The sequence below is a fragment of the Sceloporus occidentalis genome, unplaced genomic scaffold (genome assembly GCF_023333645.1).
Source record: "Sceloporus occidentalis isolate IW3139 unplaced genomic scaffold, rSceOcc1.0.p SCAF_24, whole genome shotgun sequence".
In the NCBI taxonomy this organism is placed as follows: Eukaryota; Metazoa; Chordata; class Lepidosauria; order Squamata; family Phrynosomatidae; genus Sceloporus; species Sceloporus occidentalis.
This window is the reverse complement of record NW_028317004.1, coordinates 9,376,050-9,448,138: the sequence shown is the minus strand read 5'-3', so window position 1 is coordinate 9,448,138 and position 72,089 is coordinate 9,376,050. Positions and strand designations below refer to the sequence as shown.

The window sequence follows — 72,089 nt, the reverse complement described above, 5'->3', positions numbered from 1 at the left end:
CTGTCAGAGAGGTTTGTTCTGATCTCTTCCTCTCATCTTCTATCTGGTCTCATCACCCTGGTAGCTGGTTCTTCATAGAGACAAAGTCCCTGCCTGGGCAGAGACACAGTTTCCAGGCTGCAGACAGAAGGTAGTTACATTCCAAACATGTATTGCAGCTAAGGTTAGTTAATACTGCAGCTCCCATGATTCTCAGTCAGCCTGGTATGTTATATAGCGCCAGCAATGAAATAAAAAGTCAGTAAAATATTTTAGAATTACACACCATAACATAAAGGTAGCAAAGGAGAAGAGGGCCCTGCTCTTGCGAGTTTACAATCTGGACTAGGGTACCTGTGGGAAACCTTTACCACACCAGCTAAACTTCTCATGACTGTGCAGGTTCATGATGTGCAGGTCTGTAGCTACTACTACCACAGTCATATCATTTTTCCTATTAATGAGTAATTAACACTTTGCCTTCCACAAGGAAACCGCTCTCCTGAGTCAACAAAGGTAGACAATGGGGATGAGCTATGGAGGTATTGGGGTGGGAGGGGGCTAAGGTGGAGAAGATATTTTGCCCCTCCCCCCCAAAAAAAATCCTGACAATGCCCATGCCTACCATCTGTGCATCAATTCTCCCTCCTGGATTCTTATAGCAAAATTGTTGCCATAAAGTTATAAAAAAGACACATTGCGTGACTTTTGCAGAGAAGCATCTTAATTGTGCCATTTGTCCCAAATTTTATAGCACTCTAGCTATATACAGAGCCGCAGTTAGGTGGATATTTATTATTAGTTTTTTTTATCATCAACTAGACTGTTGAATTGAAGTGAGATGACACATTTTTTAAACTATGAAGGGACGAATTTATGAAGTTTCTCCTCCGCCATGAGCTAAGCCAGTCATACTGTATATAATATATATTGTTAAATTGGTGAGGCATTCTCACAGATTCAAGTAAGTTTTATGAAGGGTAAACGTGGCTGTTGTAGGCATAGTTTTGCGGCTGAGGGTTCGTTATTTTGATGCTACTGTTCATTTTAATACTCATAATAACGATGTCGGACTGAAAAGGCAGTAGGGAGATGGGGCCGACCTACACAAGGATCATTTGAAAATATGTAGTTTATAAAGCACTGGACTGGACGTGTATTTTGTAAAGGTCATAATCTATTCAAGAATCATGGGTATTGTAGTTCAATAACAAACAGAGGGGTTAAAAATGCTTTCCCTTCATAATAAGTGCTTAATTTTCCTAGGTGTCATTGCTTATTACATATTCTCTTCATTTATAGCCATTGGTTGTAAAAAACAATGTATCAAGTTGCATTTTCAAACACAAACACAAAAATATATCTATGGTTACCACTAAAATGTTTTTTTTTTTAATTTTAAAAAGTCTTTGTAAAATAACCAGCAAACTATTTTTTTAAGATTTATTCACAGTCTTTCTAAATCAAAATGTTAGCCATGGGAAATGTACATCGTATTGATCTTGTTTTTCAATTTTTTTTTTAACCTGAATTGCTAAACTGTCAATTTTCTCTCCATGATCATTTTACATATTCTTTTAAGAAAAATATAGATGATTACCATTCAAAGGAGGAGAATATCACAGCAACAAAGAGACAAGATTTTGTACATGTACTTTTATTTGTTTTTATTTTTAACTGTTCAATCCACTTTACTGGTGATAAGAGTAATTCCAGTTTTACCCTATAAAAGGTCTTAAGTCTCAATGCTTTATTCATGTACAATAACAGAAAAGACACTCTCTCCATTACTAAAGAAGGTAGCTAAGGATTCATCCATAGAATGGACCATGTCCATCTACCATCTCTGTTACTCCCACAATATGGCGCTTGATACACCTGCTTCATGGTTTTTTATGGCACAAGAATTTAAGAGTTTGAAATTGTATAAATTATAAGAAGGACACACTACAGAAGCCTAAAATGCATTATTAGCCCTTTTCAATTCTGAAAAAGCTAAGGAACGATTTATGTCGTTGAACTCTGCTTACATGGATTATTTTCTGGGTAATAGTATACAAGAAGTGAATGCTATTGAGTTTGAGAGAGGACATTTACCAATGTGAAGGTTATTTTGAAAATGTAACAATTTAAGCATATAGCTTCAGCAGATCAAACCATAAATAAATATGTGTGCCATGGCTAAAAATGTGACTTTCCCAGAACCGAGTGACAGAATGTACTGTAGATGCTAATCAGTAAGCAGCTCTAGAACACCCATCTCTTTATTTGTATTCAGGCCACTGGGTCTGTTCAGGGTCCAACCTGTAACTGCCAACTGGTTTGGGTGACCACATTTTATTTCTGCCATTCAAGGGCACACTATGAAGAGGATGAGATTGCACACACAGGTCAAGTTTTTGTATTAGTTAGCATATATCCAGTGAGAATTAACAAATTGCCACATGCTATTAGTTAAAGTATTTGACAACGAAAGAAAGGAAAAAGCTGAGTATTTTGTTTATAGAGAAATAACAGGCAAGTTGTGTCTGCTTAGCATCATTTGGATGCTGAGAAAAATCCTGTTTCAATAAGCAGTCCACTAGTACTTGATTGCAAGCTGTGACATCCATGTTAAGATTCCCAGTGAATTTTGTAACAAATGATGTAGGTGGGCCTGGGGTCTACTGTGTCTCATTCTCCTGAGCAGGAATCAAATGTTTATTAGTATGGAGTTGAGTGAGAGATTTGAAACGAGATGCTTGTTGCATTGATAATACACTTGATGTGCTGGATCTGCCATGGGCATTTGATACTAACAGCGTATTTATAGAACATAGGGGCTTTAATGTATTATTATTTTTGGACCATGAGGAATCTCTGAATGGGGAGTTGTGTTTAAACTCATTTACATCATTTTTCATTATGGAGGGCCAACTCCATAAGCTCCTGCTGCTTGAAGAACGTGGCTGATGCTGTATAATGTATAGTGAGGTTTCTTCAAAATCTCCTCGCCTGTTAAATTACGCAACAAACGTGGCCAGCTCAGCCATTCTCCCTGGAGAAACCTACTGGTGTCGGCCACCCATATTGAATAGTGATTTGAGAGAGTTAAAATCACAACTCTCCTGCTAACTCTCATGCCAACTCTCCCTTTAGTGAATAAACTGCTCTACATTAGTGAAGTCCTCAGGTTAACATCTCCATTGTTGACTTTAAGCCTTAAAGGGAAAATTATCTACAATGCTGTTTCCACTTTTGTAACACAAAAGTATATACACAGATTAACATAATTCGGGGCTTAGTAAATGTTCTTATTCTTTCCAAATTAAATGACTTTGCAGTGTGCAAATTACTGGGTTGGAAGACAGAAATTGCAAAAACAAAAAATATTTAAAGGTTATTCTCTTTAGATTAACTTCAAATCTCCAAGTTTTCATATATGTTATGTTTGATCCATTTAGTTGGGGTTTTTTTTAGATATATTTAATAGACTTTTTTTTTAACTTATGCTCACAGTGTTTTAGCGCATATATTTGCTAAGAGTGAACTGTATCCTGAACAATAAAAAAAAAACTCTACTTATTTTACAATAACGTAGCCCCACGGGTATTATTAAAATGAAAGAGAAAAATACTGAACTCAAGTGAGTTGGGAAAAGACAAATGCCCTTAGGTTGTTGTTAGAACAGCAATTGCCGAAATCCCTCATCACATAATTTTAAATGATATATGAGATTATTTCCACATTGAAAGGACCCACACTCTGTAAATGACTTTGGTTATTCCATTTATATGCTATTTACAGCTCATTCCAGTCTATACCTTAAAATTCAGGGAAACAAATGACTATCTCAATCTGTCAAACTCCCAAATCCCAAACACAACATCTACAAATTACATTAAATATTGTGCTAAGATTGATGTGTTTGGGTTCACATTTCCATGTCATTTTTTAGTAATCACATGCAGATCTCTATTAGTAGGAATGTAGAAGATAATATGCATGTCCTTTTATTTTCTAAAAATAAATTACTATATGTAATATAGTATTTACAATATATCATGCTGTACCAATATACCTTACTGATGTTTGTAACCTCATTATTGTCATTATTTTTGAATGTAAAGGTCCGCTAAACTGAGATCGTATGTTTTTATTACATCCTCCAGACTTGAGTTACAGATGGCCATTAAATGTCCAAATAAAAATGCGAGATCATTGTCCTTCACCATCCAATATACATACTAATTTAGGTTGAATATTACATAAACGTATCCCTTTGTCTTCAAAGTCAAGTACCGGACAGGACTTTTAGAAGACTTGATACTAGGTGCAAAGTAAACTATTCCTGTCTTGCCTACAGCATTTATTTCCATTAATTCTTTTTTTTTTTTTTTAAACACTCGGAATCCTTTCTTTCCAGTTTTACCCAGTGATACGAGTAAATGGCACAAGACTTCAGCTATAAATAGGACTATTATTTCCCATAGGAAAATAACCACAGAACCATATTTCTTTAACAATGTTTTAACATACAGTAGGGAGAACTGCCTGTATTCTAAAACCACTGCTTATTAAGCTTCATTCACAAGAAACTCATGTTGTTGATGTTAATAAATGTAAGAAAGTATATAATACATATGTACATTGCTTTGCATTTGTTCACTGATTTTGTAAGTCCTGATAGTGATTTATATTTTTTATTGACAATAATATCATTATGTTAGCTATTTCTTCATAGTACCAACTGAAGCTGAGGAAAACCTCGGATGAAGAGAACCACACTTGCCAGGTTTTAAATAAATCCCAAGTGACCTTCTTCATTAATTCCATTTATTGTATAATAACTCCATGCTAAGTCTGAGGGCATGCCTATGAGTAAGACCTAATGCTCAAAAAGCGTTAGGCTATACAGTATCCCCAGACTTTGCGTTGAGTTATTATTATACAATAATATAATAACTCAATGGAATTAATGAAGAAGGTCTCTTGGAATTGATTGCAATCCTGGTAAGTGTGGTTCTCTTCATCCATTTGGCCTTGGATCCTATAGTGGTAGGGAAATATATGGGTTGCCTTAAACATTTCATACTCATATGTTATTTTGCCACAGGTTAAAATACGATATATTCAATAAAGAAGAGCTATGTACATTATCAACAATGAATCATGCCAATGGTATATAAAATATTAAACTATTCTCAATTCTATCAACGTGTTAAGTCAATAGGTTTATAAGACCATTTCCCTAAGTGGCTGGCCAGACCCAGAGAGTTTCTAGGTAAGCACATCATGACCAAGGTGTGCTCTTTTATTCTGCTTTTTGGCATCATTTTGCTTTCTCATGCCTGCTATCAGAGTAATACACAGAAATACCTAATAGTTCTAAAATTATGTATTCATTTGTAAATATCAAAAGTTAGCATGTCTCTTAAAAGCAGTGTGTGACAACTTTTACCTCTAAAGCTCTCTTTTAAATAGAGAAGTTACATGGCTGGGGGTTATGTGGGTTAGAGTCTCAGCAAGGGCTAGAACGAGATTTTTTTAGTTAATAAAGTACTAGCAATGGCATCCTGGAGGAATAAAGATACATATTTCCGTTACTTGAGGAGTCAGCAGTTTTGCCACAGTGAGATGCTTTACTATAAAATTATACAGTTTATTATTTTTGTTACGAGCATTTTGTGAGAAATGTGTCCAGCAGCCCTTGTGTTTGTGTCTTGTTCTCTCTCTCCACCAGTGAAAACCTCCAAATGATTTGCCCTGTACCTTGGTAAGGCCGTATGGTATTCTAGTTTGAGACATTTTTGCTGATGATGGCAATTTTTTGCCTGCACATTTCTGGCTGGCATTGAGAGATAAGCTGTAACTGTCTGCCGAAGAAAAAAAAATACTAAGTACACAGATTTTAATAGAGCAGGGGCCTCTGTGCTCAAAATTCACTTTACTAATTAGTGGCTTAGACAGGCTGCTGATTGTTCAAGAAATAGCAGTGTGACATAAATATAGATTTTTATAATAACCATGCAAAGTGTTTTTTTCTGTTCTGTACAGCTAGAGATACCTAAACTTTATGTTACCGAGACATAATTCTTTAACATAAATCTTTAAATGTCGATAGTGTCTGTTAATTAATTTTTTATTTTATATGTGTAAGATTTCACTTTTATAACTATAATTCTGTTTTCCCATACGTTTTACTAAGGCTAGGCGAGACAGGGCAGCCATGCTATATGACTATATGAACCAGACCATGGCATGGTATATCTCCTGTTTGGCAAATGACATGCTGCAGCCTGCTTGCCCACTTCTTGCCTAGCCACTTATTTTTGGTTTAGACTCAAGTATGTGTGAGGCTGGCACAGTAATTTCTATTGACCGGTTCTATGTAATTTTACACAGTGCACATAATCACTTGATTATACTTTATCAAGGTAATTTATAGCTCGTTATAGATAGTGCTACTTATCACTTATTGCCATACCAGGAAACTCTTTGGTTTTTATCAAGATGATCCATTAGAGCGTGTTATGGGCTGCCATCTGAAGGAGTGACTGGGGTATGATCAGTGCGCTGTAGTCATGGGCATTTTTTTACTAGCTACAGCTTAAATATTTGGTTAATAGGTAAAAAGGAGAGCGAGTAAAGAAAATTCAAAAAAAATTAGAGCAAAAAGAGGATAGAAAAGAGTCAAACCTTTTTACTTGCTGAGAGTTATGGGATCAGGAACCCTCTGCATCCGGGAAATAGAAAATATGCCTATTACTATTACTAAAAAAGTAAAACCTGTGCCTTCCATGGCCCTTATAAATGTAAAGATCTGCCACCTTCACTTGTCCAAATGGTGCCCAGTGCCTTTTGCCCTGCAGAATGTAGACTAACATGGCTGTCGTGGACTTCTTCACAGGAGTAGGATCCCTGTGGCTTCCAGACCTTTTCTCTTAGTGGGTGGCGAGTGTACCGCAGTAGAAAAACACAGAGACTGGAAAGACCTTTCTTACTAATTTATACAACAAACAAACTAAGTTATACCCATTATTATTATTGCTAGTTATAAAGCTATATTTGTTATACACAATTTAATTAAGTCTTAGAAAAACTAGCGCAAAAAAATAATTCCTGAGAGAAAATGTTGTGTAGTTGGGAATGGCTTTGTTCCATGTGCGCCATTGTGTAATTGAAGTTTAGAAAAAAAACTTGCCAACATGTGACCCTAAACTGCCAAAACGTTGGTTTCTAAGCATTATGGGAGACATGGCGGCTGCTGCTGGTCATTTTTTGCATAGTCCTGGCTTGATGGAAATCCTTAAGGGAGTGTTGTAAGAGCAATAGGGTGAGAGGAAGACTATGCATCTACCTCTTTATCAATGAATACTGCTGTTATAATGATGATTGTTTTAATGGTGTCACTGTATAAAAATGGTAATCTTACTAAGGCACTGGGCTATAAATAGGTTTTAATGGCCACTTAGTGTCTTTGGCATATGATTATGCTTTAGGGTTTTCAGAACACTTTCCCTTCATTGTGTTATACTTTTACTAGCTAAATAGATTACATGAAGGCAGAACTCTTTGTATTGAAGAGTAGCTCCTGTCCAGCATTGAAAAAGCCTTACTCGTAGATACAATCCAATGACAACACCAGCCGTTCTTGTACAAAGTGTGAGTACAGGTCAAATTTTGACACAAACCATTTATACTATAGGATACTCTACTGCTCTACTGCTGTTTTGGAGGAGCTGTTGTTTTATAATACAGTAAGATGACTTGGTGGGATCTATAACATTCTAGAGCTGAGTATTAAGAATTCAGCAGTCAAAAAGCAAAAATATAACAGAAAGTGATGCTTCTAGAGACAATACTTAAATTAATTCTGAGCTGATATTATAAGCAATAAGCTTAATCAATAAGTTATAAGCAATGTATACTATTTCAAAATGCACATTAGTGATGCCCTGTTTAATGAATCAAACAAGAGTCTTATTTCGATATGTAGTTCTAATGAGAGGCCTTGATATGCCCAGCTGTGATGCTGATGGTGGACACTATCCCCTTCATTGATAGATTCTTCACTAGTAGATGTGAGGGAACTGCTTCTCTAAAGCAGAACCAAAATCTTGGTTTAAAATGAACCTCTAGTACTGATGTAATTTGCTTTAAGAAAGGTAAGAGGAATATAAACTGATTAGTGTTCCCCCCAGCACCCTTTTGGAAAAATAGGGCTTTTGCACCAGGAATGCAAACCTTGAATTTCTAAAACATAATAGATATAGGGTGAAAAAGATACTTACATTTGTACAGAATTGGGAAACTAGGACCCAGATCTTCCTGACCAATCGGCACAGAATGTCTTAAATTTATTTCGCTTTATGCAAGAAGCTTGGTTACATTTGTTCGTTCCCTCAATACCACTGTCAGCACATATAAGTCCCACTGTGTAAACCATCCAACTGAGAAAACACAAATCACCAAATTATATGTTTTGATTTCCAGTCTGATGTCTAAAGAGCTCCTACCATATATTGCAAAATGGGAAGCTGAGTTAGGCTCAAGCTTAGACTAATCAGATTGGTCTAACATATGGGGGCTATTTCCACAGCCTTCATATGCGCCAACCAAGAAGAACAGATGGTCAAGATCCTACCATGCTGGACTATTTCAAATGCACAAGCCTCCCACAGACCTCTGCTGGAAACAGTTCTCACAAACTGGAAAATATTTACATGTCCGGTGGACTTGTTGTAACTTTCCCCCACTATGGACAGAAATCCAAGTCTTGACCACAATCTAATAAACAAACCAATCCCACTAAAACCCTGGACCTTTCTACTCTCAAGACCACTTGAGAAAACAAATTAATAGCTAGAATATTATTATTATTATTATTTATTGTTTTATATAGCGCCATTAAATTCCGTAGTACTTATCAATGGGTTGACAGGACATAACAAGCAGTATGTAACATAGCAATTTGACTTACAGAGACAACAGCTGAGGAGGGCCCTGCTCAAACGAGCTTATTGAGACAGACTATTACTATTATACGATGTAGAAAACTTCTTCCATAAGATTTGAGATCCATGACTTTGTAGCCTACAATTGTACACTTTTACATAGTGGGACCACATCTACTCTCCTCGGGAGGGAGGGAATCCTTCCTTTGATGCATATACACTGTACCCCCTTACTTGCCCCCTTTTTTCTTTTTGGTAAGACTTATTACTATTGTAAGGTCTTATTGTGACATTTCTCTCACAACTGTTATTTGATGTACAGAAAGTTAAGAGGTGTAGAAGTTATTTAGCTAATCTCCAAAGATTTCTAATAATACTATTTATAATGATATATTTTCATTATTTTAGCATGTGTGCTTATGAAATCCAAAAGGTATCAGGTATCAGAATGGAGCAGTTTAATATGTACTACATAGTTCAATATGGCTACATTCTACAATGCGAGCATGTTATGTGTTGCAATAAGAGTATATGAAGTGGCTAACAAACTAATTAATTGAGTAGACTGGTCACAGTGAAGTGGACAAATTGAAACAAAGGATTGATCACTGGCATTCAAACTCAGCAGAGCCAGCTTACTGAGCACAAGGTAAACTCAGTTTATGGCTACACTACTAAGAACAACGCCTTCAGTTTCTACATTTGTCCAAAGGACTTTCACGTGGACCCAAAATAAGAAAGGAGGAGGATTTTTTAGCTGGTAGTAGTACTCGCTTACACTCTTTGCCTTAATTTTCTTAGCCCACTCTTCTCCCCTTCTTACTTTGGCTGTCTCACACTCCTCGTCCCCTGTTGCTAGCTGGCTTAGCTGTGGCTCACAATCCTCCCCTACTGTTTTTACCTGGTTTGATTATGGCTCACACTCCTCTTTTACTGTTTTTAGCTGGCTTGGCTATGGCTCACACTCCTCCATTTGTGTCTTTATTTGACACATTGGCCCCCCTCCTTTTGACCCAGGCCAAGTAGGACACTACCAGAAGCCAAGCTCAAGCCCACACCAACTTGCCCAGTCATAATACGTAAAGAGTGACATTGTCCACCATTTAATTCTCAGACCAATGGGATTTATTCCCTGGACTCTCAATTGCAGTGTAAAAAAGGAAGCTCTCTGAGACTGAACACTTCATAATGCATACTTAATGTAATGATGGAACATGTTTCAACTCTCTTTCTCTGATCAGTGTTTATTACATAAACCTTTCTGCATTAATGCCTATCACCTAAGGCATGTCATCATGACAGTAGCCTGATTAATATTATTGATGTTGTTATCCTAGAAAATATGAATGTACAAACATAGAAAACAAATGTTTTTTGCTCTGGGCAAGTATTCGTTAATAATATCTATTGACTATTGCAAAGCCTGAACCAGTGAAAAAAACATTAGGGATTTATAGTTTTCTTTACGAGCAGGGCTTGTCCATTACTGTAATTATAACAATACATTCTATATGAAAACTAAAACCAGAGGAAAAGACAATAATCATATGGAATGTCAACTGCGATATTTAACCTAATAACAAATGTACTTATCTTACAGTAAGCCAGTATTTCAATAGAAAAGTAATGAGTACGCTTCCAGTTTCATCCCTTGAGCTATTTTTTTTCCAAATTTGCAAATTTGTCATCCAACAAGTTTTTGCAATAGAAAGGATTAGTTCACCTTGTAGATTTCAGTGACATCATGTGGCTAACAAGCAGATTTGCAGTCGTATTCTGCCACAAGATAATAACAAGCAGATGCTTGGAACATTCTCTCAGCAATCGCTTATGGTTGTGAGATTTTCATTTTCCTCTTGCAGCATTACATTGTACCATACATGCATCGTGAAAAACAATTAGTTTGGAATTTATTTTTGTCACAACTTTTATACCAATACGATCATTGTTTTATTTTGCATATTTCATATTTATGGCATTTTTGGGTCTTTCCATACCCTTTATATGATTAGGTAGATACCTAGGAAATCTTATTGTTTGGGGTATTTAATCCATTCTCAAGGTAAATGGGAAGAGTTGCAGAGCTCATGCCTTCATATTTACTCTGATTTAACGATATCTTAGCATCTCAGTCAGCACTTTTCTTTATAGTAAATCACAATTCAATTTCGGCTACAACAAAGATGAATTAATTCAGAATATTTCTCCCAATGATGTTTACAAGGCCAGTTATTAGACGCCTTTTGCTACCTCCATTAGTGGGTCACTACAATAGAAACATTTGTGATATGCCATCTGTTACTATATAGGAACTAACTAAATAATGTTACTATTTGAATAGTCTCTGGTCAGTGATGTATTTACCTGCGGCATTGCCCTAGGGCTCACTCAGGCCTTTTTCAGCATACTATGTAGGCTGTGTCCTCTTGGAACAGCCCTACATAGCATGGGCATTGAGCAGAGGCACACCAAAGGACAATATCACCCCACTTTTACACCAGAAGAACTGCTGCTCCCCATAGGCTGCCTCTGGTATTAACGCAGTCATTTAGTCATCTGCAGCCTTAATACAAGTGTTGTCATTCTCAGGCGGTCTAAGGCTGGTTTATAGGATCCATTATCTACCTTACCCTGCCTTTAAATTAGTGTGACCAGAAGTCCCAATTTCCAGACTTCTGCCTTGGTTGCTAATAGTCCTAGCAAGTAACAATATAACAGCGTTATTGAATGTGCAAAAAATCACTCACTCAAAGAGATAAAGGTCCCCAGGTGGGATTGAAACGTTGTTATATTTAAAAGTCCAAAATAATCTAATAAAATAAAACAATGGATTTTTGGTAGCTCACACTCAGTTGAACAGCTCCAATCCAGCGCACAGGACAAATCAAAATGCACTTAAAATGCACTGTATTATGGATGCTCAGATAAGTGCCAGTCCCATTTAATAATTAATGCATGTCAGGAACAGTGTGGGATCTGGTATATCAAGCTAGCTAAAAATTCACAAACTAACACTTCAAATTGCTCATCACAACTTTTATCTCTAATCTCTTGTTGAAGCCAATTCTTTTTATATTTATATATATATAGATTATGACTTCAGCCATTATTTATGAACAAATATAACAAGCTATAAGCTTTATTTTTCTCACAGTTTATGATTTTCAATGCATTTGTCTCAGATGCATGTTCTTTTCATGCTTCATATAATTAGTAATGCTACACCTTTTCTTTTTTTATTTTACATATACTTGATTATTCTTTCTCTTGTGTTTATACTCCCTACATTTTTCATGTTTGACATTTTATCTCAGGAGAATGAAATCCATGTCTTCATATTTATCTTTAGCTGGTCGAAGGCAGTATAAATTAGGAGTAGGAGGGCCTTCTAGAGGCTGATCTCATATCATTTGCTTCTGAAACCCACAAAGGAAATATAAACTGGATTGTTTTAGGGCTCATAACCAGCACTTAACTCTTTATATATATATATATATATATATATATATATATATATATATAACATATAAATATAAATATATAACATTATGACCACCTGCCTAATATTCTGTAGGTCCCCCTTTTGCTACCAAAACAGCCCTGACCCGTCAAGGCATGGACTCCACTAGACCTCGGAAGCTATGCTGTGCTATCTGGTACCAAGATGTTAGCAGCAGATCTTTTAAGTCCTGTAAGTTGAGAGATGGGGCCTCCATGGATCGGATTTGTTTGTCCAGCACATCCCGCAGATGTTCGATTGGATGGAGATCTGGGGAATTTGGAGGCCAAGTCAACACCCTGAACTCATTGTTGTGTTTCTCAAACCATTCCTGAACCATCTTTCATTTGTGGCAGGGTGCATTATCCTGCTGAAAGAGGCCAATGCCATCAGGGTATACCGTGACCATGAAAGGATGTACATGGTCTGTAACAACGCTTAGGTAGGTGGTACTTGTCAAAGTAACATCCACATGAATGGCCAAGGTTTCCCAGTAGAACATTTCCCAGAGCATCATACTATATCCGCCGGTTTAACTTCTTTCCATAATGCATTTTGGTGCCATGTGTTCTCTAGATAAGCAATGCTCACGCACCCGGCCATCCATATGATGTAAAAGAAAATGTGATTGTTCAGACCAGGCCATCTTCTTCCATTGCTCCGTGGTCCAGTTCTTATGCTCACGCGCCCATTGTAGACAGGCAGATGTTCGTAATGTTATAGCTGAAGGATTATGGATACATGGGTCCATGAAACTTGGTGGATCAATAGAATACCCAAAAGGGAATGAGCATTTGTTCAGATGACAAATCTAGAACATTTCCCAATTAATTAACATTACAAATGTCACATAAATAACCCATGACTTTTCATGTTCATGTTTAACAAAATTTACATTTCCACCCCTATAAATGTATAATGCTTTAATTCAATGTTTTAATTGAAGCTACAGTAGTATAACATTAATCCTTAACTCTAATCTTCACATAACCGGAAGAAGGGGTGGGTTTCTGGATCCTCACAATGTCCGTGTTATTTTTTAATTGGCACATCTGGGCTGTACTGTGTAGGTCTAAAGAGATGAGATACTGAAAAAGAGAACTGCAGAGTGGCCTTGACGTTTAGAATTAGGGACCAAAATTCTACCACCTCAGCTTCCATTTCAGAAGTATGGATATAGAATCCGTGAATGCACAAAATACATCATACATTTGCTTTATAATTATCATTCTTACACACACACATATATATATGGCGCTATGCTAAAAATTCCAAAATATTTTTCCAATGATTAATAACCTTTTAAACTTTCTAGCTACAATAGTCATTAACAATATTAACATTGCCTACACTCTATTTCTGATCTATTTCATGTTATTTTAATGGACACAATTTACTTTTCTGTCAAAAACAATAATATTTCAAATTGGCCCCAAACTTTTGAACAGTATTATATATATATATATATATATATATATATCCCACAATATCAATTCAGAACGTAAGAATCAACACCGTAAGAAATAGCATTACAAAGAAATTACTTTTGAAGTATACAGAATAAGCAGTAGCGTACCTAGCGGGGGGCGGGGGGGCGGTCCGCACCGGGTGCCGCTCATCAGGGGGGTGCCAACCTGCCGGCACCCGGCACCCCTCCAGAGACGGACAGCAATGTCCGCCGCTGGAGGAGCAGGCTCGCAAGGGAGCGGTATTGGAGGTCTTTAGCAGACCTCCGGCTCCCTTGAGTGATTTTAAACCGGGTTCAACCCTTGCGATCCGCGCGGCAACAGCTGCTGTGCGCCGGGATTTGTTGTCAGATCCCGGCGCACAACACTGAAGCCGCGCATTCTGACCCGGAAGAAGACAGAAGACAGAAGAACTGAAGAAGAGGAGGAAAAGAAGCTGTAAGGAGAAAAGAGGAAAGGTAGGAAAGCATTCAGTGAGTGAGAGTTGATTGGTATATGTGTGGATTGGTATATATGTGGATTGGTATATGTGTGGATTGGTATATGTGGATTGGTATATGTGTGGATTAGTATATGTGTGGATTGGTATGTGTGGATTGGTATATGTGTGGATTGGTATATGTGTGGATTGGTGTATGTGTGGATTAGTATATGTGTGGATTGGTATATGTGTGGATTGGTATATATGTGGATTGGTATGTGTGGATTAGTATATGTCTGGATTGGTATGTGTGTGGATTGGTATGCGTGTGGGTTGGGATGTGTGTGGATTGGTATATGTGTGGATTGGTATATGTGGATTAGTATGTGTGGATTGGTATGTGTGGATTGGTGTGTGTGTGGATTGGTATATGTGCAGATTGGTAAATGTGTGAGAGTGATGGGTGTTATGCTGTACCATTTCCAATGTATTTTTCATTATATAATTATACTCTAGTACATCATAACTCCCATCACTCTATACTGTTCCATACAGTGGCAGAGCTGGGAGACAGAGGCCTTGCACCCCCACCGCAGGACTCCTGAAAGGTAAGTGAACTTCAAAGTGGGAGAGGGTAGATAGTTAGGAGGGGGTAGATAGGGAGAAGGGAGTGAGATGGGGGGATAGGGGGTAGATAGGGAGAAGGGAGTGAGAAGGGGTAGGTAGGACAAAAGGGAGTAAGAAGGGGTAGATAGGGCAATCATACTCCTATCATGCCAAGTCCGCGAGTACATCCTGGAATCTGGGTATGCCTGGGCATGATAGAAATGTGATTGCTGTTAACAATCATATATATATATATATATATATATATAGATATATATATTAATATTGTTATTTAATTGTTTTGTCCTATTTTGGTGTGTTACTTACTTGAAATAAAAGTGTTAGATTTTTTTTTATGGTGTGGGGGGGCCATATTCGGTTTCGGCGAGGTAAATGCTGCATTTTCGGTTTCAGTCCAGAATTCGTTTCGGTGCATCCCTACTACTAATGAAGTGGTAGGCCTACACCACATCAATGTTTGGCTTAGTATATAGTGATAGGAGTTATGCTGCACTATTGTCAATGTCTGGCTCAATGTATAGTGATAGGGATTACGCTGTACCACCGTCAATGTGTGGCTCAGTATATAGTGAAAGGCGTTATGTTGTACCACCGTCATTGTCTGCCTCAGTATATAGTGGTAAGTGTTATGCTGTACAACCGTCAATGTCTGCCTCAGTATATAGTGATAGGTGTTATGCTGTACCACCATCAATGTCTGCCTCAGTATATAATGATAACAGTAAGTGTTATGCTGTACCACCTTCAGTGTCTGCGCCGGTATATAATGGTAGAAGCTATGCAGTTTTAAAGTGTGTGGGGGGGGGGGGTGCCACATACAGGATCCGCCCCAGGTGCCAAATACTCTAGGTACGCCCCTGAGAATAAGTCCTAAAAATAAAATTCTTCTTTTGTGCGCAACAGTAGATTTTCAGTAGATAATTTTCAGTGGTATGATAAAACAGTTCTGGATTATATCTAAACCTGGTGTCAGGATCTCCAATTTTATGTCTTTTACTAAATGCTCATTCTTTATCCTTTTTACTGCCTGGAAAAAATAACATATACTGTGAAGTTGTTTGGTGTATCAGCTGCTGAATGAATACTGTGTGAGAGAGCGTAATTTCCACTTCATAAGACACAATGACCTCTCAATGTCTTCTGAATGAGCTTTAACACTATGAGTAGAGATACTAAGGTTTTTAAAACTGTCACAAGAGTGCTGGACATAGCCCTGACACAGAAGGCAATTGTATTTCTCTACGAATCAACTCTTCCCTCGCTGTGAGAGGAATGCTTTGTGACACTATAATCACATGAGCTGTGATTACAATGAAAAGCACTTTCTAAGCTTACAAGATGCCCCATGTGACAAAAAAAGAGACGTAACAAAAACAAAGATTGTGATGACATATTGCATTTTTGCACCTGATGACTCCCAATGTGGCAGAGCTTGTACAATTATTACTTAATTAATTATAATTCTAAATACAAACATTTGTTAAAAAGGCTGTCTCGCATGTTCAGTTTTATGGAAACCTGGATTGTTATTATATTTCTAACTGCTTTATTGGGATAACATTTTGGCTGAACCATGTTATACATCTAGCTATTTGATGTTAGAAAGAAATAGTAGTTATCATCAGTAGACCATACAAAAAAGTTAATATATTTACTTTCTCATCTGCTTCTTTTAACCAAATATTCCTCTTAAATGGGAACCATCTCATGATAACATATACCAGACATTAAAGCAAACTTTTGGTAAAACAGGAATTTAACATCCATTTGACATAAAACAAAGGCAGTTTTTAGGTTTTTTTTTTAAACAGAATTTGTTCAAATCATAAACATGAGGTTATATTTACTCGTAAAACTTTGCGGTTAGGCTCATTTTATCAATTTGTCATTCTATAAAGCACTTCTCCGCAAATAATATTTATTAGCCTGTGCTCACTTTCGGTAATACAAAAAAACAGTGTATTATTCGAGATAAATGTATTGCTTGAATGTGTTACCCATACTTTAAAATATGAGGAAATCTTAGTATTTTTTTCCTTTTGGGGTAGGCCACATCCTGAGGATGAATATCACTAAGCTATATTAGTCCCACTTCTAAATACTTTACATAGTATTCTGAAATGCCATGATTGGTTAAAAACTCAGGGCTTGCTCAGGAAAATCCTTTGAGTTTTGAAGGCGATAACTATATCCTACCTATAATGATACTTATGTATGATACCTATTCAGAGCTGAACTGCCGATAATGGGGCAGCAGTGGCCACCATGCTCATATAGCATGCAGCCGGCCAAATCCAGCTGCTGGCCACATATTGCAACAACCAATCTGCTGTTGGAGTGGGTGGCTCTGCCTACCAGCAGCCCCCTAAACAAGGTCCTAAACAAGGTAGCTTTAACACATGCATATTAACAAGTAGTATCAAACCTTTTATTGTCATCCAAGTCAATCTTTCTAGAATAAGAGGGGTTCTACCATTTGGCATATTAACTATTTCTTACAAAAGGGAAAGGGGTATTTATAGACATCCCAAATTTTGACTTACTAGGGAATTTAAACATCTTGAGCCCAAAGGGACCAGATGCTTTTCACTTATAATGGACATCAAATGTAGCAAATATATGTAGGCTGTCCTTGCTTTTTCCCAACTTGACCTTCAATCTTGTGCATGAGGTGGGATTTGAAACCTTAGACTTTTCCAACAATGATCATAAACCAATGTCAAAAATAGTAATAGCAATTGATGTCCAGGGACCACATGTCATAATCTGTCCTTCATATTAGTTTACATTTTAAAAGCTATACAATGCATCATATCTTTAGAGGTGATCTATATCAATAATGTCCCAGTTACGTTAAAGAATGCATATAAGCATGTAAACGCTGTCCCATATAAACAAGTTATGAACAAAATGATGTATCATGTTAAGCAAAGAAAAAAATCTATATGGCACCTTTAATGTACCCTTTTCTTGCCTTGAATGTTATCTATGCAACTAAATATATACATATTTTTAACATATATATTTATACAGATGTATATATGAATACACAAGTCTACATCTGGTTCATAATACTTTTTATCATCTATGTTTCCTAATTTGCTATTTCCATGTTTTTTATTTTTAGTAAGTATTTATGATATATTGAAATCCCCAAAAGAAATGAGCCCTGATGTGTTAATATTCACATATGTATTTCTATATATCTAATAATGTCACAGAAATTGTTGATTAGGTCTTATTAAAAACACACAACAAAGAGGTAGGGAACCAACCCTTATATTTACGCTTATTGTAGTATTTCCTTTTGGACATCATAAACCCCATGAAACTTGTTAGTAAAGAAAAGATTGGCCGTTGGTTCTAACAATTGAATCTGTTGAGTACCACGCATGACTTCAGCATATAAGCCTTTCGGATATATGTTTCTCACAAGAAACATATGACCATAACAATGCAAAGCCAACTGAAATTTATATTTTATTCATTTTTAAAGAAAAAATAGACTGATTTTAAAATCTATATTTTAAAAAAAAAATCTGATTCTGTTTTGCCATTTAGAACGCTGGAAAGCACAAGTTCAGCTTTTTCAAGTCTTGAATATTACTAATAATTTCCAAGGGAACCTAAAGCAATAATAGCCTCCCTATTCCCGTTATGCCTCCGGGTAAAAATCCAATGTTCAGGCAAGTTTGATGTGACAACCTACAGCACAGAGGCCGAGCTCCTGTTGTTAGATAACTGGGTTTAATGATCACAGCAAGCTAGACTCAAATTTTATTGGTTTGCTGCTATGTGACCGTGACAGTGTTGACACTAAATCAAATTCAATTAGCTAGATTGTGCTAATGACTTATATACTGCTTTGCAGAAGAAGATAGTATTTTGGGGGGGGGGGGAGGAAAGATAATTCTCCCAGTACTTCCGCTGATTCCCGGTTTAACCCCCAGTGGTTTTGTTAAATCATACAAGGCATTGACTTTGCTCACAGAGGGGTTAAAAAGATGAGTGTGTGATGAAAAGGCTGATTGTTTTTTGTTATTTTCATGAGAAGAGAATTAATGCCTTACAAGCTAATCCCTTTACCAATGTAACGGTCGGGAGGGGCCTCAGATAAAAGAGGAATAAAGCAAAGAGAGTGTTGTTTGTCCTTGAGTGCTCTTGAAACAAAAACTGTTGCAAAGTGTTTAACACATGCACTGCCAGAGGGGATGATTTTTCAATCGAGGTGCCAAAACAAGAAATCTCTAGGTTGGTAAATGAAAGACTCAGCATTATTTTCGTTCATATATTCTACTTTTTACACCTGATACATACTAGAGAACCAAGCTGCAGGAGAAGCACGCAAAACACTCAGAAATAGGAAAAGTCGGTTTTTACACAGCGTGTTCCTGTAAAATATATATTTCACAGAATTACCTTTGCATGAAACATGTATGCAAATCATTTTGCTGCATATTGAGTAAGAGGAATCTTTTATTCCTCTTGCGTACAAATTTTAAAATGGTATGTAGGTGGACAGATTATTTTTAATGATTTTGGTTAATGACATTTAATCTTGTTAATGCATGTCATGTATGGTGCATGCTCAAATAATTACCAAATAGCAATATTTCAACAATGTACATATGTCAGTTCCCTCTGGGTGATTATGACTGAGAGCTTCTACTAAAAAAAGCCAGTATATTAATTATGTCCATGCAGTTGATTCGGACAAAAAACAGACCTAAAATATTTAAATAACTGGCAAAAAAAAAATAATAAAAAAAAAATACATTGACAGTTTGCAATAAAATAACTCCATTACATGTATGCATTTCAATACCTCTTTCCCAGGCCTTGGAAATGCTAAATTATTTTAACTTTTTATGTCTGCCCTTCTCAGTTTCTAGACTTTCATTACTAGACTAGTGCTAACATGGGCTCAATTGATAAACTTCTATAAAAGCAACGTCATTTTTATGTATGTGAGAAAAGTAAAAAAAAAAAGAAACTGATCAGGAACTTGTCTTAATGGTTCCAGTGTACAAGATAGATATAAAATCAAACACTACAAACCAAACTAATAGTCAATCCGTGTATTTTCAAAATACAAAAGATATTTGCTAAAACAAGCCTTATTTCATTGCTATTTTTTTAAAAGCAATCAAGGTGGATTATTGTAACCAAGGCAAGAAAGTTAACAAAAATAATGTAGTTTCCCAAATTTCCCAATGTATAAGTAAAGGAAACTTTATTACTATAATATGTTATTAAATAATAATAATAATAATAACATATTGTCAGGGTCCACTCTCTGCTGCCTGAACCATGGCTGAATTATACTTCAGGTTCATTACATCTACTACCACTAGTGGCCATCCTCCTCTCACTGGAGTGATCAGAACCTGATTATCAGGTACAGCTGCGCCTCATTGCCTGAGTAAAGCCCTGCCTTTATAAGACCTGCCCTGCCCTTCAGTCAGGGCCTTGGCATTGACGTTGAAGGACTGCTTTGCTCTGAGCCGGTTCCTGAACCCGTGCCCGTGCCCGTTCCTGTTCCTGCCTGAGCCTGTTCCTGCCAGTGGGCCTCTGTTCCCGTCCGCTCTGCCAGTTGGCCTCCTTTCCCTTCCGCCCTGCCAGTGGGCCTCCGTTCCCGTCCACCCTGCCAGTGGGCCTCCGTTCCCGTCCACCCTGCCAGTGGGCCTCCGTTCCCGTCCACCCTGCCAGTGGGCCTCCGTTCCCGTCCACCCTGCCAGTGGGCCAGCTCCCGAGCCTGTACCTGCCTCTGCTCCCGTCTCTCTGCCTCAGCTCCCGAGCCTGTACCTGCCTCAGCTCCTGTCTCTCTGTCTCAACTCCCGAGCCTGTACCTGCCTCAGCGCCCGTCTCTCTGCCTTTCCAGTCCTGCTACTCTGTCTGTACATATCACTCTGTCACCATGCATAAAGGGGTACAGACAGAGTTCCCCGTGTCCCCTGCACATGGACTCCTACCAGACCTGCTTGCCCGGGTCCTGACACATATACATTAAAAAAAACATGCCTAAAAGACAGTATCTTAGGGTTTAAAAGTGATACCACTGAATATTCCACTGGATTTGGGTTTAAATGCTAACCTCTTCTCAGAATGTTTGTTATTTTGTCACTAAAAATGTAGGGGGATGCCCAACATGGTATATGTTATTTTTGTAATAATGGAAGATTAGAACAAAGTATGATGCTTTCAGATAACAGAATGATTGATTGGTGCTCCCCTTTGCTCCATTAGTGGATGGTCGGGTACATGGTATTAGAGGGCAACTGAGTTGAAGGTGTAAATGTTGTAAGTGCAACAGCATTGAAGAATGGTAGTACATGGTGAAAAACATACTTCTCAACAGAAGTCATGTGTCTGTCTAAAATAATTAAAGTTCTGCTGGAAAACATAGGCTGTGAATTAATATTAGGAATATTCTGTATCTAAATCAGCCTACTTACAACCACATTTCAAACCCATAAATACCTTACGTCAGCAAACTAGTTCCGATCCTGAAATAACATAACACCAACACTCTTAAAAAACAAATGCAATTTATTAAATCAAAGACAAGAAAATAAAATTTACTTAGCTTGGAGTTAATTGAACAACTAAAGCAAAGCTTGTGTGTCAGCCAATGCCCAGGATCTAGAGTACACCTCTTGCATAAAAACTGGACATGAGGATGTAGCCAAACGTTCCAACAGTGCTTCAAATTAATTACTGCACAACAGATCTTTTATTGCTTTGAATAGGGCTGTGATGGTGCAACTGGATTCTAATTGGTCAATAGCCCAAGGTTCACAATCGCTATATATGTGGGCACCTATGAACATAGCCCAAGGTTAGCATATGTGTGGCTTTTGTATAGTACAAAGCTGAAGAGCAAGGAGAAATAGCTCTACTCGCTCCATGTGTTGTTCAATAGCGTATATAATATCGTCAGTTTGGCTGATAAAGTTACAAAAGGAGACCCCGGCCACATGGGGGTATAGGTCCCCCATGACTAGCAGTCAGGTAGTCCAAAACATATCTCACCTTTCAGGTCTATCTCTGAAGCATTTGTAATTCTTTGCCTGTGAGTCAAAAGTTGTCATCAATTAGCTGCACCAAGTTATGTAAATAATAGTAATAGGTCCCGATTGGCTGTAATCATTTATAGGCCTGTGACCCGCAAATCCAATTCCAAGCACCTGGCCATATAAATGGCATATTTCATATTTCCAATTTTAATTTCCAGTCTAATTGGCTGTGATATTTGATTCAAAACGAGAATTATACAATCTAGATGGAGTAGTCATCTTTTTCCACAATGCTGTAGCCTCCAAACAAAGAAACTTGCAGATAAAGTGCTTATTCTGAATAGCTGTTAACAATCCTGTGCCACACCGGTAAAATTAGCAGACACAGTAAGAAGAGCATACACCAGCCCTTACAGTGCATAGCATTTGGGAGAATTGAAATGTTTTTGACTGACGGTAGTGGTGTTGTTTCTATGAAATCACTCAGGACCACCAGTGTGTTACCAAATAGGAATATAACTCACAGTTGTCCACCTTTGTATATGAGGCTAGCACAGCCTGCTCTGAGTTCTGGTGTATGAGAACACACCCAACAGTTGCTTTTATTCAAACGTTTTAATTGCTAATTAATTGTAGTTGATTGTAGATCGCCCCTTTTTTATGCATTGTTGGTTGTGAACCTCCTGCCAATGGTGGATTGCCCAAATCACATCTAATATTCCTCCAGTAAACAAAAAGAGTACATATGGAAGCTTTGGGGCTGTCAGGGTTCTACCCCGTCAGCCCAAACTTTAACCTATATGCTAATGACCTTACCAGCTGTATATGCTTACCTGGGTGGAGCCCTCCTCCTCAAATACCTGCTCATTCCACCATTCTGGGGTGCATTTTTTGCATTATAGTTTATCTGCTTACTGCCTCCCCCAGTTCTCCTGCTACAGTATTCTGTTTCTGATTAACCTGTTGTGACCCGGCTTGCTTTTGACTTTGTTCATTGGATTCTGATTCAGAATTTGATATTGTCTTACTGGTTCTGATCCAGCTTGCCTAACTACATCTGCCCTGTCTGCTTGCTTCCAAGCCATGTGCCCTGTCTGTGGGCTTCCAAGCCGCGTGCTTTGTCTATGGGCTTCTGAGCTGTTCAGGTTGGCTATAGCGCCCATGGACTTGGCTGCCCATGACCCTGTCACTAGTTCACTACCTTTCCCTCTATGGACCACTTTTAATAGGTACTGACCATTGCAGACTGGGAACACCCCACAAGAGCTGCAGTTTTGGAGATGCTTTGAGCCAGTGGTCTAGCCATCATAATTTGGCTCTTGTCAAAGTCGCTTAAATCCTTAATCTTCTAACACATCAACTTTGAGGACAAAATGTTTACTCGCTGCCTAATATATCCCACCCACTGACAGATGCCAAAGTATCACTGTTATTCACTTCACGTGTCAGTGGTCATAATATTGAAGCTGATTGGTGTATATAGTGATTCCCTTGTGTCCACCAGGAATATGATAACTGTTTCATGGTGACTGGCTGGATGGAGGCGGGATGCACCTTTGGATTATCAACTTGATGGTACCAATAGCAGTGCCAGAACTATAAGGCCCAGATTCCATATATAAAAAGTCTGTCCCTTCAAAATATCCATTCCCAAAATGTTATTGTGTAAGCTGGTTACTTGTAGTGGTCTGGTCTGTTGTCCCTAATGTAACTGTACATAAATATATGAGCATTGTTCCCCTGGTTTTATAACTGCCACTTGGGTAATTTGTGGTGCTGGGGATGGGGATCGACCTTCCCTTTATAATGGAAAGGCCACCAAGTGTTCTGGTATTCTTCCAGGTCACTGTATGCATTCATATAACAGTGAAAAGGCAGTGTCACACACTCTTCGTATCTACAGTCATACCATGGGGTCAGGCTTGCTTCAGGACTTGTTGACATGACACCATCACCACCTATATCCCAAAAACGTAGGATCTAAGCCAACAAACCAGAGCATTGTCAGAACTTGTCTCAGTTGCCCAATTGTGTAGTTGTGGGTCTCATCCTTAAATTGATGTTCTGCTTCTGTGGCAGGCCCATGAACATGGAGCACTGAAGTCCCTGCACCCTCTGTCCTAGTAGTTATGTTCTGTATTTGACTATTTGTGACTATAGGGTGGTCTTCTCTCAAGTTCAATCTCCTGCTCTGTGCCATCACAGGACTCAATTTTCCCCCATTCTCCTGTCCCCACCAAGGTACTGACTGTCACCTTAAGATTTTCTAGTAATTTTCTTTGCCTCTGACGGTTTCCCCTTTTACGCACTGTGTCGACAAGATGAGAAGCAAATCTATTCGCCATGTGGTGATCCCTACCTTGTGCTCTGCTAGAAAGTGCCTGGACAGCTGCTTCTAGGGGGCCATGAAGTTGCTGTCCGTCAACATATTCATCACATTCCTGGGCTAAGGGTGTCCAGAGTCTAAAACTAGACACCCACTTTGGGAGTGGCCAGGACCCATTTGTTTTGTTTTATTATTGTTCTAAAAGGGCTGTGATGGCACAACTACATTTTAAATCTCAATAGCCCAAGGTTCATAACACTGACGATATGTATGTGGGCAGCTATGAACAATACTCCAATGCTAGCATATGTGTGAATTTTGTACAGTACAAGGCCGAAGAGCAAGGAAAAAGAGAAAGGACAGCCAAAAAAACAAAGAAATAAAGTGCTGCGCAAAATTTACAAACGACACCACAATATGTGCGAAAATTAAATAATACTTAAATTCATTAAAGTGGATTCTTCAATAGGTTCCTCTGTTGGGAAGCCCATAGAGCCCCTTCTGGGGAATGGAGTTTCTTCTTTGTACCGGTGTACCAGAAAAGACCGGAGGAGAAAGAGTTAAAAGAAAGTAGTAGCTTTAATATGAATAAAAAAGTAGTATCTTACATATAAGAATACTTTAACGCTCCTGTGGAGAGGACCGGAATAATGCTGTGTTGTAGCAATAACAGCTTTCTCTGTGTCCACTTCCTCAATGGGCGTATCCAGCACAACGCATTTCACCAATCGGCTTCCTCAGGTGCATAGTCTCTCCACCTCCAGTCTTCCCATTTAAAAAGCTAAGAAGGAACAGAACAGCACAGAGAAACAAAACAACATGTGCATGAACATTAGAGAGGCATAGAAAAACTCCCATTACAATCGTCAAAATGTAAAAGATTGAAACCATCTATATGGTATCTAAGCTAGAAGAGCACTACGTCAAACCACACAGGTGCCTCATTAATGGTGCACAGATATGGCTTTGAATTGCAAGAGTCCCAGTGGGTTAAAAGGCAGCACAGTCAAACTGATTCAACTCCATGGATTAGATAAAACTCACCAAAATTGGGGTACTATGACTATTACTAGTATTATGAGTGGTGGGCTTAGCAACATATGGCCATATAGAATGACAGAATCCCCAAGGTTTATGTCTCAGGTGCTTTTAAATAGTATTTATTAGATATGATCAGATCCCTTGTTTTGTTTTATGTACATATTGGTCATTTTAGCAGCACCTCCTAATCTGAATTTATAAATTTTTTGGATTCTTGTATTGTTTGTAGATAGTTATATTTGTCTTTATAATGCAAAATTTCATACTAATAATAAAAAATGTCTAAAATTATGTCATGGGAGTTCTATTTCACATATAGCTGGGCAGCACTAACCACATGGGTGTCCCAACAAATGTAATTAAAACTAAACTTGTTTCTTGGATTATCTTCCTTGGTTGATTGATCTGTCATGAAAAGAGAGGAGAGCTCATTACCTACAAATCAACAATTATGCAGTGCCATGAACCTTTTATGGGTTTAAGCTGATGATGTGTGTTTCACACATGTTTTCATTGTAAGATGACCCAGAGACCCGGGAAGCAGCATTTCACCCAGAAATATGGACATAAGGTAAACTCAGTCTGGCCATGCCTTTAGTGGAAGTGGACATGATATCACAACTAGGAAATATAAATGTGGAAAACTAAAATAGAAAGATAACGTGATTTTTTACGTGATTGAGTGCTTTAAATGCTGGATTTGAGTATAACTATTTATCATATGTGGCATTTATAGTTTATGTTCTTTAGTACAGTTCCCTCACAGTCCCATTTTTACTGTCATCTTATAGTTGGTGTAATTACACTTCTAAACAACATCAACATGTAATTGCAGGTAGAATTTACTAAGGTTCCTTTTTTCCTTCATTTGTGGTGACTGAAAATTTCAGTGTGCTTCAATTATCCTCAATTAACCGCAAACTTGAACAATGATGGAGAATTCAGAGCATTGTAAATACACCCCGGTGTCTCTGTAAACAGTAGCACATTTGGGAAGAGCTAAACAAATGTTTCAGTGTTGGCAAGAAAAGGCTACGTAGGCTTTATGCTGCTTTAAATGAAGCTTTTGAGAAACACAATGTAACAACGCTGCCCTGTTTCTTAGCTGTCATAATGGTGTGTTTTCTATGTACCAAGTAGGTAAAATCAACAATACCCCAATGGTAGTGAGAGAAAAAAACAGCTATAGCTACTAATACCTTATAGTGGTCCACGTAATTAATGTTAATTTAATATTAATACAATACTGCGCTTCTAAATTAACGTAAGTGTAGTATATATATATATATAACAACACAGACTTGGGTAACTAAGTAAGTAAGTAACAAAGTATGTCATTGCATTGTTTTTAAACAGCTGGTAACAGATTTAATGGCTTTTTAAAGCAAGATAAATGGTAAAATGCCCCCTTTAAAGTAAAATACATTGTTGGAATATAATTCATTGGTGACCAGTGTCATGCCCTAGAGGCATTTTTACTGGCATTTTACCTTTACCTCTTTGAGGCAATTTTATGGGCATTATATTGTGATTAGCCCCCAAACTGGGGTTTTTTTTGCCTTCTTTTGGATCAACAGCAACAAATTAACAGATATAGGAAAGGCTGAACTTGATGGACGCATGTTTTTTTTCAGCCTATGTAACTATGTACTTGGGCTAAAGAACACATGGTTGTAAGTGCATACCGTGCATCGTTGCAAATCAGAATTAAAAAACATCCCTTTCTATAACAACAGAAACGGATGTCCCAAATTACATATAACACAGATTTTGAATCCTGCATTCAAAATAAAGCTAAAAGAAACAAACCATTTCCTTTCAAACTGTTAAAACAACGGTCTTGTTTTATGTTGCATAACTTGTGCATGATTTCCCTTAATGAGTTTATTCAAACTTGTGTCCAGTACAACCCAATCAATGTGTGTTCCCATTAGTTATTGATGAACTCTGTGTTGATAAACAGAGATGTAAGTCATTTCAGGCATCCTGTCATGTTATATAACTAGTGCAGTGTAATGGTGAATATTGTATGGTTTACTCCCATCAGAGACATCGCCTCAGGGCCTCTCGTCTGCAAAATAATCGCTAGATGGATTCATACAAAAGACACATACAGCCATATGTATATAAATCCACAGCTGAAAACACAGTGGCTGATTATTTTCGTGCATATCCAAAACTGCATTTGCAGAACACTGCCCAAAAAACATTTATTAAATAGATATGGAAATATTCCGCAATTCCTTATTTTGCAAATGTGTACATGAAATCACTAGACCAAGTTAATTTGATTTAATGTCTGTCCATTATTACAGATGTTTCCATACCATAGTTTCATGTACTGTTTGTATAGAGATTTTAATAAACGTTGGTCCTTTGATCCTATTCATTGTTCAATTGGGCTGAACTAGGACTACACAAGGCAACATTCTACCCCATACCATTAGGATAGACTATAAAGATAACACATTTGGTGTGTGAATTGTTGTGTCAGATCAGGTTCGATCCTTATTACAGTATAAGGAATGTGGTTATGTCTTGTAACACTAGTTATAGGATGATTGTAGTGATGTCACATTGTACCCTACCTACATTAGGCATTGGCCTTTCCCACTTGTCTTTTAGAAAACAGGTCGAAATAACTGAAAAGTTGGGACTTTTTAGTTAAGTTGGGACTATTATAGGAGTAAAATGAATTGGGGCATATCCATTATTATTCCAAACTAGTAAAGTCATATGTGTTGTCACAAAATATCTTGTATGTGTGTTACATGATTATTGAATATCTGGATGTAGATGGTTTATTATTTTTTTTAACTGGGTAACTAAAATAATAGTTCAGGGAGCACTGTACCTTATAGCAGATTTAGAAATCAATTACAGTGTTTGGATGCTAAAATAGTTGGATGGATAAGACAATGGTGACACTAGACAGGAGCTTGTAGTAAAGATGTATACTCAGGGGAATTACCTCAAGGTTTGGCCAATAATACTAGCGCTAACTCCATCTCATAAGGTGAGATGAAGGAAACGCTGAGCCTGAAAGAAAAATATATTGAAAAATATATTGAAACGTGTCTCATTAACGAGTCCACAAAGTTATGTTTTTCTCATTATTTATACGGTATATTTTTTTTGTTTCTTAGTAATATATATATATATATATATATAAATATATACACTGTATATATGGCATGAAGTGCTTTTGATGTGTGGCTGTCTTTATATATTTATAATCAATTGTAATGAGCCATAAATGAATCAGTAATCTATTGCAATTAATTGGATGCACTGCAAGAAATTCTATATACTTTTGATTATATTTTGGTTCTATTTATATTGATGTAGATTTTTACATATTTATAATATATATTTTTTACAATATAGTAGTGCGTAAAATGATTTACATCTATTCCTTACACCAGAGTTCATCTTTTCCTTTGTATTATTTGAACTTAATATTGGGGAAATGTGTTATATTCCTCTGGGATTCATCTTAACGATTGCTGCTGAACAAGTGTCTCCTCTGAAAAAGGTTTCTATTTAATAGATTTTTTACATTGGTGTGCTTATTTAGAGTGCAGTACATTTAGTTCATATATGATTTTTATTGTTTTATTTTCATCTTTTCAACAGATATATTTGCTTATTTACTTACTTTGAATATAAGTTACTTGTAATGGGTAGTCATGTTTCACTTAGAGTATTCCTTGAAACACAGCTCAAATGTTGATTCTCCACCATATTTGAATTTAGTCATAAAAATACATAGGTCTTAAAAAGCCATGTTTTATAGCAGGACTGTTTAAAACAACACACGGTAACTTTCCCATTGTTAAAATAGCTTTACCTATGTAAGCATATGGGTTTTTGTTAATTATTTAGTTAACATAGAAAGCTTGTTATTTTACCCAAGCCATTTCTTTATTATTTGCCTATTTCCCTGCCTGAATGTGCTTGTATATACAAGGATTGACATGTTTGTAATTACCTTTTCATTGTTCTTTGTTAAGTTAATTTGTTCTTCACTTGATGGTATTTAAGGAACCATTATTTCCCCGTTAGTCTTTACAATTTCTCAATTAAATGTTTAGCTTGATTAGATGTAGAAAAAGCGGTAAATTTAGAAAGAAAATACAAGTGACACCACAAAGGATTCTCACTATTAATTGTAAAATAAAACAGTCATCATTCTATTGTTAAATAATTGATTTTACATCTGCTATAAAGGTGGCACAATGTATAGTGAATGAGATATCATGCCACTTTCATCTCCACCCTAAAATACCACAAGTGCACCTTTCACATCACTCATGAATGACCAACAACAGATTCATTGTGTCCAGTTATATCTGCTTAAAAATAGCTACATAGTTGCATAATATTGTATATTATGGTATAATATTATTAATTGGTTGCACTTAAGCATTTCTTAAGTAAAAAATATATTTTAAATTATACCAAAGCATTTTATACTTAATGCATTCAATTTTATTTTTGGGATCAATGATTTTTATTAGCAGATTAATTGGACCATTTTTTTATATTTTTTTTTTCTTGTTCTATTTCTATTTATTTTTTTTAAAAAATGGTTATGCTGATCATATAATAGCATAGCATATTCATTTGGGAGGACTAGAACCTTGCCCATGCATTCCTAACAAGTAAATTCCTATATGTAATGTTCTCTCATTCACTACTTCCAACACTCAAATATGGTTTGCCAAAAGCAACACACCAGAAAGTCCAGTGGGGCTCCATACTTACCGATGCTGGCACTCAAGAATCAGAATGGGTCCTGCAGTGTGTGGCCTCTGGCTGAATACCCGTAGCCACACACTGTGAGAGTATAAAAATGTAACGCGTAACCATCATACCTGGGAACTTTTAGGCTCCGGCTACCTGGAGCCTACCCTTTCGGGACATGGCCAGGTGGTTCCGCTGATGTCGGTGGGTGGTTCCACTGATGTTGCGGGCAGTCTTGCAGGCATCAGTGGGCATTCCAACTGACGTTGTGGGACTCCCATTTAAGAGAGAAGTGGGCAGGAAAGGGGGAATGTGAGGACCAGTGAACCGGAGAAGCAGCGGAGAGTTCCCAGGTTATGGTCCCAGGTACATGTCTAGCCAACCATTTTGGCAGCCACTCACCTTAAAGGGCCATGGCTGTTTTGTCATCCCCAGTCTGACCCTGGACATCAGCATAAAACTTTATACTATACTATACAACTTATTGAATAGAAACAGTATGGGCATTGGTGTGACTTACATATAATGACCACTACAATATGCAAGTAGACCCAAAACCTGCCCTTCAATAATACTACCCCTAATCGACCACAATTTAATGCTCTATTCCACATTATTTGGCTGCAGCTAACTGACTTCAATCCATCCTGAAGACATTCCCTGTATTTTGTTCTTATAACCTGCCTTGGTAACTCTTGAATCTTGACCTTAAACATCAATACAACATCCTTCAGCAGTGACTTCTGCAACCCTACTGTAAAGAACATTTTATTTGCTGAAGGTGAACTGTTTTTTTCTAATTAGCCCTGCCCCCTGAGAGATTAGCGCTCTGACCTTGAATATAATTTATAGCATAATCGTTTCTAGTTGTAGCCAACTCTTTTCCAAAATAAACAAACCTGCAGTTGTCTAATCTCTGCTAATAAGCCAAGTCATCCCTCCCTTTTATTAATTAATCTTATCTTTTAAATCATGGCAATAGAGATAGACGCACTTAATATATAAACCAACAGTTAAAATTTCAAATTAGAAACTAGGAAAAGCCTCATCCTTGGAGATTTATATTTCCCCTTGCCTCTTAGATGAGAAGACTATAGTCTTTGCTGCTCTACGTGTTTGTACACTAGCCAGTGTGGTTAATTTATCTCATAAGAAAGAACCGCAATATAGTGGAATTTTATAATAAACCAGTTATCTGAAAATAACTGAATGTGAGTCAACAACACATAGCAGGTGTCTGTCTTATGCTTACATTTTACATAATACAATATTTAATAATATTTTATAAATATTTATAATATATGCTCATTTAATGTTGTATATCATTATATTTACCAGCATGTGTCTGATGTATCACTTAGTTTTTCAAATTGTAAGCCTTTTGTAGCATATTCTACAAAACAGGGTATTTAGTTGTTACAATTATCCATTCTCATACCAGGATATTAGTAGCAATATTGAAACTGGTTCTTCTACATTTAAGAAATGATTAATTAGATGTAGAGTGTGAGAGTGGCTTCATGAAGGGGCGGGCGTTGCAGCACATAGGAGTGGGACAGGCAATATTTAATGGTTGGGGAGTAGACGAAGTATTTGGGGAGTGGGTGTGTCCAAAAACTGCTGCCCCGCCCAGAGAACAAAGAAATTGACCCTGAGACCTTGAAAAGCAGAACATCAACCAGAGTCCAAATCAAACCTGTATAGTTCCTAACATCTACATATCTATCTATCTATCTATCTATCTATCTATCTATCTATCTATCTATTTATCTATCTATATTACACCAAAGAGTCACTAAGAAAACATAATAACCTGTTATACATACTGGTTAAAAACAAGATTCGGGAACCAATGAATCGGTGACCATCACTTGCCTGATTCTGTTCACATTTATTGAGACATAGTAGCTTTTCACAATTATGCTTTTGACTGTGGTATTTGATGTAACAATTATTTTTCCTGGTTTATTTTTCTATAAACCATACATATATATTTTAACAGTGTTGCTAGTTATATTGTATCCTTGGCATAAATAATGGAAGCAGAGCTGAAATAAATGCAATCATTTTGGAGAGTCAAGGAGACAAGCACTTTGAGAAATATATATATAAATAAAGATTGCTGAAGACATTCAAATGCATACACATATATAATTTTCTAGTCTATGGCAACCTGTATCTTAAACAGGAACAGCTCCTTAGTGTTAATCCTCAATACTAATTATTACACTGTTATGTTTATTATTTGGGTTTTTTTGCTTTGAAGCAACCATCTTGTTAGCACATGACATGGTTGCAATTGTTACACAGTTTGCCTCATGTTTGAGAATAACTTTAGAGTGGACCACTATGGTGGTTAACATCTAATGAAAGAAGTCCATGACCATACCTGGGATCTTCTTAGGGTAGGCTACCTGAAACTGTCCCTCATCTGGAAAGGTGGCTTTATGAAGAGGTGGTGGCCCATAGGGTGTGGCTAGCCACACACAGGGCCAAATTAAGCAACTGATCAGAGTCCCTATTGATATAAGTAGTTTCTTTACAATATTTTGCGTTAAGAAAGACAGAATTCTTATAAAGGTCTACTATAACTAATCTTTCTAATCATTTTATTTCATTTAGGGTCCCTAACAACCTAGTTTTACCTTTAATAAGAATAACTTAAACATATAATATTAAAAAATAAAGATAACACTAAACTTAATGATTATTGGATTTCATTGGGATATCATATGAGGCAGTTTGAACACTACCAAATATCTTAATGTTAGCTAAAAGGCATGAAATAAAACATAATTTTCCATATTAACCTCCAATTCTTTGGCTAAATATGTACTTTTAAAATAGAATTGTGCTCTCCTATAACTTATTCTACTTAAGATACAAAATATGGTTTCAGTTATAAAACCCCACAAATAAAAGATTTGAAGCCATAGAAAACATCAAAGCAGTGAATATACTTTGCCCACCTCAAATAATATGAGCTTCCTCCCCTGTTATCCACTGTTATTTTAGGTAACATGAGCATCAGGTCAAAGGACCCAGTTTCCTTTATTCTCTGACACCAAGTTCCTTTCTTCCTGTGCCTGGACCCTTATGAACAACGGTTGTCATTTTGAAAAGGTTGGAAGTATAAGCAATGCTATTATCTACAAAGGCCAGAAGAAAAATGGAGTAAAAGGGTTAAACAGAGGCAGCTCACTTTTAAAAAATATGAGGGCCTTCAAAGACTTACCAAAAAAAGTGAGGAATATGTTTAAATGTGCAGTCCGGCCTGCCATTCTTTATTAGGTTTTCAGTGTGAGTACCAAGCTGCCTAACAGCTTGTAAGGCATTTGCACCCCAGTTCTAAAATGCTACCCTTTAAAAGGAAACATTATACATAGTGTTATCAGCAGGAGGTAGCATATATTGTGAATGCCTCTTTGCTATTCTGAGAATTCTACCAGTTTTGGGACATAGAGGTCCCCTGTGTTGTCATCAAAACTGCTTGCCATTTTGTTAGAATCTGTCTTTCGTGTTTTGTTTTGTCTCTCTGTTTGAAGGAGAACGTTACTCAAAATAGCTTGGACAAAAATCAATATATTTGAAACATTCTGAAATGAACTGTTGAAAGATACTTGTTTTGACTTAAACAGATATAACGTTGACATCTTTTTTATGAATTTTGCATTTAGCAAAAAAGTAAGCTGGCGATAAATAAGTATTCTAATGGAAATACTATACCACAGTTTTCTCAGGTATTGTAGATAGGTCATATGTGACAATGTAAGAGTGCTACCAACATTAACACATGAACCTCATGGGGGGAATGGGTTAGACTCCAGATATGAAAGTTAAAATTTCAAATACAAACATTGTATCCTTATTTTAGTAGCCACAAAGCAATCAAGACTGTTGTATTTTATTCTGTAAAAAAGACAGTAAATTTATAGGAGAAATTAGTGTTTTATAAGCGAGTACCATTAGTAACAGCTCATTTTTTCCCGTAGTAATGTGTTTTAAAACAGCCTTTGTGTAAATTGCAGGTGGGAATAATTCTTTTTTTAGAATTGTTATGCTTCACTATGATAACCCTTAATCGGTTGTTGGAGTATCTGGATCATAGTGAGCCCCCAATAAAGAGTTCTTCAAACTCACAAGATAACTGCCAGGAACTGGGTCCATACAGACTGTAATGACCCAGAGCGCCCAAAGTTTGTGTTCAGGAGTTATTGCGCAGTAGCGGAGTTGGACAGGGCCTGGTGCAGGGTGACTACACTCCCCCGGGTAGGCATCTAGGGTTGTGCGGCCACATACCCGGGCCCTGACATAGCAGCTGATGTAGTCCAGAACAAAGCAAAACTTGGAGATATCCTGCAGACACCCTGGAGCAGGCTTGAGACATAGCAGTAGAATCATGTGCAGGATGCTGCAGGCTGGGAGTAGGGAAGCTAAGCAGAGTACAGGAGAAACATAGCAAGCAAGGGGGACAGAGCAAGGAGCAAGGGACAGGGAGACCGAGCAAGAAATATAACCGGACAAGACATACATCATACAGGGTGCAACAGGTAACAAGACAGGGAATACTCAAGATCCGACATAAACAGGACAGGACACCACTCTACCGGGGCTTCAGAACAGGAACCCCCTCTACCAGGGTTACAGGTTACATCACAAACTGACACACATAAATACAGGAACTAGCCCAGGACTACAAGATAACAATTGGAGATTCCATCACATCTTATGGCCATAGTATGCTTAGCCCACCACTAAGCCAAAGTACTCCAATATTCGGTGGGTCCTAACTGTAAACCCTGCGTACGGAAGTACTAATAAACTGAACACTGAATCTGTACATAAAACCAAGAAGGACATACCTATAGACTGCTGACTGAGACAAACAGATCACACGGGTGGGGCACATCTTATAAAGGAAACAGAGCTGAAGCAAAGAGCAAGACTGGAATCAAGGAATCAGAGGTTCAGGACAGAACATACGGAAATCCAGAAATGGACCACAGCAAGACAGGGAAACAAAAGGCATGCAGCTCCGCAGCCTGGATGGGGCCTGACAATAATGTTTGTTTAGCCAATATACTTTGTACATAGAGGCAGTAAATTACTGGTTAACACCCCGTATGGGAGCTCATCTGCTAATAGATAGTAGGGGGACATTCACCCTTCGGAAGCCATGTATCATAGTGTCCCACACTGGCTATCCTTTTCTTTATCCAGATCAACATTAGCAAGAACATTGTGTTTCAGAGCAGTTCTTTGCTAAGTCTGGAGATGAAATGGTTATCCATCGTGCTTCAATGACTTATTTATAGTGACTTTCCATTTTTGTTAACAACTTCACATATTGAAGTATGCTTCCCACCAAATCCATCTTCTTCACTCTTCTTTGGTGAGAGTGCTCAGTGTTTAAAATATATATGAAGCCTGTACAGTTCTTTTCACTTCAGTTTCCCTATCTGGTTCCTGCTAACAGCAGGCACCATAAATTATTAACAAACTACTCGAATGCTTTATTTGATTTTTTTCTTAATTTATCCTATGAACAAGCAATGAAAAAATCATTGAGCTTATCAAAAATGAAAAGCATTGGATACAGGTTTTTTTTTATCAGTATGTTATTTTACATTTTCAATTATTTACATGAATATTTTATTTCTAGTATAATGCAATGGGACCAAAACACCTCTGGTCTTTTTTTAAATTAGGTAAGTGCCCCAAACTGTTGCTTGGTGGTCCAGGGATTGCATTCAGGGCAGCATGCATTAGTTTCATGTGAATAATATGGATGACGTTCTTTATGAATACTGCTGGAGTCTTCTAAAGCACATTTTATATGTAATATACCATGTATTCTATAGAAAAGCAAGAACCAGTGTGTCTACAAAGGGAATAAAAATAGAAGGTCTACGATTTTAAAGGTTTACCCACCTCTCCCACCGCATTATTTGGCCATGATTGGCCCTGAATAAATAGTAAAATACCGATATTCACATTCCTTAGGCTCAGTGGAATCATGTGACATCATTCCCCTACACAATATACAAGGAATGGTGTGATTGCATTGCACATGCAAAGTTGGTAGCAGTCCCAAATAACCATGGCACACGACATCATTTACCAGGTATACCGACCCCAATTCACAAACAAGTGATTTTCATTTTGGAATACAGTATATTATTTCAAATATTACAATAGATCAAGAGATGGTAGGCTCCAGTTTTTAATGGAGTGCAATTTACAAGATTCATGAGACCCCAAGAAGAAGGATGTCCTCTATGTAAACTTCAATACACAAATGAGCATTAGGCATTGTTTTATATATATGTGTGTGAAAGCTAACATTTGTTTTAGCAACTGCTTGCTATTTAAAACAGAGTTAGCTCCTTTATTTCATTTGTAGTTGTAAAAAGCTTCATTTTGTTTCAGAAAAAAAACACTTAATTCCCTTGCCCTTTATTGTACTTGGTTCAGAACATTGTAATATTACTTCGAGAATTGAGGCACAATCACTTTTTAGGTCATTATTTTGGTACTTCAATAAATCATTGTTTTACTTTAACTGCCCTTGTTATTTTGAGAATCTCATATTTTACTTAGTGCAGCCTCCTTGACCCTGTATATGAGTCACAGTTAAATCTGGTGGTACATATTATAGCAATTAACGCTTCCTTACACAGTTGGCCTGCCAAGGCCACCTTTGCATTGCAACCTAGAATTTAATACTTTAATTGTAATGAAAAATGCCTTCTGTGATGAACTGAGAACATACAGTTTTACATTATCTTACATTTACTTTATCCAGAATAACATGAACAACAAACTATTTCAAACCAATTTCATTCAAAAAATAATTATTAACTTGGTTGAATTAATTACTTCATTCCAGAAATATCCCCCAGCACCACAACATCCTTCCTATAATTCAGTATACTCTAGTATTTCGGAACTATTGTTCTAAAGGGAATTTATCTTGTGATATAGTAATTCTAGTAGAAAGTGATATTGCCACCACATTAACATATGGAATGTTCCACGTAGTAGAAACATTCTGTTGGTTGCTGTGATGGTAAGACCACTATTCAGTTATTGAGGGATCTACATGATCTACAGGAAGCAGAATCGCATTAAGGCTTAATCTTTAGAACAATGCAAATATATATAACAAAATGGTATGTAGACATAAACCAATACATTGTTTTCCTTTAGATAACATACTGTACATCACAGACCTTACCGGAATAGCCACCTTGTGACACTAGCCTCATGAGGAGGCAAAGTGGGATTTGCAATGAGTTGTAGAACAGACCTCCATTATTTTTTACCTCTTTAGGCTTGCTACCTAGGACAGTGGGACAGTGCCTGAAAATTGTGACTGTCCCATGCAATTCTTGTGTTGAAGTCAGGGCAGGACTGGGGATCTCCAAGCATCCCATGCAATTTAAGGCCAGTGCTGCCATACGACATATATGGTCAGGGGAGGGCTGGCAGCCTAAGGCCAGGGGGGCAAGTCAAGTCAAGTGGCCCATTGTGCCACCGAATCAGCCCATCTTTTCCTGATTTTCTAACGCATATTGATTCTAAAAATACAAATATGATTCAAATGTGGTTTAACATAAGTAAATTTAATAGCAACAAAGGATAGTAAAAAAAACGTAAAACCTAATGTCCCCCTGATGCTCAGCCAGGTAAATGTCCCCCATGATTCTGGCTGAGAATTATGGGACATATAGTACACAGCAGCAGGGAAAGTGTTTTTAAGGCTAATATGAGTACCCTAGCAGGATCAAGTGGGCCCATACACTCTCAAATAATAATTCCTTGGAAGAGCTGATTGGGGACAGAGCTGACATATGGGAGCTGAATGTGGACAGTAATGACATGGGGGGCTGAATGGGGACAGAGGTGACACTGGAGAGCTGAATGGGGACAGTAATGACACGGGGGGCTGAATGGGGACAGAGGTGACACTGGGGAGCTGAATGGGGACAGTAATGACACGGGGGGCTGAATGGGGACAGAGGTGACACTGGGGAGCTGAATGGGGACAGTAATGACACGGGGGGCTGAATGGGGACAGAGGTGACACTGGAGAGCTGAATGGGGACAGTAATGACACGGGGAGCTGAATGGGGACAGAGGTGACACTGGAGAGCTGAATGGGGACAGTAATGACATGGGGGGCTGAAAGGGGACAGAGGTGACACTGGGAGGGGCTGATTGGGGACAGAGGTGACACTGGGGAGCTGAATGGGGACAGAGGTGACACTGGAGAGCTGAATGGGGACAGTAATGACATGGGAGGCTGAATGGGGACAGAGGTGACAGTGGGGAGCTGAATGGGGATAGTAATGACACTGGGAGGGGCTGATTGTGGACAGAGGTGACACCGGGAGGGTATGATTGGGGACACAGGTAACACTGGGGAGCTGAATGTGGACAGCAATGACATGGGGGTTCTGAATGCAGACAAAGGTGACACTGGGAGGGTCTGATTGGGGACAGAGGTGATACTAGAGAGCTGAATAGGGACAGCAATGACATGGGGGGGCTGAAAGGGGACAGAGGTGACACTGGGAGGGGTTGATTGGGGACAGAGGTGACACTGGTTGGGGCTGATGGGGACAGCAATGACATGGGGAGCTGAAAGGGGACAGAGGTGACACTGGGAGGGGCTGATTGGTGACGGAGGTGACACTACCGTTTTTTTTGTTTTTTTTTAACGAATACAATAAAATAATATATAATTTGTACAAATATAGATTGGTTTAATAACCTTGTACATCTTCCACTTCTTCGTGTAGACCTCCGTTCCCTGGTAGCTGCAGACTGCCGTTTTCTACGTACTGACATCCGGTGCTCCAGCAGTCTGAGTGCGAGAGGGCAGAGCTTTCACACCTCACGCTGCAACCATCACTATGCGGCCAATCTAATCTAAACGGCCGATGCGTGCTGCTGATGCCGCCGGCCGGAGCTTCTTTAATACTTTTTTTCTTTAAAAAAAAAAAAAATTAAAGTAGCGCCGGCCAGCGGCATCAGCAGCACGCATCGGCCGTTTAGATTAGATTGGCCGCATAGTGACGGGAGCAGCGTGAGGGGTGAAAGCTCTGTGCGAGGGGGCGGAGCTTTCAACCCTCACGCTGGCATTGCTCCCATCACTAGGCGGCCGTCGCACACGGCCGCTGGGTGTTGATGCTGCTGGCCGGCGCTGCTTTAATACCTTTTTTTAAATTTAATATGGCAAGCCGGATCGGCTTGCCATAGTAAGTAAAAGAAAGTATTATAGTAGCGCTGGCCGCCAGCATCAGCACCCAGCGGCCGTTTAGATTAGATTTCGGGCGGCCTGGGGGGCAATTGCCCCCCTGCCCCCCCGGCCCAGCCCGCCCCTGTATATGGTAGATACATGATTCCACACGTTATGTTTTTATACTCTTGCAGCATTCAGCCGCCCATATCCAGCCACTGTCTTTCCAATGTAAGACCCAATCTGCCACTTGAGTGGCAGTACTAGTAAGTAGCTAGCCCTGACGACCACTGGCCCACCAGGCATTTGCCAGGTATGCCAGATAGCCAGTCCAGACTTGGTTGTAGTAAAGGATACCACACCATTATGTTTTATGTTAAAATATAGCATACATCTGTATTGACAACTTTTATGCGTAGAGTATAGGAATTCTGTAGTAAACATTATATTTTATTCAACACAGATACATTTATATTATAATTAATTACTTGCTGCAATCAATAGTTTGATTAAGTTTATGTCCTGATTGTATTTAATGTAATAATTATTCTATTGCCACTGGTGCTATATTTTTTCTATTAAAATATGTTTTCAAGGGGAAAGAAAACAAAGTAAAGCATAATTTCTTTACGAATAAACATCTACCAGAATTGTCAGTCGTTCTTACGTAAGGCAGTAGTGTAGTCTATGCCTTTAACATCTCTCATTTAATCTTATTAATGCAGTCTTCCAGACTCCTTATAGAAAAAGCCTTGTAAGCTCTAAGTAGACTGAATGGTTAAGGGAATATATTTACCATTCTGGCTTTTATAAGCACTATGTGTGAGAGCCAACTTAGAATGAAATCGGATGTGATCGGTGAGTTAGCTTGCTTTTTTTTTCATCTGCCTGCTCTATTTATATTTCACAATGTGCTATATACAGTAGGCTCTTTTGCAGATCACATATAATATCCACGCCTGTGATTAACTTTGTTACCCTGGTTAATTTGGCGGAGAATCCTTCTAATTATGTTTTGTATTTAGGTAACATTTATTCTGAAATTACTTAAGAGGTATTGCATTCAAAAAGCTAGCAATTTTTCTCCTGATGGATGCAATGGGACCACAGAATTATTACATATTAGCTGCATTTAATATGAGTTTATAATTTTGAACATTTAACATTGTATTAAGTAACTCTGTATATTGTAATGTAGTGGATGGAGTGAATTATCTCTTTGAAGAAATATTATTCATTTGATCATTTTATAAGAATAATTTTTTATATTTATTTGGGAGCCTGCATTATAGTTTTTTCTGTTTTCATGTTTTGTGGTTTTAATAGTGGAAAAGTTGTAATAATATTAAGGTTCTACTTTAGTTCTTGGTAAAGTACATATTGGCAGTCTGTTGGCTTTAAGCCTTGGCTTGCTTTTCTATTGTAAATGTTTATTCATTAAATAGTTTATTGATGGGGTAAGTTGAAACATTTACTCGTATAAATGTAATTATGTATTGTGAAATCAACAATGTCAAATGATTCAACTCGCCTACAGCTTACTCTGTTATTAATAATCCTCATAGCCAATGGGTCTTTTTTTCTATTTTTTGGGAACAACAACCTTAACGCTCAACATGTATCCCAAATGAAAAAGAATGTGTGTGTGACTGGTTATCATGGGAGCTGTGGTTTGATACCTGGAGAGTAGCTTGTTTTCTTCCATTGTGTATCAAAGGGGTTAACTTGTTTACATTCTGATCTGCTGAGAAACTCTTGATGTAATAGTCACTTGAGCTGGACTGACCAGAGACCTTGCTGTGTCAAAGGTCAGTAGCATCATATGATTTATTTACAGTTAAGGATATCCAGCTAGAATGGGCAGGCAGAAGTAGGCATTTCATTACAACTCAAAACAATTGTATTCTGGTGCTAACATGCATGCAATATAGACACAGAGATACACTGCATTAAAAAAGATTTATATATAATCAGAGAAGCATCATGTATCATTACATCATTTACTACAGGTCAATGGCAGAGAACTTAGGAGTCAAGGTGGGATTTTCAATGGTAAACTTGTACAAGTTTAAGAAAATGGCCAACTCACATATTTACTACAACCAAGCTGGCTGCACACTCAACAAATGCAGATCTCCACTGCACTCAACTGTTGCAGCAAACTTGAAAATGGGAGTTGGAAAAGTCACATATTTATACACACTTCATACTTAATGAATAATAAAACAAATTATTTTTTTTTATCTGTGTGGCTTTCTAAGTTAAAAATATTATTGCGGTAAAAATGATTATTTCTAGGCAGGGTTTCAAAAGAAACAGTCCTGACTTTCTTTATACAACATTTAAAATGTGGTAACTCCTTTTAATTTTGGTTAAAACACCTAGAAGTAAAAATGGTATTTTTACTAATAACAAGACATATCAATATAATAGTACAAAATGACAAATATTGACATTATAATACAAAACTTGGTTATCATCAGGCTTAGCACAGACAGTCCTAGTAATAGATCCATTTACTCGGTGCATGCCAAAAAATAATGGGAAGGGAAGATATATTCCATGAGCAGAATGCGTCACAATGAAGTTAATTTAATGTAGGTAAAACAGGACATCTTGGATAGAGCCATTTGAGACATCAGAAGGGGTCTGGTGTCCTGACTTGGGGGACAGGCATTTTAAAGTTGATAAGAATTCCAAGCCAGGCACCTTGTTTGAGTCAACCCAGCCATAAACATGGCAATATACATGTAGCCCTCATTAACTGCTCTTTTATTTCATGTTTTGCCTCTTCATCTTTGTTATCTTTCTTAGTGAAATAAATCTGATGAGAAAAGTCTATGGGCTTTCATGGTTCATTTAATTTACTTAAACAGAAATTACTCAAACAGCAACATTGCAGATATGTTTGGAGCCCTAAATGTCTAAAGTAGCATCTCTCGGTGTGCGTGTGTGTGTGTGCATCAGTATGTGCATGTGTTATTCCTGTTTTTAGGTGTATTTAAAGAGCTTTGTCATCATTGCTCATACAGCAGCTTATATATACACAGGGTAATGCTGCTGGAGATTACATGCTGAACGCCGGATCTGATGAGCTGGAATATAAAATAGCCTGTGCTGTATAATATTTAGGATTAAACTGGTAATCTCTTTAGGGAAAAGTGTGCAGTATCAGCAGAACAGCCTCACAGCTCTATACAGAAATTCCACCTCACGCATTTCCTGTTTAATCGACATTTAAAATGTCTGGCGTATTATCCTTTTCAACTAAATGCAAGATTTAAACTTAATATGTAAAAATGCCAATTGCTTCAAAAATGTAAACTTTTTTTTAGTGTGTGTTATTTTTTATGGTACTGATTTTTCATGTGGGTCTTACTATTCTGTTTTCAGTAAAAGTGAGCAGCTTTGCATTATTATATTCTTTGCTATGTTCATATTGGCGAAAAAAGATAATATAAAATTTTACATTTTCTCTAGAGATCATTGTAAGGATCATGCTTAGTCAAGGCTTGTACTTCCCCTGAGTAGTGGATTGTTCTTCGGTCCTGTGAGTTTTGAAACATTAGCCCCAAGGTACCATTCTGACCATTCCCCTCCAGGCAATATATGGTGCTTATTACTTACTGCTATTATTATTTATTGTTTTATGTAGCACCATCATATTCTGCAGCGCTGTACAATAGGTAAACAGGACATAACATAACAGTTTGACTTATGAGGTAAGGAGGGTTCTGCTCAAATGAGCTTGCAATCTAGAAGGAGTTAGAGTATAATACACAAGAAGTAAAAGTGCCACTTTTGGACCAGTTACACTACTTAAAATAATAAAATAATTGTCTAAAAGCAGGAGAAAGTGGGTGGATGGAAGGGAGTTAATGGGTAATGTCTCAAAAAAAAACATAGACACAATATTAGACTGTTCCTAGCTAAGCTCTCATAGGACAGATCAATGTAATACATATATATGGCAGATATAGGCACACTTAAAATGATCCCACCAATGATGGGGGAAGCTGCAGCTCCAGAGCTTCAGTGAACCCCATCCCATTTTTCTTACCACTTTTGGCATCTTGAAGCAGGCAATCAGTTGCAAGAAAGCGCCCCCATTCAGATTAATGGGAGCACTTTCTGAGGATAGCACACCAAGTACACCAAGCTTAGATGCTGGGGGAGGAAAAGAAGCAAATGTATAGGGAGGGAGGATTCTGCAGAACGTAAAGTGAATATTGATGGCTGGTGGTTTCCTTTAAATGCCTGTACTATGTTATTTTGATTTTGTACGTGTAACTTATGAAGAAAGTTCCATTATTTAGAAACCAAAGTCCTACTACTATATTGAAAAAAAAATGGGGCTTATTAAATCTTCCAATAACTCGTGTGACACTAAAATTATCAAGGGATACTGTTGCCATGGGGAGGGTACTATAGAAATTGTAAAATCTGCATCAAATTCAAAAGCTTTAGTATTGTAAAAGAGTAAGTGTACATTGAAGGCTGTCTATGGAAATATAAGCCATTTGGCAGGTTTGAAGGAAAAAAAAACAAAACCATTGTAGCCTTTGTCACTTGTTTTGTTTTTTTTTTCTGAAGAGCACTATTGTCATTTGTGTAATTCTCTCAAAAAGACTGGGAAGCTTTATAAATTGTCAGCAGCGGGATTTTTTTTTTCCGACCGACAAAGACAGTCGTGCAACCCTACACGATTAAACAAACACTGTGAAGGAAATGTAAGAGACTTTGACACTCATTAACACTGCAAAAGAAACTTAGTACACAGAGTGTTAGTTACTGTAACTCAAGATGTTTCGAGGAATGCTAGAGCTAAGTTTCACCTCACCTTGTGTGTGCAATTAATAACCGGAGTTTTCGGTTACACACCCCCCTGTTGTCCTGCTTTGACATCGAGGATGAATGCCTTTTATGCAGTGTACTAGTAAGTGTTTTTGAAAAGTTGCAAATTAGCGGCTGAACGCGGGATATTTGATGTGAGATAGAAAACTGTGAAACACACAGGGATACAGTTAGCAACGCCAGATACAATTCCAATCATACTAGAGTGGCTGAGCATGATAGGACTCGTAGTCCACACTAGCATGGCGTTGCCCAAATGTATAAGCCTTATTGTTAAAGCTTGCCTTTTTCTCCGGTTGATCATAACGAGTGTTATAGTGCAGAGTAGTTGGCCTGCCCATGACATACTATTACATTGATCTTGTTCAAATAAAAGACAATGGATCTCGTGTTAGGATGAGGATGATGGGAATTGTAATCCGCAGCAGCTGGTTGATCAAAGGTTACTTTTATTTGAGGTTTTTTCTTTAATCATTTTTTTATTGTTGGCTAAAGATAATATATTTATGTTTGTTTGACATGTATTTGTTACGAGATATGTTGATTGCCACAGCCAGCTAAATGGTGAATTATACAGTGTATCATATTGCCAAGTTTATATCTTTTGAGGTTTTGGGCTTAGCGCAAACAGGGAAATCATAACATCATTAAAATGTTTGCGTTTACTATAAAGGGATTAGTGAAATGTTTGTGAAGGTTCTTACGCATGACAAACATCAGCTTCCGTTATTTTGCTTATGTCGCTAGTTAGTTCGGCAAAGAAGCCTCCATCCCTGATCCTTTTCTTCTCCAAAATACAGAAAAATGACATTTTGCTTCGGTGCAATAACCTGTATCTAATTGTGATGCTCAGGGCAATGACCGAAGATAAGGTTTGCTACATAGAATCTGCATAGTCAGCTAAGCTGTCTCTTGTCTATTTTGCAGCACAAATTGAAGTGATACCATGCAAAATATGTGGAGATAAGTCTTCAGGAATCCACTACGGTGTCATCACTTGCGAAGGCTGCAAGGTAAGTGATTGAAATATTTACATATAAATATAGTGTGAATTTAAATTACCACTTTGGGGCTTTACCCCTTTATGTTCCCCTTCTCTAGCAATGTGCCTGTGTACACCCCTATCTTTTTCCTTCTGTCTATCCCTTTTAAACTTCTCTTTCTCCTCCTGTCCATTTCTTTCCTATGGTCATTTTACTAACGCTGACTCAGTGTTGTAATAATTTCATGAGAAATTAAACCTTTGCGTCAACACAATGCATCCCTTTCTGAAGGGATGTGGAGTGAACCACTGGTTGTGGTTGAATGAAGTAAGAATGGGGGTATTCCTGCTGATGTACACTTCGGAAACAACATGCGGGATTGGAAGCACAACTCTCTGCACTTCAGAGGTGACATTGTGCCATGCCCTTCTTAGCTAGGCTTAGTCAACCTAGTTCTAGATGCGTTCACTTTATGTTCAGTTCTCATCCTCCTCATGTCCTTTTGCCTCCATCCCTCTGTCCTTTTATGTTTAGTTCTCTTCCTCTTTCTCTATAATTTAACTTCCCCTTTCACCCCCCCCTTATCCATTACTATTTTCCCTAAATAACCACCATAACACGTGGCCAGCCCACCTGGCATTAGGATCCTGTACAACTAGGAGAACTTTTAATACAGCTCTTTTCATTACCTTTAGAGAAATCTAGAACTTTAAATTGTATCTGCTTCAGCCCAAACTGTTTATTCATCTGTGTATTTATCGCTGACATCTTTGCATCAGTACCCAGTTGCCTAAATCATGCCATAACTGTGCAGTAAAGGACATAGCCTTTCTTCTTACCCCTCCCAAAACTACATGCTATAGGCTCCTCCAACAGAGCTGCAATAAATATCTCAATAAAAGTCAATGACACACTTTTCAGAAGTAAACTCCTTTTTAATGACAGCACCATAAAGTATTAAAGCTAACAAGCAAATCCTTGTAATTGGCAGAGTGGGAAAAGAAGTAATGCCACTTAAACTGGTGGTGTATTAAAGAACGATCTGTAAAATGGCTTTATAAACAAATAAGAAAAAAAAGTCAAAGGTAGTGTAAACTATTTAATGCTGTTCAAAAGTGGAACTGAAGAAGCAGATATGCTTGAGCATCAGGTTCATTTGAAGCCCACAGTTTTCTTTACTTTTCACAGTTTAAAAGTGTATTATAGACTACGCTGTTTAGATCCTTTACAAACTAACAGCTTTTGGCTATACACCACCCGCGACAATCACTTTCTTTATACACGTGTGTATCTGTGCCATGGGAATTTGAATTATTGTTTTTCCTTTTTTCTTTTTTGTTTACTTTACCACTTATCTCCTCCGTTAGTTCATTATTTTTTTGTGCTAACAAGGACACAATTAGGTGACTTCTTTATAGTCAATGCATACACTACCTTGAGCAATTTATCTCATTGTTACATTCCCTCTCTTATACACTGTATATACACAAGATCATGTTCTGATTATGAAGCTACCTTGTGGATTTAATCTACAGTACGTTATGACTTCCATGACTTCTATATCATGTTAAAAAAGAATAAATATACAGATTTTAGTTAACAGTGCTATAAATAACTAAATACACTAACTCAAATACGAAAAATCATGTATCGAAAGATATTAATTTGCCAAAAGTCATCATATCAACCATTGGAATGATCCAAACAGAAGAAACATTCTAGTGTTTGCTATGCACCAGATTCACCATTTCACAAGCTTTGCGCAATTTACTATTTTTTACATTACCCCCAAACTGTCAAGATTTACATGGTATACTGTTAGGATACTGGTTCCAATGGCTCCAGAATCCCTTGTTTCCTCTACTCTCTAACGACTATTGCTACATAAAGATGAGTGAAGGTGAGAAAAAGATGTGTTCTTTGTTAACATAGAGGTGCTGGGGTATTATTACAATATTTGTGAAAACAGGGGCTATAGAAAATAAAGCACACAATGCCTCTACTTTTTAAAAATTAGGCCAGTTTCTTTTACAGTCCAATTTATTACTCACAAAAAAATGTGGAAGAACATATAATACAAAAAAGAAACAGAGAATATGCCAATAACAATAATAATCTTGGAAATCAGAGCATCTTAAAGCAAATCCATATACCATTTTGATACTGTGGAACACAATGCTCGTGGAATAATTGACAGGCAGATTTTGATCTCAGACACAATTGACTATTTGGTCCTTGTTAAAGTTTGTGATGTTAGGTCATAGTCGCTGTGGACTAAAAATAACAATGCAATCTTTGTAGTCCAAGGTATGACAAGCAAGCATGTCTTGTATTGCCCATTAAAAGAAATCTTTGCTTGTTTATTGTAAACCATTTCAACAATCTATTGTTTTTTTTATGTATTTTTTTATGTATTTGATTTATGTTCTACTAATTAGATCTACAGTATTTCCTACATCAACTTGTCAAAAAAACAATTATGTTTTACAGCTGTTTAAAACTCGATATGTGTATCCTTGATAACAGTTGCTTTTGAAAAATGAGTAGACCAGAAGGGTAAAAACTTTTGTCTGCAATACAATTCTTTTTCTTCTTCCCCCTGTTTCATGTATTTTCAAGGCATTGTGTATTTTGTTTAACCTGAGCTAGGGCATGGCATGGAAAGAAAAGAAGAGATGGGACATTCTGGAGATGTTCTCTTACTGTTACTGTTGTGTTTCTGTTACTGATGTTAAAAGTAATCCATATCACTTTTTTAGTTTAGTGTCTCACATAAAGAGATACAGTTCTGTTTAAGGTATCAAGGGCCAATTGAATAATTGAAGCGTGTTAAAGAAAAACAAGAGTTAGTGCCTTATAGTTTCTGGAAAAAGAAACATGTTTCTGATTGAGGATGCCCTTGATGGGTTTGATGTGTAATGATCAGATTTGAGGGTAGAAGTTTCGGAGTAGAAAAATCAGATTTCTAGAACGCCAACCCAGTACCCAGTACCTAGACACATACATGCCCCCTGCTGCTCTGATTTTATGATTTTTTTGCCACTGTTTAAAGGCTCTGGTATAAATGATAAGTGCAATTCCGCATAATGACACCAGGCGGACTGTAGGAAGCATTTACCGTATTTGCTCGATTATAAGACGAGGTTTTTTCCAGAGCAAATGCTCCGGAAAATACCACTCGTCTTATAATCGAGGTCGTCTTCTAATCAGACCTCTTCCTGCTGGGGCCATGCTGCTTACCGGGCTTTGGTCTTCTAGCAGCAGGAGAACAGGAAGCTAGCAGCGTCCTCACATAACTCTACCTCCCCCCTCCTTCCTCTGGGGGCGGGGCCAGAGAAGTTGCTCGCACAGCCGGGCCCCTGCAGAAGTCTTCGAGTGAGAGATCTGCAGTTCAGGTAAGGGGGTGGGGGAGGGTTTTTGTGATTAATGTGTGAAGTATGTGTGATTAATGGAATGAATGAGTATTTAAATGTTTGTGAATGAGATAGCATGGTTGTGTAAGGGGGGTGGTGGTGGTAGCATGGCATAGGGAGGCTGTAATCCCACTACTATCATCCCATGGTTCCAGCATGTACTGGCTGCCTTGGCTTGATAGGAGTGTGATTGCTGTTAGCAGTAATATATATATATATATATATACCTCCAGAAATGCATTTTAACCCCCTATATGCCACTCAGCCCCATGATATGCCTTTTAACCCCCTATATGCCAGAGTGGCATATAGGGGTATAAGGCATATCATGGGGCAGAGGGGCATATAGGGGGTTAAAAGGCATATCATGGGGCACAGTGGCATATAGGAGGGTATAAGACATTTCTGGAGGCAGAGTGGCATATAGAGGGTTAAAAGGCACATCATGGGACAGAGTGGCAAATAGGGGGGTATAAGGCATTTCTGGGGGCAGAGTGGCAAGCCTGGGGGCAGATGTGCATAACTGGAGGGGGGCAGGTTGTCAAATAAAAGGAAATAAAAAAATATATATTTTTCTCAATCATAGCTTTCATTAAATATGAAAAAATAGTTTACATGAATTAATATTTACTAGTAAAACTTTTCCTATAGGGTAGTCTTATATTCAGGCTTTTTGTTTTTTTCCTAAATTAATATTTTGATTTTGGGGGGTCGTCTTATAATCAGGGTCATCTTATAATCGAGCAAATATGGTATATACTGACTGGATCATTCTATCCTTATTTCATTATCCCTATGTCATTTTAGTGACAATGTGTTTAGTTACAATGAAACAAACATGCAAAAGTTAAACTGAATGCAGACCTTTCCCATATTTTAGTTCCCTTACCATATCCTTAATTTGATATTTAGAAGACAGATGCTTCAGAGGTTGGTATACTTTCAAGAAGCTTTAGTATAAATTGGAAGCCAATTAAGGGCGCACCTGAACCATCATATCTACTTCAATGCATATAATAGCTGAGTGTACTAATTTTATGTGGTCCCCCTTACAAATGCATGAAGGGGTTCTGCAGAATTCCCCTCTGTGCATTTGCCTCTTCCTTTTGCCCCCAGCTCCTAAGCTTGTAGGCCTCTGCCTGTGTCCACGTGGTATACCCACCGCTAGTCAGCTTCAGTGGTCAGTGAGAGAGACACAGCATACAGAAATATAAGTATATAAAGGTACCTATTTATTTAGCTTTACCCTCGTCACCTTACATGCGTAAGTGAACCTACCGTATATTCCAGCGTATAAGACGACTTTTTAACCCTCAAAAGTCGGGGGTTGTCTTATACGCCGGGTACTAACTGAGTACCGGGTACTAACTGAGTACCGGGTACTTACCGAACTGGAGATTCCCACGAAGCCATGAATCTCTAGGGGAGGGGCGAGTGGAGAAGCCGCCTCCCCTGGGCTGGTCTTCAGGGCCACGCCGAGGTAAATGCAAGATCGTGATCTCCCCAACTAGCCCTGATCAGCAGGGCTGGTTGGGGAGATCACGACCTCCCTCTAACTAGCCCGACATTAGGGAGCTCGAGGTCTGGCACTTCAGACCTCGGCTTCCCTGCTCCCTAATCAGTAAGCGCCGGCTATTAATGCTGAGCGGGGTGATGACGTCATGTCCCGGCGCTCGGCATCGATTGCCGGGGCGTAGTGATGAGGGAGCAGTAAAGCAGAGGTCTGACATGACAGACCTCGCGCTCCCACGACTGGATGGAAGAAAGAAGATAGAAGATGAGAAAGGTAAGAGATGGGGAGAAAGGGGTGTGAGTGCAGTGTATGTATGTTGGTGTGAGATGGTCAGTGTATGTGTATGGTCAGGTGTGTGTAAGAGCAGTGTAGGTATTTGTGTTTGTAAGCTGGTGTGTGTATATATATATATATATATATATATATATATATATCTACATGTATATATATATATATATCTACATGTGTGTATATATATATATATATATACATACATACATGCATGTCTATATATATGTGTGTATATATATATATATATATATATATATAGACATGTATATATACCGTATGTATAAATACGTATGTATGTATAAATGTGTATGTATGGACAGTGTAAGGGCCGTGATTGGCTGGTTGTTGTATGCTGGGTAGAGGGGTAGTCATATACGGCAAGTATAGCCCAAACTGTATATTTTAACTGGAAAATTTGGGGGTCGTCTTATACGCCCAGTTGTCTTATACGCCGGAATATACGGTATCTAAAGTTTCACATGCTGCAACCAGAAGAATAAGGCAGTAAAATGTGGAATTTGTTGCAAGAGTTCTGTTTATAATACAGCGGATGCACAAAATTGTTTGGGAAAGGTAAATAGATGTTGGGTATACAATTTGAATATATTCAATGGAAACCATGCAAAAATTAATCTGCCAACTCCTTGAAGTTTATAATGAATTTTATGAATTTTTAAAAGAAATATTGGCAGTCCCATTGTTGGATGTTTTTGATTTGCGGATCTGTGATGAATATTTGTTCTTTTTTTTGTGCCGCCAACTACGCAGTGATTAAAGAGAAACTGTCACCTGAGATAACATAATCATTGAAAACAGCACCGAAAACCTTCTATCACTTGTTATTTGCCAGCTCTGACATTCACAAAAGGCATAGGCTGGGACATTTCATGTAAATTTTGCTTCATCTCCTGTGATCCTACAGTCGGAAATACTGCTGTCAGACTATGTATAAGTCTCTAGTGCAACAGTATGGTGCTTCTGTAAACCTAGGCATTTTCAGAAATATTTTGGAGAAAGGAACTAGTTTGAGATGTTCAAGGCAGTTCCTACATACAGAGAAACTTCCAATTACAAACATAGTTTTTATGTGAATACCTGAGTGAAAGGTAAAGCAACATGATTAATGGGGAAGGGTATGTATTATAAACTACAACTAGCATCGTTTTATAACGGGAAAAAAGCTGTTGCGCACATGAGCAAGATATTTTCACATTTTCTAAATTTGTGACATTGTATTTAAAAGCAAGAACATAATTTCTAGCGTTTGACAGTACCATCAACATCAAAAGCTTGCAAACACGTAAGAAGTCCCTTATGCCAGAAATATTTTTAAATATTATTAAATTATTGTAAGTATGCCAATATACAGTAAAGTAAACTGCTCCCCAGTTCTTAAAGAAGAATTGTACTCCAGATTACCCCTAATCCTAAATCCTATACATAGAGTATTTGTGCAAAATATTATTTTTATATAAGGAAATTATTAATTTGTTGTTTTGGTTTGTTTGTTGTAGTGTTACTCCAGCCATGATAAATTGCTTTAACATAGGATAATCCTCTCAATTGTTTATCACACTGTTAACCTAAAATACCTATCCCTCTTAGTCACTTCTAGTCTTGTCATACCCTTTGAATGTATGTACTGTAAGAAGCACTGCGTAAATTGTTGGTGCTATATAAATTACAAAATAATAATAAATAAAATAAATTAATACACAGGAACACTGCAGCTGCAAACAATCTCCAGTGCTAGATGTTTACATGCAGTCTGCTAAAGTAATGCATGTTATAATGAAAATAAAATGAAGAAAAAACTGCATGAAATACCCTAGCTCTGACTTCCGTGGAGTCAGAAATCATGTCATGGATGATGACAGTTCCACGGCTGCCCCACTAGACACCAGGGAGTCTGAAGCATGGGGGACAAGTCTAGGGATCCACTGGTAAGTTGGGGAGGGTAAGAGTGGCATATGGGGGGTATAAGGGCTTTCTGGAGGCAGAGTGGCATATAGGGGTTAAAATGAATATCAGGGAGGCAGAGTGGCATATAGGGGGTTAAAAGGAATATTAGGGAGGCAGAGTGGCATATAGGGGTTATAAGGCATATCTGGGGGACAGAGTGGCATATAGGGGTATAAGGCATATCTGGCAGCAGAGTGGCATATAGGGGGTATACGGCATTTCTGGGGGGCAGAGTGGCATATAGGAGGATATAAGGCATTTCTGTGGTGCAGATGTGCATAATGGGGCAGATTGGCAAATAAAAGAAAATAAAAAAATGCATTTTTCTCAATCATAGTTGTTATTAATCTTATAATTGAGCAAATAAGGTAAAAGTGCAAGTGATTGATGGTTTTCAGTGCTTGTTCCTATTATGGTTTTATCTCGTATATGGCATTTGTTCTTTAAGCCCAGGTTCTTTTAATTCTAACATATGAACTCATTTTTGATTCACTCCTTAATATGCAAAATTATTTTATGATGCCTTTATCATGTCATATAGTGTATCCAGCAGGTTACCCCAAGTAGATCATATATTGGCTGCTGATCATGACCATCAACATCAAGACATAAGCAGAGTCTGACATACTGGTCTAGTTATGGGGATTCTAAAAATAAAACAATACACTGTCTCCTCATTCTTGTACACAGTGTATCACACAGTCTTGTTCAGGGACACTGTTTTCGTAGCACTCTCAATTTTCCAACAAGAGGATTCATATTTAATTGAATTATAACCTTTTCTCCCAAACACTCCCTCACCTTTTACTCCTTCTCAAAACTCACTTCTTCAGAGAAGCATAACATCTTAGCTGCTAGAACTTCCTTGTCATTGATACAACCACCACACTACCTCTCACCCTTTCTCTGTGCCTTATGTTTGTCACCCCATTCCCTCAAGATTGTAAGCTTGCGAGCAGGGCTCTCTCCACCTCATGTATCGGTTTGACGTAGTCTGTCAATTCTCGTCTTGTCATACCCCTTGAATTTATGTATTGTATTAAGCGCTGCGTAAATTATCGGCGCTATATAAATAAAAGATAATAATAATATTTATGTTATTGTTAGTTTTGTATATTGTCATTATTAATATTATTTTAAATTTTAATTCTCTCTTGTTGTATAAATGCTATGGAATCTAGTGGGGCTCTATAAATAAAATGTATTGTCATGTTAAAATTTTACTGAACAGGGTCCGTAAGGAATGCCAAAGATCTGCACTCCCACAGACTTCCCGTGTGTCATTCCTTTACGTAGGCTTCAGAACTAAAACCCAATGTAAAAAAAAAACCACATTAATTGAAAGAAGAAATGAATATACGCTACAGTGTACACATCATACACAATTTTTAGGACTATGTTCAAATATTTATAATCAAAATACTTATATATTTTTTTTGCCTTTTTGCATGCATTTTCAGGGATTCTTTAGAAGAAGCCAACAAAATAATGCCTCTTACTCGTGCCCACGGCAGAGAAACTGTTTAATTGACAGAACAAACAGAAACCGTTGCCAACATTGTAGACTGCAGAAGTGTCTTGCTCTAGGAATGTCTAGAGATGGTAAGTCAACTTCCTTATGTACAGATTTCCCAGGGGTGCTGAAAAGCAGTCAATATGCAATAAGATTCTAAAAACAGTATGTATTGTACTCACAGAAAAATTGATAATTAGAAGCATTGAATAGCAGTTGAATAGCAGAATTGGAAACTTCATGCTTAGTCTATGAATAACCAAACTCTTTCCATAAATAAATATTAAATAAAATGAGGAATATTTTGCCAGGGAAAGCTTAATTGCCATGTGACACAAAAACAGGCACTAAGAAGTTGCTGTCAAAGAGGAAAGATTAAAATACTGGGTCTGATATGGTTTATTTGCTTAAAATGCTAGAAATTCTAGGCAATGTTTTGTCAGTGGAACAAAACTATTTAACAACCAATATTGCAAAAATGCAATGCAAAAATATGTTTCCGTATAGCCAAAAGAACACCCCAACTGTCCCTGTTTATGAAGGAAAGTCCTTCTTTGGGAACCAAAGCCCTCTGTTCCTTTTGCTCCATTAATGTCCCTGTTGTCTGAGATCTCTGAATACACAAAAATGTCTATTGGAACCATGGGAAATTAAAAAAAAATTATCATGTAAATGAAATTATTCATCATTGCTAAATGTTTAATGTTTATATATATATATATATATATAATAGCTGCATCATGCATAAAATAAATGAAGAGTCATATGTCAATCAACAGTACGGTTTGCAAGAAAAAGCATGGAAAAAAAATCAATTGCTTGTTCAAAGTTAAGTGAAAGGCACATGGTGTATTAGCAAGGGGATAAATCAATAGCTGGCGATATTCATTAGACATCATTGTTTACAGCAGTGTAAATGTTTGTTCCTATTAAACTTAGTTGTACGGGATGGAAAATCTGAATATAAATATATTTAAATGGCTTCTTTTCTATAGACCATTAACGAGCAGCAGTTCTTCCAGATAGACCCAAAGGAGCGTACCAGATGAAGTTCTGTGACCCATTGTGATGTCTGGTCTATTGATTAAATCAGATAACAGTTAGAATTTGGCAGCCTAACAATGGCCTGAGTTTAACAGACTCTTTAGAGCACTGAACTCTCTTCTTCTCTTTGTTGCGTTGAAATATTCCTGTCCAGGCCAAAGCATTAGCGGAACAATTAGTCTCTTCACGACAGACAAAACTGTCTCTGAGTGTTTCATGGCTGACGCTTTCATAGCAATTTGTACAAACAGCAAAACAGTGGGGGGACTTCATATAAGTTAAATGCTTATTTTATAGAGTGTATAAAATTGCAGGCTTGTGTAATATTAATGACACAGTATGCTGGTTATCACCAACATGCATGCGCAGGAGTTAATTTCCCAGTGAAATCTTAAGAGCGTTACTTTTGTTTTGGAAGTTCTGTAATGTTTTGTTTGACTCTCTTGTGTTTTTTACATATTCCGGTTAAATCATAAGCACAATAAGCCCTTTGCATAAACATCCATTATCACGGATAATTATAATCCTAATGAACGCCTAAGAAATCAGAAGATTCACAGTATTGCCAGTCTTTTAATTAAAAGTCTATCAGTCTGCGTATTGTATAAAACTTACATCAGTTACATTAATTGTTGGTTCTATACAGCGGAAATATACAGTACATATTATTTTAAGATGTCTCTGTCCGCATCTTTCCTTACTCCGATTAACCTCTCTGAAGTTTGCAAGAACAGAGCCAAAACGACTCAGGCCCAGTTTTACTAAGTTCCATTAAGCTATTTAATGTGACAGTAATCCTAATTAAAATTAAGCCATAGCCGCACAGACGTCATTGAAAATAATATTCAAATAAAATAGAAATAGAGCTGATCGCTCCGAAGTACAGAGGCAGCTCTTATTGCAATAACTTAGTGAAAAATGTTTTCTGCTTGTGACTGTGTGTTATATTAACTTGTGTTCCTTGATGAGCTTCTTGGAAAGCTAATACCTGTTTGTTCCAGAAACAAGATGCTTCAATCATTGAAGAACCTCAAACAGGCTATAATACAAGGATAACTGACATGACATGATACATAACAACTATTGTCTTAATTGTGCGCCACTGCCCAATATTGTACAGCGTATTAAAGGTTGGGTCTTGCCATTAACTTATACAGAAGCAAAATGATGTTTGTATCCTCTGAGTCAATACCACGTCTTAAAAATGATAGCATATTATTGGCCCTTGCTGACTTATATTCCACAAAGTGTGTTTTGTACAATTATTCTAATATCCATCTCATTTACCAATTTCCCCATTGAGGGATGTTTTTTGTCAATATTAAATTTAATCTAATTTTCTGTCTTCTTCAAACACTGATACCTAGCGTTCAATACCCCTATTAAATCATAAAAAGCACATTAAATACAAGTGGACCTAGAAAAGAACTCAGTTTACTACTCTTGTCCAATTAAGGTAGTCGTATAACTACAAATGTTGTTGTTACTTCCACTACTTTGTAATGTTGAGTGTACCGTTGTATTGACTGTATGTTGTTATATTTTTTCTGCAAGCTGTAAAATTTGGGAGAATGTCAAAAAAACAAAGAGACAGTCTGTATGCCGAGGTCCAGAAACACCAGCAAAGGCTACAAGAACAGAGGCAACAACAGAGTGGGGAGGCAGAGGCTTTAGCCAGGGTGTACAGTAGTAACATCAGCAATGGCTTAAGCAACCTCAACAATGAGACTGGTGGCAACTACGCAAATGGACATGTCATTGACCTGCCGAAATCAGAAGGTTATTACAGTGTGGATTCAGCACAACCCTCCCCGGACCAGTCTGGCATTGACATAACAGGAATGAAACAGATAAAGCAAGAGCCTATTTATGACCTTACGTCCGTACCAAACATATTTATGTATAGCTCTTTCAACAATGGACAGCTCAGTCCAGGAATAAGCATAACTGAAATAGGTAAGTAACATTGTAATAGTAATAATGCTTTTTGACAAATGTGTATTGAGCCACTAAATTACTTGGCCAATTTGCTGGGTTATTCCCTTGGACAGAAGTCGTCAGCTCTTCTCTGTCTAAGTGTGGTCCAGGATAAATCACTTACAGGGTTAAAAATAACTTATTATAGAAACCTAATGTGTAACAGAGCTGATTCTTATTTTAGAATTACCTAGCGCATTGGTTACCTTATAGATTTTGCTGGGTGTCTTGGCCATACACACACTTCTGATCACCTATGTTGGCATTCGCTATTCATAATGGTCTTGTACAGTGTACTCTGTCTAGCCAGGGAGACAGAGTATCTGCCACAATCAGCTCTTGGTCCTTTAGCTGTCTGGAGGAAGCTCAATTGGATCCTGCAGATACAGATAAAGTCTCATCTAATATTTCGTATGCTGCCAATTAGTTTGCAGTCTCCTCTGTACTCTTTCATGTTAATCAATAAACATGAGCTAGCTGATAACTTGCTGAATAGTTGGACATTGTTAAATGCTGAATGGGCTGTTTCAGAAGCATAAAGTGGTTCTGTAACAAGTACTTAGGCAGGACTTTGTGCCAAAGGTGAAACATAGTCTAGTACTCTACATGTTTTCATGGTGTTTTTTTCTGTATTTTTAATTTGAATGAGATCGCAGTGAGTGATAGCAGCTTGATCCAGTATCAATGAATACTTTTTTTTTCTTCTGGTTACAATAAATAACTGAAATTTTCTAATTGCACTATATTAAAATTATATTAGGAAAACATAAATACCAAGAACATGGTATCTTAAAACATACAAGGTATGGTCACTACTAAAGTTCAAGGAAGTGCTCAATGACAGCTAATACCTTAATATGTTTTGAGAGGATCAGTAAATGATACAAAGAGAACAATGGGACAAGGGGGACTTTTACAATAACTTTGCCTTTTAAAAAAGCAACATGTACTTCTAAAACTTACCAACTACTTTCTCTGAGAGACTGGAACTGTTTGTGTTCAGACAATGATCTGGTCTCCCCAACATTCACCCATTGCTTTTGCAGTTAGTGACTCCACTTTGATCTAGATCAACAGAGATATGTTATCTCTTCGGAGTGAGAATTGGAAAATTTGCAGCATGACAAGACATATTTGGGTCTATTCACTAAAGGGAGAATTGCCAATTGAGTTAGCAGGGGAGCTGTGGTCACTTTGCATTATGAATGAACTGTTGTGGAAAGAGCTGGGCTGGTTCTGTATAATATATAGTTAAATCGCTGAAATTTCTTCAAAGTCTCCTAACACATTGAATTGTGTATCATACAGGTCCAGCTTAGCCCTTCACATAAACCATAACTCTCCCTTTAGTGAAAAGACAACGTTATATCTTAGAAAATAAAAATACAATGTGGCTCATTTCAGACAAGTCAAAATGCACTTTAATTATATAAGGATATGTTACATCATGCCTGTTCATTCAATAGAGTATAATGACGTCTAAAGGACTGAAGTGATTAAAAGTAAAAGGAAGTACTTTTTGAAATTTTTATTTTCATGTTGTGATTATTTGCCCACATCAGTGATAGTGTCAGGAGCCATTTTCTATAAAAATGTCCATGTACACTTTTATAACTGGCTTTGTACATTAAGTAGTGTGTTACAGTGCCCCTGCTTTATAAAAATGAATATCTTGCTGCTTTTTAAAGTAAACAATATATATATATTTGTAATTAATTATATATATATATATATAATTTTTAAATGTTATAATATCTTAAATATAATAATACAATATTAATTAGTTATTGAAAATATTTTGTAAAAATGTCATGTTTAAATATGGAAACATACATTGTAGTATTGTTACTGTAGTTTAAAAAAAAAAAAAAAAGAACATATTGTGGAGATGCAATTTCTAGAAATTTCAATAAAATTGTCTATTTTTTTTCCTACTTCTAAATGTTTCTCAAAAAGTGATTTTCTTTGGTGTGGATTGCTTTTAGCAGAAACAGTGATGATCCCAGCAAAATATGATTGTTTCTGGATGCATTTTTTAATTTTGCTGAAAAGTTTTAATGTTATAGACCACATCTTATTTTAGACATTAGGGAGGATAATGCTTATAGCAGTAAGTAATTTTGTGTACTTACACCTGGTATAGCCATGGTTCAGTGACTGGTTTCCTTTTTGGAGACATCGTTGAAATGTTTGGTGAAGAATGAAGGGAAAGGTGCGGCTCAACAGATGTATACAGATTATAGCTTTTAATTTCTAATAGAAGATGTTAAATTTTACCAGTCACTGGAGCAACAAAACTTTGACGTGTTAGGTTTATAATGGACATTTGGAAGTTTAAAGTATTAACTGCCCTTAATGTACGAGTGCTAAGTTCTATGATGTGTTCTTGTTAAATTCACTCTTGCTGTAGAACAAAAACTGTTGTTTAAGGGTTCGTATAATGATAGAAGTTGCTAAAACTGAAATATTAGTTAAGTAAATCTCAGTGTACTGCATCTGAAATTGGCAGATTAATTATTTGTTAAATTGATCAGATCATGGATTATATGACCTTCCAGGCTCACTGTAGCCCTAAAGAGTCCTAAACCAAGCCAAACTTATTTTTAAGACCAATAACTGGGATTTTTTTTTAGAAAAAAAGGTAGTGTAGTCCCCAAAATACAACACTTTACAGATTATAAACTAGAAGTGCATGCTGACATCAAACTGATGATATCTTGGTACCTAGAGGTTTCATTCATTGCTCTGACAGTGATCAAACCCTTTCTTTCATCTCCAAAATTTGGAGACCAAATCATTTTAGGTCATTTTAGGACCACATGGATGCAAGAAAGTATCATAGTTTATGATAGCAAGTGACTGTTGCTGACCAGATCAATGCATACCCTACTTAATGCTAAAGTGTAATCAAAAGTATATTTCCATGTTCACCGTTTGCTCTTTGTCCTTTGCACAGACCGAGTTGCACAAAATATTATAAAATCCCACCTTGAAACATGTCAGTACACATTGGATGAATTGCATCAGTTAGCTTGGCAGACCCACACCTATGAAGAAATCAAAGCATACCAGAACAAGGTACAGTATATCATATATTCCTTTAAAGTATTTTGACATATTTCGTTAGGACCCACATAAGAAATGTGTATGTTTTATTACTGTTTTAATTTTTGTTTGGTTATGCAAGACACTAACCATTGTAAATAATGTAGGTAATACTGTATGTTTACACATCAACAGTGCAGACACTTAGGGATCTATCACTAAATAGGGACTTTGCAGGAGATTTGAACATTTCAACTGTCTGATGTCACTATGCATTAATAAGGGTTTTCACACATTGTGTCAAATGCAAAATAATGTACTGAATTAATTTGAAGTACAATTGCCCTTCAGCCCTTCTTGCAGGAAACACTCATCGGTTTTATCCCTTTATAAATCATAGTGATGCCAGGAAGTTAAAAAGTTCATCTCCCATGCAAACTCCCATCTAATTGAATAAAACGTATTGGTTGTAAAACAGTGTTTCAACTGAAGTCTTATCTATTTCATACATTAAATCATTATTTGGTATAGATATATGCTCAAAGCTTGGTTAACTCAGGTTTCTGGACATGATCAAGATTAAACCATTTAGTTTAATTCGCCTTGTAACAATAATGTAAATGTTTATTCTTAAAACTAGTCCAAAGTTCTCTTCTTTAGAATATTTTCATGTAACCATATGCAAGCAACAAGTGTGAGGCAGTCTCCTGCAACCATTGTTGTGAAGGTTTTAATGGTTGGATAGCCTTTTCCTTCTACAGTATACATGAAATCATCATTAGTTGGGTTATCTTTGTCTAATATTAAAATAAGGTTCATGACCTGAAAGGTTTAATTGTGACAAATATGCAAAAATGGAAGAAATCAGGAAAAGGTCAAATCATTTTCACCTTTTTCACAGGACTGTATCACAAAAAAGCTATGGCAACCAGACAGGGTAATATGCCACTAAACATAAGCATATACAGTACATAATATGTGACATTTGACATTTTACACTTTCTATTCATTGCCATAATAAAATTGCTAGTGAATATATACTATATAGATTCCTCTTTGTATAATCAATGACTGATTTAATTTTATTCTATTTCTTTTATTCACAAAATGTTTCTAAGGAATGAAATGTATGCCTAAGATGTTTAAGTGCATGTGCATATAGTTTTTTTAAATATTATGTCAGGAAATATTTTTACTAAAAAAGTTTGAAATCATGAGACGATCGTGATAGTGATTAACTTTATGCAATTATAGGAAAAAATGTCATGTCCTTTTCATACTTTGACACGTGCTGCTGTAATATGTGTTTGATTTCACCCCATACTGTTAAACAACAAAGTATAAGCCACTCTATGCAAAGATAATACACATAAATAATGCATAATTTATCAGCTGAAATGGATCATCTTGAACTGGAATATGGAAACTGCCATTTAAAGTAAACAATGTTCCCGATAACAATGCTTAAACCAAACATGTCAAACTACACAAAAACAGAAGAATAGGAGCACAAGTTCCAGTAATAATCAGCTTTGCTTCTGGGTGCCTGGTATGGCAGGCATTGCCTACTGGCGTAACTACCCTGCCTCTAGGGGGCCTGGTGTGAACCCTTTCTTCCTGTCTCCTCATACTGTTTAAATTGTTTCGAAAGGGCCATTCCAACCTGGACCGCACAAATCCAGTTCCTAAGGGCCCTTTCTAAACTATTTTGAACCGGCACGGGGAGACAGGAGCATATCAGGGGGTCATGTGATGTTCCATGACCCTGCGGTGAAACCGAGGGAAAGCTGCAGGAGTGGTGAGAGGTAAGCGAGGGAGGAGGGATGTGTGTATATATAAATAAATATATATATATATATATATGTGTGTGTATGTGACCATGGATGTGTACTTGTGTGTATGAACATGGATGTGTAATTGTGTTGGTATGTGAGCATGGATGTGTAATTGTGTGTATGTGTGAGCATGGGTGTGTAATTGTGTTTGTGTGTGAGCATGGATGTATAATTGTGTATGAGCATGAATGTGTACTATTGTGTGTGAGAGCATAAATGTGTACTTTTGTGTGTGAGAGCATGGATGTGTACTTTTGTGTGCGTGAGCATGGATGTGTACTTGTGTGTATGTGTGAGCATGGATGTGTACTTTTTTGTGTGGTAGCATAAATGTGTACTTTTGTGTGTGTGAGAGAGCATGGATGTCTACTTGTGTGTGTGTGAATGTTTTATGTTGGAAGGAGGGGGGCAAGGGGCAAAGAAGGCATAGACTAGCTGTTGAAGATGGGGCCTGGTGGTTTCTAGTTATGCCCCTGGCAGTGCCGTCCACGCATTACATAAAGAGAAATGAGAGAAAAGCCAAGACACACTTAAAGATTATAACAGTAGTTGCCACCATAACGCTGAACTCATGATAACACATACATGTTTCATGGCACCTTGCCCCCTTCTTAGTAACTTAGTATGTCACCACTAATATAACCTTCAAGGGTCAGACTACAGCCTTCAAAAGTTGTAGACAGACTACGCTAGTTTCTTGACATTAACTTTGTTAAAAGAAGTTTGGGATACCACTGAGTAAACCTGACAACATAGGTTGCAAAATAGGTGGAAGTCTGTGTAGCCAACAGTGCATATTTCCCTACTGGCAATACCACCTTTACGGTCACCAGTTGCAGAGAGTGACTATATGAAACTATATGCTAGAGTCCAACATAAAGTGGCATGCAGACTAAAAGGGTTAAATCACTAGTGTTTGAATATGACTCCATCTCATTGCAGCAGATGCAAATGGGCCTGGGGGCAGTAATAGATGTAATTCACTGGGGGAGTTCAAGGCCCCATTATTATTATTATTAATGATGGTCCTTGTAACTCTACATTTTATTTTACAAATGAAGGTATCACAAACTTAGATGGACTCTCTTCTCTGTGACCAATGATCCAGTTTGAAATGATTTTGTTAACTGTTTATATATTAAGATATATCAGATAAGAGATTTATGCCCTTAAAGTCTGACTTCATGTGGACATGGAAACCATGATGTGCTGATTTTGTTGGGCTGAGCAAAAATATCAATAGGAAAATTAGTAGGAAATAAATAGATCAATATAGCACCGGGAGAACACCTGTAAAAGTCACAGAGAAGGCTGCACATGTACATACTCCCAACATATAAAGACCAGATTATCCCCTAACCTGAGATGCTTGTAAGAAATGCCATGAGCGCAACAGCAGTGGCTTTAATGCAACCATGTTGTGACATACATTTTCCATCTGTGTCTGCAGTTTGATGGTAAACCTGGTCACCCTAATGGCAACACCTGCCTCTATTTTGTCACATGTTTGTTGTACATGTAATAGCTGATTGTGGGCTTACATTCATGTTGATTTCTTACATATGTGTATCATATCTTGCAGACAAGAGAAGCTCTATGGCAGCAGTGTGCTATTCAGATCACCCATGCGATTCAGTATGTAGTGGAATTTGCAAAGCGAATAACAGGCTTCATGGAACTGTGTCAGAATGATCAAATATTGCTTCTTAAGTCAGGTAAGGGATGTATGTACAGACCAATGATATTATGCTTTATAACAATGAAAACAGAAATTGTTCAGAAAAATTCAAGGTTGTTTTTGTGTAAGGTAATGAAGGGTTAAATATAAGGGGGAATTATGCTTTATTGTTTGGTTCAGTTGTTGTAGTCATTTGCACTAGAATTTCTCTTGAAACATATCCCCCATAGTACTTAAAAAATATCAAAAAAATATTGCACATTATTGAGCAGTAAAGTACCGTGCAATAAGAAAAACACTAATTGTGTTTAATTATATACTATAAAACTGAATATAAACATAGGAATTCCCAGGGTAGGCTCTTGTATTCCTGAGTGGCTTTGCGAGAGGGTAGGGCTAGGTAGCTGCTAGCTACGTATAGTGGTGGAGCTTACATCAGATAGCCCTACAGGGGTAAGGGTGACCATATGTCCCCGATTGCCCGGGACAGTCCCGCAATGGTCTCAAGTTCAGAAGCCTTTCATGATAGGCTTAGTCCCTCCTTCACACCAAGCTCAGTGTTAGCTGCAGCAAGCACCAGGTGTGTGTGTTTGACTATATTTATGTAACTGTGTTTGTCTGTTTGTGTGACTGTTTGTTTCTGTGGCTGTGTGTAACGTCTGGTAATAGAGGAGTTAATTCTCTAAATCTGCTCATGCCTGGTAATAGAGTAATGTCTGGTAATAGAGGGGTTACCACTCCTGTCACACTCCAAGTCAGCCAGTACATGCTGGAATTTGTGCATACTTGGGCATGATAGGAGTGTGATTGCTGTTAGCAATCATATATATTTAATACAGGAAACACACTCCTATCATGCACAAACAGCCAATACATGCTCATCACTTACAGTCTCCCTGTACCATGCCCCCCACAAACACATCCATGCTATCACACACACTCATTCAATTACTAATCATTTGCAGATTCTCATTCATTCACAGATACTCATTCATTCCCTCAATCACGCATACTCGTTCATACAGCCTCCCCCACCCCCTTACCTGAACTGCAGATCTGTGCGAACAACTTCTTTTGCCCTCCCAGGGAAAGCAGGAACGGAGCAGAGTCATGTGACTCCACTGGGTTCCTGCTTCCCATGAGGTAAGCTGTAGGGCCCCTGTAGAAGTGAACATTAATCCTGCCCTATGTCTTACAGTGGCACTGTAAAAGCCATTGGCTCATGAAAACATTTACCCATACATGACATGAGGTGGCATTAACATAGTATAAAATCATATTTCTTTATTCATTTTTTGGTAAGTGACCATTATTATTTATTGTTTTATATAGTGTCACCGTATTCCACAGTGCTGTTAATTCTAAAATAAAAGATGTCATAATAGATTAAAAGGTTATAATGTGGTAGATGTTAATTTTGTAGCATGAAAAAGAAAGCACTGGGCCTGACCTGTTTGCAGAGCTAGGGGTATTGTAATACTTCCCTAAAAAAGGGCATCTTCTGTCCATCTCCTGAGAGCAGTAGACAGCTTGTTGCAATAATAAAACGTGCCTTTCTGCATATGGTATTAATGTTGTGAGTAGCACAACACTTGGCTGTAATTCATATTCATAATTATTGCAGCTGTTTCTAGACTTGGCTTGACTGTTCAAAAAAAATAAAAAATAAGGTTAATTCTATATCACTCAATTTCCAGAAAAAAAAAACAATTTCAATAATTGAAAGGAGAAAAAAGCTACTTCCCATGTAATATAAATAAGCAAGTGGAAGGCTAATGGTTGTTTAATGATTTGTGTCACTTGGTTTTCTGGTTGGTAAATTTAATTGTGTTTTCTGTATGCCGATATTTCTCAAAGGAGGGCTGACACCTTTTGGCTTGGTGGGGGCAAGTAACACCATGAATGCCGTGCACAATCAGTCCTACTACCACTCCCACACAACTTGTGCAAGCAGTGTTACTAATAGGAGGCCACATAATATCATATAATGTCACATTATCTGATCCCACTAAGTCCCCTCCTCTGCATGTGTGCTGGCACAAATCAAACTCTGGTACAGAGTGCTATGTTTCCCCCAAGTACCAGAGACTGTGGCGCTCGGACACAGATTTGCGGCACCTACATTTTGGGAGGGGGTTTACGTGTGGTGTTACTCTCCATCGGGTCAGGACTTCCAGGACAAAAAGCTTCATGGCCAGTATTTGCACTGATATCCAACAGGTTTCAGCCAGAAGTCAAGGAACCACCCGTATTTACCATCTTCCCCACAGACTACAATAGCGACTCCCTACAGGGCTGAGATGGGCTGAGTGTAAATACTGAGCCGTGTGCAAAGGAGGACCTCATGGAGAACTGTGTGTGGTTTGCTGTGTCTATTGTATGTAAATTACCCCTTGTAGTGTTTAAATACTGGTGTATTTCCATATAAACTGCGTCCTGATTTCACCTCAACATGAGTCCTGTCTGATGCTTGGGGTCCTTTATTGTCCTTTTTTTGGACAATAGTCAAACTGTGTAGCTAAGCTTCGGGTAGCCACAGTGCCTACGCAGCTCTGGTGCAGCAGCATGCCCCCTTCTCTCTACAACGCTGGAAAGGCTTAATCACTGGTGTCTCGCCAGGAGGAAGCAACATTGGGTGGGAGTACCCATGAAATTGAATGTTGTATTTCATTTAAATAAGAGAAAAAACAGTCATTAAACAACAAAAATCAAAACTTAACACGAAATGAGGTTATACTTTTATATTTGAGTAGAGGCATTGTTTTATCACATACCGGTTTTTATGACTCATATCACTTATTACATATAATGTTTCATCTTTCAACAGGCTGCTTGGAAGTTGTATTAGTAAGAATGTGCCGTGCCTTCAATCCATTAAACAACACTGTTCTTTTTGAAGGAAAATATGGAGGGATGCAGATGTTCAAATCATTAGGTACATATTTTTTTATTTGCACATTTGAACAGTCATGTCTTAACATGTTATTAGCAAATGAAACGTCTTATTAGAAATGTTCTCACAGATGTTTTTGGACTGAGCTGTGCAACTAGTACCTGACTGAATATTACATGTTATTTAAACCTATATGAAATTGTCATGGTTTCTCATTGTAAGATCTCACATGCAAAGTGCGTATTTTCTCTTCCACATTGGACAGATGGCTCTCTGATAGATCTGAGAGCTTTTCCGGAGCTCTCCTCCCAATATATAGTAGAAGAACAGGGTAGTGGATTGGGCAGCTACCCCAAAGGCCTGGCAGTTAGCGGCATAACGGCAAATCCAAAGCGTTCATAGCATTAAATTGATGGGAAAAATCTGTGTTTGTCTATGAAGGTCTCAACGGCACGTGTTGCTGGAGGGGGACTTGAAAGTTAACTTTCTCAAATTATACTTTTTACAGCACTATTATTGGAGTGTAGCGAAAAAGTCTTATATGTCTTTATGTTTGACAACTTACTGACAAAGTACTTTAAAGTGTTTGCAAATACCTAATTCAGTCCGTTCCAAACCTTACCATTTGTTCTTTAAGAAATCAAAAAACTCAAACAAATCAAATTATGTATTTAGTTATTCTAATCAAACACAGAGTACAACAATAGCATTTCTATTCCAAACCTTACCGTTTTATTCTTAAGGCAAATCCAAATAGTTATGTAGTATTTTTTCCAATCGCAGAGTATACTATTCCAATTATCAAAATATGCTTTAAGGAGATTGATATCACCCCAAGGTTCATTTTATGATCTCCATCTTACTTCGCCTTGCCACCTTTTGCCCTTGCTAGCTGATTTTGAAAAGACTGAAAGACTTGCCTCCTGCGTTATTATCAAACTTATTATAATTTCAATTATTCAGTCAATTACACAGAAATAAAAGCAGTGCTAATTTGTAGAGCCATTTCATGAGAAATCTAACCTCTGGATAAAAAGTATTTCAGAAATTTAAAAAAATCCTATAGTTTATTTTTTTTTTAAAAACTCTTCTTTTTTTTTTCTCCCTCCAGAAAATGTGAGATTTTACCCAAATCATTTATTCTACTAGCACCTGTTCACCAATAAAACCGTAAGCTGCACTTTAGACAGAACTGAACCCTTATTAACATCTTGTTCTCACTTTATTTCCTTGGTCTGCAGGTTCTGATGATTTGATGAACGAGGCGTTCGATTTCGCAAAAAGTATGTGTTCTCTTCAGCTGACTGAGGAGGAAATTGCCTTGTTTTCTGCAGCCGTCTTGATATCACCAGGTATTTAATGCAGCATTGATTACAAGTGTGATTCCTGCATTTTAGTGCTGTAGCGGTGCTTTCTACTGGAAAGCCTTCTGTCAGCCCAAAGTCCAAACAATAAAAGGCATAATAGTTAGAAAAGTTACCTAACTTGTCTTTAAGCTAATAAGATGCGAGCGTGCTTTTCACTGTAACTAGTAGAAGTAAGTAGTTCATTTTGACTATTTATGAAAGTTAGTGGAATTTTCTTAGTTTTTTTATTACAACACAAATGTCCTTTGTGCTTTCTCAATGGTGAAATTTTATGATAATTGCCATGGTTAGGCAAAGTGTCTATACCAGAGAATCACTGTCCGTGAAAGTCATAGGAGCATTGTGTGGAATTCCCAAAGCAAAGCTACTTACTTGCGTTGCTCTGCCCCTGCTAATCATTATATCTTCTCTTCCAATTTACTCCGTTTATTGGAACATGCATATAAGTAGAAAATTATCCCTTTTGTATTAACACAGCATCTAATGGTTTGCTCAGTCTTGCCAAGAACATAGTTCTTTTACTATTAGAATATGTTTTCAGATAGATAAATGGGTGGATAGGTATGAAGAAGGATAAAGAATAAAGAATTGTGCACAAGGCGAGCTTAGTAGTTATTTTATGCAGTGTTATCTAACTAATATTTATTTAGAATGCATAATATTTTTTGCATTGTAGCCTTCTTTTAAATACATATTAGCCCTTTAAAAGCAGATATTGTTCTCAGTAAAGCATTACACGTCCTGCTTTCTTGTCAATACATTTGTTCTAATTTTCCAGTCCTCTCACATGAAATCCTCTTTAATTTTGCTAACTAGAAAGCATTAGAGACATGAAGTGAATGACAACCCTTCTGGGGATATTCTCATGATTAAATTCTTTAACCATAGCCTGTCATGGTGCATTTTTATTTGGTTTCACTGAAGAATGTCTTTTTTTTTTTTTTTATAGTAGAGCATTTAAAAGCCATGCAGTGAGAATACTAGTCTGTGCTTTTCTTACTCTGATTTTATTTAAATGCTAATATTACAAATCCTTTACATAACATGTAGAAAGTGGGAGAGTAATCGCTTCAATAAAACACAGCAGCAGTGATGTTTTGCGCAGTTGTTTTAAGTTATATTTTCAATTGCTTCTCTTCTGCATCACTTTTCTGATATAAATTCCAAACTCGCATTACCTCGCATTTGGAATTTATTACCGTATTTGCTCGATTATAAGACAAGGTTTTTTTCAGAGCAAATGCTCTGAAAAATACCCCTCGTCTTCTAATCGGGGTCGTCTTCTAATCAGACCTCAAATAGAGTCTGATTAGGAGACTAAGATCCAGATCCCCCGCACCGCTGCAGGGGACCTGGATCCTCCTGTCTCACCCCCCCCCCCCATCATACACACTTACCGGTGCTTCCTGCTGTATTGCCGGGGCAGCGGGTTGACGTCTACGCGATCCGCGTAGACAACGTCCGCTGCAGCCGGAAGGAGGTGTGGCTAGCAGCGGGGGTTGTCTGCGTCCGTCGCGTAGACCTTCCCCGACTGTCAGAGATCTCTGATCTCTGACAGCCGGGGAAAGTATACGCGACGGACGCATACAAACCCCCGCTGCCAACTCCACCTCCTTCCGGCTGCAGCAGAAGGCGACGTCAACCCGCTGCCCCGGCTGGAAGCACCGGTAAGAGAGGGCTGAGAGGGGAGAGAGGGGAGAGAGGAGAGAGGAGAGGGGAGGGGAGGGGAGGGGAGGGGGGGGAGAGAGTGTGTGTGTGTGTTAGTTAAATGGGGGCATAGGGCATTTCTGGAGTGGCGTTAAGGGGGCATTTAATAGAACACTCTGCCTCCTGAAATGCCTTATACCTCCCTATATGCCACTCTGCCCCATAATATGCCTTTTAACCCCCTAAATGCCAGAGTGGCATATAGGGGTATAAGGCATTTCTGGAGGCAGAGTGCTCTATACAATGCCTTTTAACTCCCTTAATGCCACTCTGCCTCCTGAAATGCCTTATACCTCCCTATATGCCACTCTGCCCCATAATATGCATTTTAACCCCCTAAATGCCAGAATGGGATATAGAGGTATAAGGCATTTCTGGAGGCAGAGTGGCATATAGGGGGTCAAAAGGCATACCATGGGGCACAGTGGCATATAGAGGGTTAAAAGGCATATCATGGGCCACAGTGCCATATTGGTGTGGCAAGCCTGGGGGCAGATGTGCGTAACTGGGGGACAGGCTGGAAAATACAAGAAATAAAAACAAAAAAAATATTTTTCTCAATCATAGCTTTTATTAAAAAAAATAGTTTACATGAATTAACATTTACTGGTAAAACTTTTTTCCTTTAGGGTCGTCTTATATTCAGGCTTTTTCTTTTTTCCTAAGTTAATATTCAGATTTTGGGGGGTCGTCTTATAATCAGGGTCGTCTTATAATCGAGCAAATACGGTAATTAAGGTTTTTTACCTTCATTTTTGTTTAAAGAGTTTGGTATGTCCTATGTTTTGAAAAAATATAGTATATTTATCTAAATTGGGTTTTGCTTGGCCGGGATGTCCAGCGTGTCTAGCATTTTTTTTTAATTAAAGGGACATTATTATCCCAAACTTTTTAGCATTTCTGTAAAGTGAATGTGGACTCAGCTAGTGGCTGTTGTGTAGTCATTGAAGTCAATGAGCTGCAAGCTGGTTCAACTTCAACCTCAATGGGTGCATCTAGGCATAAGAAAATGCGTGCAAGTGACTTTCTAATAAATAACATAAAGATCAGAGCCCATGGGCATAATCTGTACAGCAAAGGCAAAAGGAAATGCCTACAAAGATTTAAGAGAAAAAGAATAATGCATGCTTCTTTCCATTGGAGTGCTCCTTAAGCACTTATATCATAGAGTGTTTATGTGATGTATATGTATATTGCCTTATACAATTTCAAAATGTTGTTTTTCATTGACCAGAACGACCTTGGCTGATAGAGCCAAGAAAAGTCCAGAAGCTTCAAGAGAGGATTTATTTTGCACTTCAGCATGTGATTCAGAAGAACCACTTAGATGATGAGACTTTGGCAAAGGTAAGAAACATTCTCTTGAAAAGATTTGGCAAATATAAGAGTTTAAGACTAAGATAATTTACAAAAATCCCCCTTTTTTTTTTTTTTTTTTTTACAAAAAAATAAATAATTCCAAAAACGTGTTCTTCTAGTACCACTCCAATATAATTATCGTGATGACATGATCGTGCCATATTTAAGACCTTCATAACCCTGAAATCTATAATAAATAGGATCTGCTGCAACTGGCAAGCACTTAAAGTTTAGTGAACAGACCTAACTGACAGGTCTGCTTACCCCCCCCTCCCTTTAACATCCTAAAGCACCTATAATTTTATTAAATATTATTTTCTTTTCTTCACAGTTAATAGCCAAGATACCAAACATAACTGCACTTTGCAACTTGCATGGAGAGAAGCTGCAGGTCTTTAAACAATCTCATCCAGAGATAGTGAATACACTGTTCCCTCCCTTGTACAAGGAGCTTTTCAATCCTGATTCAAACACTGGTTGCAAATGAAGACAGTGGGATTTTTCACTTAGCTATGGAATGCATCACTACTAAGACAAAAGAAATGTGCTCAAGAGGACTTACTATTGTCAAATAAAAATCACTACAGCAGCACTAGGAATGTCCTGCACTTACCAGAAATCTTTTTCACCGCTACAGTTTGAAGAATGTAAATATGCACCTCTAAGTGGGGCTCTCTTTGTCTCCATTCTTGTTTTGCAGTTTTTATTCTCTTCTTTTGGAACTGACATAGTAATTGCTGCCATAGGGGCCGTAAAGAGGCGAAAGATACTGCAAACTCCTCTGGCAGCTGAAGGATTCCCCTTAAAGTATACAACACTGGGTGTATTTACTTTTTTTTTTTTTTTACATATAAATGTAATTTGGGAAGCAACCATTTATAGAATTTATTGTAGATATCAATGGGAGTATATACTTTAATGCTATTACTCTTCTGGATTACTGTTCAAGTCTAATTTAAATGAATTCAACTAATTTGTATGTTCCAGACTGCATGAGTACTTTTTGGCAGGTGGTACATTTTTATATATGTATATGTATTTACATTTGTGTGTGTGTATATATATATATATATAGATATATATATATATAAATCGTAAATGCACATACACATGCAAGTATATATATATATATATATATATATATATATATATATATATATATATATATACTGATACCACAGTATATGCTCATTTGCAGTGGTATAATCATATACTTATATAAAAAACCACCTCTAGTTTTATTTTTGTCTGTCATTGATGGTGTTGTGTTTTACCTCTTTTCCCTTGACGTTATGTATTTTATTTATGTTTGGGCAATCATGTTTCAATTAGGGCAGCCATTATTTGAATAAGA

The 72,089-nt window shown here is 37.5% G+C and overlaps 1 protein-coding gene across 1 annotated transcript; it reads left to right on the top strand.

Moving 5' to 3' along the window:
- Window positions 1–40,119: 40,119 nt before the first annotated feature.
- On the top strand, window positions 40,120–71,222 carry LOC149300591 (nuclear receptor ROR-beta-like). The gene is made up of 10 exons (XM_089485063.1): window positions 40,120–40,159; window positions 45,083–45,168; window positions 53,778–53,919; window positions 56,429–56,830; window positions 59,808–59,929; window positions 63,314–63,446; window positions 66,237–66,344; window positions 67,544–67,654; window positions 70,611–70,723; window positions 71,067–71,222. Exons 1-10 carry the CDS (start codon window positions 40,120–40,122, stop codon window positions 71,220–71,222), a joined length of 1,413 nt encoding a protein of 470 aa, XP_089341189.1.
- The last annotated feature ends 867 nt before the right edge of the window (window positions 71,223–72,089 follow it).

Coding starts and splice junctions, on each gene's coding strand:
- LOC149300591 (XM_089485063.1), top strand. CDS start 40,120: ATGTGTGAGAGCCAACTTAGAATGAAATCGGATGTGATCG. Junction 40,160..45,082: donor AATGAAATCGGATGTGATCG/GTGAGTTAGCTT, acceptor TCTATTTTGCAG/CACAAATTGAAGTGATACCA. Junction 53,920..56,428: donor TCTAGGAATGTCTAGAGATG/GTAAGTCAACTT, acceptor TTTTTCTGCAAG/CTGTAAAATTTGGGAGAATG.